Raw genomic sequence first — 72,089 nt, 5'->3', positions numbered from 1 at the left:
TAGCAAAAAAGAAAAAAAAATGTGAATGAGTAAGTGCATTGATTGGCGCGCAGAAAGTTCTAAGCACAAACACTTTAGGCTTAAAATTTGAACAGCACAAGATACAACAAACTAATTTTAGGCACGCAATAGTAGCATACAACTTAGTAAACTAATTTTCACGAGTACAAAATTAAGTTAGCTACTGTTATATAGAGTTTTCTTAGCAAATTAATATCACTGTAAATTACTCATAAATTAGACAATATGTAAATATATTAAATCTATATGAATTGAATTTCAAGTGGTTCACTCATGCCAATTTCCTTTCTAATTTTGCAAAAGGTTTCCTCATTGATTGGCTTTGTAAAAATATCTGCAAGTTGATTTCAGAAGTAACAGATTCAATTTTGACATCTCCATTTTGAACACGATCTCTAATAAAATGGTGTCTGATCTCAATATGTTTTGACATCTCCATTTTGAACACGATCTCTAATAAAATGGTGTCTGATCTCAATATGTTTTGTTCTTGAATGTTGGACTGGATTTTTGATCAAGTTTATGGCACTTGTGTCGTCACACCTAATTGGAACAAGATTATATTTTAAACCAAAATCTTCCAATTGTTGTTTCATCCATAAATTTTGAGCAACACAACTATCAGCAGCTATATATTCAGCCTCAGCTTTAGACAGAGCCACTGAAATTTATTTCTTACTGTGCCAAGAAACTAGTGCAAAACCAAGAAATTGACAAGTACCTGAAGTACTTTTTCTATCCAATCTACTTCCAGCAAAATCTGAATCACTATAACCAACAAGATCTAATGATTCACATTTTGGATACCATAAACCAATTGAGTGTGTACCAATTAGGTATTTGACAATTCTTTTAACTGCACTTAGATGGGATTCTTTTGGACATGTTTGAAATCTTGCACACAAGCAAACACTAAAATGTATGTCTGGTCTAGATGCAGTAAGATACAAGAGAGAGCTAATCATACCTCTATAAAGCTTTGTATCTACTTCTTTACCTTTTTCATCATTGTCCATTTTAATTATTGAACTCATAGGAGTGCCAATGCTCTTCAAATCTTCCATTTTAAATTTCTTTAACATATCCTTGATGTACTTTGATTGATTTATGAAGATGCCATCTTTCATTTGCTTAATTTGAAGTCCAAGGAAGAATGCGAGCTCCCTCATCATGCTCATCTCAAATTCATTCTGCATAATCTTAAAAAATTTCTTGCAAAGAGATTCTTTAGTAGCACCAAAAATTATATCATTAACATATATTTGCACAATGAGCATATCATTATGATGCTTTTTAACAAAAAGTGTTGTGTCCACTTTGCCATATTTGCACAATGAGCATATCATTATGATGTTTTTTAACAAAAAGTGTTGTGTCCACTTTGCCTCTTTGGAAATCATTTTGTAAAAGGAATTTATTAAGCCTTTCATACCATGCTCTAGGAGCTTGTTTTAAACCATATAAGGCTTTAATAAGTTTATAAACATAATTTGGATGCTCATGATTTTCAAAGCTTGGAGGTTGTGCAACATACACTTCCTCATCAATGTAACCATTTAAAAATGCACTCTTAACATCCATTTGATAAAGCATAAGATTCTTATAACATACAAAGGCACACAATATTGTAATAGCTTCAATTCTAGCAACCGGAGTAAAGGTTTCATCAAAATCAATACCTTTCTCTTGGTTGTAGCCTTGAGCCACCAGTCTAGCTTTATTTCTAAGAACATTGCTTTTTTCATCCATTTTGTTTCTAAAAACCCATTTTGTACCACTAATTGAATGATTTTTAGGTTTAGGAACCAAATTTCAAACCTTGTTTCTCTCAAATTGATTGAGTTCTTCTTGCATGGCAAAAATCCAACTTTCATCATTTTGAGCTTCTTCAAAACATTTAGGTTCAATTTGTGAAACAAAGGCAACATTACTAAAATATCTTCTCAATTGTGCTCTAGTCATCATCCTTTGAGATGGATCATCAATGATGTCTTCTTTGGGATGATTTCTATGGAATCTCCATTCTTATGTAAATCTTCATGTTGGGGTTTATACATTTGTAATTCTTCCAGATTTGGCATTTCTTCATTGATTTGATCATTGTTGGCATTATGGACGTCTGTTGTGGTATCTCCTTGAGTTTTTCAACTTTGTCATCATTTTGTTCCATTTCTTGACTTGATTTTACATTTTCTTTTCCAAACACCTACTCATTATTATCATCAAAAACATTTTTCCTTCTAATATAAGGGTTAGCCTGTAACATCCTCCCGGTAGCAATTCCGCACAGTCTACTGTTCCGGTGACTGGTGTCGGTCCGGACAGCTAGAACGTCCGGAAAAATATTCAAATCAAAGTGAGGGACCATAATTAACTCAAATATTAATGAGAAAAATTTAGTAAAAATTTTAGAAATAAAATACAACCAAGCAAAGCAATGGTGCCCAAGCGATGGGTAACCGGAGGGAAGTTGCGGTTCTCGCAACGAGGAGCCCTAGACCCGGGGGAAAAATTATAAAATAATTTTTGGGACTCCAGAGAAGGGTCATTGAGGTTCCTATGGCATTAGAATGCCAAGAAAATACCTAGAAAAATTTTTCAATCGGTACAGATAATTTTGACCCGTTAAGCCAAACGGAGGGCATTTTGGTCATTTCGCCTTCAGAGGTGATTTTTGGCCGACTTGTCCAGTTAAGTAAATAATTATTATGACTCAAAATATGAATAAACATTACTAGAAATTAAATTAAAAATGAGTAGTGGAGGAAAGAAAAGAAAATGAAGAAAAAGGCTTAATAATGACATAAGGTGATGTCATTAAAAAGCCACCACCAATCACCATTAAGCTACCATTTGACTAAACCATTAAAAGACATAAAATGAAGACCAAATGGACCAAAAACCAGCAGCCAAAAACGTAGAGAGAGGAAGGAGAGGGTTTCCACCATAGCCACCTCCATGAAAGCTCTTTCAAGCTTTAAATTCCATGCTTCCTCACCCTAAAACCCATAAGTCCCTTCATCAAAAATTAATCCCACACCTTAAACAAGCTCTTGGCAGCCAAGAAGAAGAAGGAAAGTGAAGTTCTCTCAAGCTTGGATTGGCATACAACAAGGTTAGTGCACTATATATCAAAAACTCTTTCACTTCATGCATAGGAACTTGAATTTAGCAAGAATTTGTAAATTAAGTGGATGAAATTTATGTATATGTACTCCATAAATTTCAGCTGCCCTAGGGAGAAATAGGATTGAGTGTTTTTGAATGGACTTGGAATGAATTAGAAATCATGAATAAAGTATATAAACATAAGGAAATAAGTTAGTTAGTCAACTAGGGTAACTTGTACAAAATCTTGAATTTGAGCTAGGGTTTTGGGAGTAAAGTGTGGACTTGGATTATGAATTGATTAGAGAACATTTTAATGGTCAATTAGTGACCATTTTAGGTAGATTGACCAACAAATGGACTGAAAAATGAGATTGCAAAGTGAGGTTGCAAATCGCCTAGGACAAGAAAGATAGGGACTGAAAATTCAGTCCCTTTGCACTGCCATAACTTGGGCTGTGTTAGTCCAATTGATGTTTGGCCAATTGGACATGAAACTAGGCTTATAATGGCACATTTTTGCTGAAGAAACCATGCCCAAAAGACCAAAGCAAGAGGACCAAAACTTGGCCCCAATCCGGATACCCTGCAAACAGCCCCTGCAGAAATGACCAAATGAACAGTAACTGTTCATTTGGCCATAACTCACTGTAGAGTGGTCAAATTGACCTGAAATTTTTACAGCAACAAGATAGAATATAGACAAACAACTTTCATGAAGAAACCTACCCCAAATTATGCCATTAACCCATTCAAATTATTGAACAAAGTTGAGTTATCAAACCTGCAACTCTGCAGATTTACATTTGAACAGTAATGTTTGGATGGCTATAACTCTCTCTAAAAAACTCGGATTTAGGCGATTCTTGAACCGATGGAAACCTAAGGCATGGTAGAACATTTCATATGGAGAAAGTTAGACCAAATTATGAACTTAACTTGGTCAAATTACTGACCAAAGTTGGACCAAAATCTGCCAAAATCCAAAATTTCAGCAGAACGAGCAGTGAGCAATGAAACTTATTTTGGCAATAACTTGAGCTACAAAACTCCAAATGGAGTGATTCAAAAAAAGAAATTCAACTAGACAAAATAAGGAACAACTTTCATGTTTACTATTTCCTCAAATTCCCACTGTAACAGTACTTAATGGAATAGTAAAGTTAAGCTTCAAAAACTGAAAATTTTGTTTCCCTTGGTTTAAGCCTAGAAATGGTAATGGTGATCACTTCCAACAAGTTTTAAATGAAAAATGTGGTATGTTTGAAGTGCCAAAGCCAATGTACCTACTTTCTATGCAAAAGTCAACTTTTTGTTTGACTAATGAAGTGAATAGTGATACTAAAACTTGAAATTCAAAAATGTGAAACTTAAAAATGCAAAATGCCCTAGTAGGCCTAATGTGATTGGTTTGGATAGTTTGGCATGCCAATAGGGTATTGTTTTAGCAGTACTGCGAAAGGCTTTATGCCGTATTCATGGCTTTATGCCCGTATTCATGGCTTTTATGCCAGTATTCATGGCTTTTATGCCAATTATGTGATATCATGGCTTTTAGCCATACTGACTGCATACGTGTTTGACGTTCTGCGTCCCATGGTATGACGGCCCGAGGCACCGCGGTGTCCAGTGCCAATGACCCGTTATCCAGTCCAGTCGTTCAGTATAGGTTACTTGGGCATGGAAAAGTATAACTGTGATTGAACTGATTATTAAAGAAAACACGAAAATTAAGTATCAGGAATGATTACAAAAATACAAAGAAGCTCAATATCATGAAGATAATAATTAACGAAATGCATGAAGAAGTTAATATCATGAAACATGATTAGCCCTCGACTAAACAATAAGTTAGTAATTATTCATTTCTTATGAACACAATAGCAAGGAAATTATTATTTTTATTTGCATATTGTATTTTCTTGTATTATTGGCACCACTAAGCTTTATGCTTAGCGCGTCGCTTTTGCAACGCGTAGGTACTGAAGATTTGGACAGAGGGCCCAGTAGACCACAGATTCGGTAAGGTAGTTCACAGTTCTGTATAGTGTCCGTGTCACCTCACAGGCTACAGTGCATTGGTAGGACACTAGGTCCCATTTTGTATTTTGAGGTTTTTGTAAATTTTGTAATTAAACTCTTATTTTATCATGTGTATTTGAAACAAATGTAATATAATTTTGTATTAATATAAGTACTTATAAATTGTGATTATAAATCACATGTGAGAATTTATTTATGATTTGAGTCTAATGATGATGTGAAATGAATGAATGACAAATAGAGGAATTGTTAAGAAAATTGTGTTTGTGAAAGGAAAAGTGAATACATAACTGTGACTTGTACATGATTATCACATGAGATGAATGATTGAGAAATGAATGGTGAAAAATGTTGAGATTTTGATAAATGGAGTTGAGATGATGGAATATGATTATTAGAAGTGTTTTTCACAGGTTCCGAAGAACTGTTTTCTCCATTTTTAGCCGGTACTCTGCCGGATTTTCTTTAAAATTTTCGGAACCTCAAATAAATTACAATTTTAATAAATGAATTATATTTCGCAAGTTATTTTCAAAACTATGATAAAAATGAATTAAGATAAAATAGAGTGCTCCGGCACACCGAGTGGCATTGCTTGCTCGGCTACACTGTAGTCGGGTAAGGGGTGTCACATAGCCTTATCAAACAAAACATGAATAGATTCCTCAATAACTAGTATTCTTCTATTAAACACCCTATATGCTTTACTCTTTGTTGAGTACCCAAGAAAGATTCCTTCATCGGATTTAGCATCAAATTTCTTCAAGTTATCCTTCCTGTTATTTAAGATATAGCACTTACATCCATTTGCTCTAAAATATGAAATATTTGGTTTTCTTCATTTCCAAAGCTCATAGCGGGTCTTTTTCAAAATTGGTCTGATTAAAATTCTATTCAAAACATAACAAGAAGTGTTAATAGCTTCAGCCCAAAAATACTTCAGCAAATTATTTTCAGTCAACATGGTTCTAGTCATTTCTTGCAAAGTCCTATTTTTCCTTTCTACAACCCGATTTTGTTGTGGAGTTCTAGGAGCTGAAAAATTATGGTTGATTCCATGTTTATCACAATATTCTTTAAATAAATGATTTTCAAATTCAGTTCCATGATCACTCCTTATAGATGTGATGCAAAAACCTTTTTCATTTTGAACCATTTTACTAAAAGAGGTGAATTTCTCAAAAGTTTCATCTTTATGAGCAAGGAAGAATGTCCATGTATATCTTAAATAGTCATCAACAATAACTAAAGCATATATCTTCCACCAAGAATAGCAGGAGACACGGGACCAAACAAATCAAGATGATGCAATTCTAATGGCCTAGTAGTAGCAACAATATTTTTAGATTTAAAAGATGCTCTAGTATGCTTTCTTAGTGCACATGCCCTACATTGAAATTCATTTTCATAGTTAACCTTAGGAAGACCTTTAACAAGTTCTTTCTTAAACAATTTTGAGAGTGTATGCATGCTCGCATGTCCTAATTTTCTATGCCATAAATAACTAAAATTATCAAAAGTTATTAGACATGTACCATGATTAGTTTCAAAGTTATTCCTGTCAAGCAAGTAAACATTATTACATCTATTGGCAATGAACAATGTGTCATTATCTAAGTTATTAATTGTACAATGAGAAGAAGTGAACTTTACCTCAAAACCTTTATCACAAAGTTGGCTTACCCTTAGCAAGTTGTATTTCAAACCTTCAACAAGTGACACATCTTCAATACAAGGTTTGGTTCCAACTGTGCCATTTCCAATTATTTTTCCTTTTCCTTTATCTCTAAATTTTACATGTCCTCCATCTACCATTGTGATTTTTGAAAACTTGTCCTTTTCACTGGTCATGTGTTTTGAACAATCACTATCTATATACAATTTTTCACTTTCCTTCATCCCTTTGAAGCAAACCTGAAATTTAATCATTTAGCTTTAGGTATCCAAGCAACTTTGAGTCCTTGGGGGTTAGTGACTTTAAGTAAGGTTCCCTTTGGCACCCATACCTTCTTTACCTTAAGGAAACCCTTCCTAAGTGCACAAGAACTAATCATATGACCTCTTTGATTGCAATAATAACATGTGACATTAGGCAAGGAGGATGTAGATGCTTTAATGAAATGATTCTTGTATTTACCATAGTTCATGAAATCGTCAAAACCAATTCCATATTTTTCATTTGAAATTCTTTGGTTTCCAAGAAGTACATCTAGAGTTTATTTTGCTTTCATAAATTTTGCCAAATCATTTGTCAAAGATTTTATTTTAGCTTCAAGAACCTTATTTTTCTCAATGAGCTTGTCACAAGTTTCTTTTGAGTTTTTCAACTCCAAATCTAGCTCTTTAAACAAAGCAATTTGTCTTTTGTAAAATTCATTTTCTTTATACACATTGGACATAGCAATATTTTGTGATCTCAATGATTCAATTTCTAAATTCATTTTAGTGCATTTTCTCTTATAATTTCTATACTCATTATGCACTTTAGCAAATGCAAGTTCAAGTTCCTCTACATTAGAGGGTTCAAGAGAATTTACCTCATTATCACTTTCTTCTTCCTTTTGTGAAATTTTGACTTTCTCTTCAAATGCCATCATACAAAGATGAGTAGTCTCTTTGTCACTTGATTCATCATTTGAAGATTCTTCACTATTGCTCCATACAACTTTCATAACTTTCTTGCTCTTGTCTTCTTTCCTTTCTTCTTTTTGAGCAATGGACATTTGGGCTTGATATGTCCTGGTTTGTGACATTCATAACATACTGTTAATAGTATGCCCTAGAGCATATCATTTAGTATGTATCTTGTATATATTTTTATTAATAAAAGGCATTTCCACTTTTCCGTTTACGTAAGATATTTATGTGTAATAGAAAAGGTCCATTGATATTTTATTAGAAATTCTATTCTTAAGTTGTTAAGAATATGAGTGACAGTATTTCTAGTACAAAGTATCATAAATAGGTTCACAATCGAGGATACTTCATAATAAGGACATGACTTATCCAGAAAGATTGTATTCATGTTTGTTCCTAAGTTATTTATATGAGATATAAATAAGATGGAATAGTGAGTCTCATGCCATATAATAAACATGATAGGCACTTATAAATGATAAGTAGGCCAAACCAGTGACACTTATGACAAGCACATAGAGTTTAACTCTTGTAAATGTTTTGTCATAAATCATATCAGTGCATATAATCTTTAGACCTGAGATAGCACAGTTATCTTGTATATAGGTAGTTTGAGTTTGATACTGCTTTCATACTTGTACTGTGTATGGGTATATGGGCATGTGTTGGCCCCTACTAGTTATATATGGAGCTAGGTGTTGATCAAGATGGAATCTGTTCCTCTAAGTAAATAGAGATAAAATCCTATGTTCATTTAATTGTTCTTGATCTTTCAAGTTCCTGGCCAGGATAGATAGATTTAATCAGAAAAGAATTTCTGATGAGAAAATCTTTTTAATCAAGAACTAGAATTAAAAGAGAACATAATATTCATAGCAAATGGAGTTTGACATAAATCATAACTCCAGCTTGAGTTGGGATTTTATAACAGAGAGATTTCAGTGCATGGTAACATATGATTATAGGTTCATTTAAGGTAAACCTTATTACTAATTGGGTGGCCATGGAATGCTATGCTAGGTGTTAACCATGGTCTATGAGGTGCATAAAATGATTTAGAGAAATCATTTATGGTAAGAAAGAGTTCTGATGATATTAAGAGTTGATATCATATCTCATTGCCAATTAGTGATGAGCATAGTAAGTCACACACATACACAAGTTATCACCTAATTAAATATGATTTAATTAATTAATTAAAGAGTTTAATTGATTAATTAAATAGGTTTGGCTTGCAATTAGATTGCAAAGTCTCTAGCATGACTTGAAACCAAATCTAGATTATTGGATGTATAGTATAAGTTAAATTTATATTTAAAGTGTTTAAATATGAATTTAATTAATGAGAAATTAATTAATAGAGATTAATTAATTAATTTATATTTGATATAAATTGATTAGAAGAAGAGAAATAATTATTTTGGGTTGAGAACTCAAAATCAAGACACATGGGCATTTTGATCATTTCATAGGGTGACATGTGGCACCATGAGATAGTGACACATGGCATTACACATAAGCTTGCCAAATGTCTTTTAATCATGTAAGATGATTAAAATTAAGATTAAATATAGGTTTGACCATTGGCACAATGTGATTGGGTCAATTAAACCTAGAACCAATCAGAGGGTGACATGTGGCAAGGGTTTAATGTGTTAACCTAGCTATATAAGTGTTGTTATGAAGAAGAAAAAAAACAACCAGCAGCTTCTCCTCCTTTGTCACGCCATTTTGAAGTTCTCCATCTCTTCTTCTTCATCTCTCATCAATTCAAAGAGATTAGCCATCAATCTCTTGAATTAAAAATACTAGAAATTGTTTCTAATGTTCTGTTTACATCTTTAATCTCTTAAAAGGAAAAACTTGATTTTCTAATTAATAGAAAAAGCTTTAGAAGCTATTCAAGGGCTGCCATAGGTGTTCTTAGTGTGGACAAGCTAGAGGGACAACATCTGGTGTCCTGAAGACATATCTCAAAGGCACAAATACACTGCAGTGCATCAAGAGGTTAGTGTGTTTGTTCTTGATTTAATCTAGGGTTTTAAAATTAATCTGATTAATTTAAAAATCTTAAATAGCAAATACAGATCCAAAAACATATTAAAAGAGTTTTAATATGTTGTTTATCATTGAAATCAAATAGATAAAAATAAATTTTGCATGATGCATGTGACCCTAGGTGAAAATTTTTGAATTCAATGGTATAAATTTCTGTTTTTCATGCTTCCGTGCCTTCAATTGGTATCAGAGCCACTATATTTGCCATTTAGATTGTTGATTATATGATTTAATTGTGTGTTTTGATCATGAGATGATTTATCCATTGCTGGTTGCAATGGATGTGTGGCGGTATGCTTGAAGAACACCATCAATGGTGCGCATGGTTTGGCTTCATGGGTGGTGCAAAGGTTTGGCTTTTTAATTTGCAATTGTTATATGATCTAAAAGCTCATCCTATGTCTAATTAAATTGTTTAATTAGAATTTTAATCACATAATTAAATTTTGATTGAAATCAGAATTTTAAAAGTTGTTTGAATGTGATTCAAATCTGAATTTTTAAAGTTGTTTGAATCATTTTTAAATCTAATTTTTTAAAGTTGTTTGAATAATATTCAGATCTGAATTTTAAAAATTGTTTGAATATGATTCAAATCTGATTTTTTAAAAATTGTTTTAATGTGATTCAAATCTGAATTTTTAAGGTTGTTTGAATGTGATTCAAATCTTAATTTTTAAATTTGTTTGAATGAGATTCAAATCTGAATTTTTAAATTTATTTGAATCATATTCAAATCTGGATTTTTAAGTTGAATATGAGATATTCAATTTAATTTAAGAATGTATGTTTTATTTAATTGTTAAATGGTGATATGCATAATGGATGATCATGGACTATAAAAGACCAATGTGATTGGATTTATTTCTTTTATGTTTCTTTGGGATTGTAAATTAATTAATTTATTTTAATTTATTTTGGGCATGTATTATTAAGTTTGTAATAATTTTTGGGTTTTAATTTAATTTATTTAAGTTATTGTAAATTCGCCTTGATATGCCAAGGATTACTATGTAATATTGGATTGCAAGAAGTTCAAGGAGGTCAAGAGCATTGGTGGGACCAGTGAGAGGAATTCAAGTTCAAGTGTTGATTATGTACTCCTTCAGCAACTCTTATAAAATGAATGAATGAAATGCACCTAGAAATACCCTGATTCAATTCTTGGTGGCTCAGAATTGAATCCCTTAGAAAGTCTATGATCATACCATATTTACTGCTTATCCATGAATGCATGAGATGTATGGGAATGTATGCAATTATATGATATATGCATGCTAAATCGATAATGTGCAAAGTGAGACCTTAATAGTAATTAGGATGACCACAAAATCTTCCAAACAAATGATTAAGTTGGAAATGCTATAATTAAAGTAATTATAACATGGGCCCTCCATTGGGGCAATTATTTTAAGAAATTTTAAATAATTGCATAAGATGCAATTAATTTAAGAGATTTTTTTAAGAATAATTACTAAGCATGAGATGTTGTAAATATGTAAATGGTTTGGTGGCCAATATTGGATGTACCTGAGGACATTAAAATTATTTGCATAATTACTGGCTCAATGGGATCAACTTAACTAATGTAAGATAAGTCAATAATGGATGTACCTGAGATTTTGAGCATTAGGGGCTAGGTAAAGGATTGAACCTCACATGAGATGTGATGGGCAAAGAGTTGCTCACTTATAGTTTATTGTAATTCCAATAACGGATGTACTTGAGGATGATCAATAGAATTATAAGAATTCAATCACCCACTAAAAATCCATCCAACTAGGATTTCCGTTTTCTACTTTGGAAGTATAGGATTCGCTAAGTTAGTGGGAGGACTAATTTGATTAAAAGACCATAATCATTTTGGTTAATTACTTGATACATTTACTAATTAATCTGGTTATTTTCTGTAGTTAATTTTCTGATAATAATGAGCACAGAACAACCACCACCATCCAATATCCTTGCAAGCATACTTGATTGTAATAGGTTGACAGGACCTAATCTTTCTGATTGGCTAAGAAATTTGAAACTTGTCCTGAACCTTGAAAATATAGGATATATTTTAGACTCAAATGTTCCTGGTCCCTTACCTCCAGAGGCCACTCAAGAGGAACATGAAACTTTGGATAAGTGGAAGGAACATGATATGAGAGCTAAGTGTTACATGCTTGCTTCCATGAGTAATAAGTTACAGAAGCAGTATGAGAACATGCAGAGTGCGAGTGAGATCCTCCTTCACCTACAAGAGTTGTATGGTGAGCACAGTAGGAATGCTAGGTATGAGATATCTAGGCAGCTGTTCCGCATGAGGATGTCTGAGGGACAGAATGTTGGGGATCATGTCCACAAGATGATTCGGCTGATTGAGCAGTTGGAACATCTTGACTTCAACATGGATTTCCAACTACAGACGGATTTGATCCTTCAGTCCCTTCCTGAGTCTTTTGGGAATTTTGTGACAAATTTCCATATGACTAAACAGGAATGCACCTTAACTAGTTTACTCAATATGCTGGTTCTTGCCTAAAAGAATATGTCGGGCAATAAACAAAAAGAGGTAGCTTTGATTGCATCTTCTTCAACTGGAAAGTCCAATAAGAAGAAAGGCAATAAGAAAAACAAACCTCAGATTCCTGGTCCTTCCAAGAAAATAGCTAAATAGAAAGGGAAGACTAAAGCTGATGGAGGCAAAGGAAAGTGTTTCCACTGCCAGAAGGATGGGCACAGGAAAAGGAACTACCCAGAGTATCTTACTTCTCTGAAGGACAAGAAGGATAAACCTTCGGAAGGTATGTCCATATCTTGTTATTTAGATTCTGATGATACTCATAGTTCATCTACAGCTTGGATTTTAGATACTGGTGCCAGTTCTCACATTTCTAATGATATGTAGGAACTAGCAAATAGTAGTAGCTTGCATTCTCAAGATGTTAGAGTCCGGATTGGCAATGGTTCCACTGTTGAAGCTTTAGCCATAGGATCTAAATCTTTTTACATGTTTGGATATGTTTTGTGTTTGGATAATATTTTATATGTACCTGATGCTTTTAAGAACATCATTTCTATATCTAGTTTGACTAGAAATGGCTACGAATTTCAATTCACAAATGATGTTTGCAATATTTATTTTGGAAATAAATATGTTAGTTCGGGTTATATGAATGAAGGTCTTTATTATTTAGATAATAATGACAAACACAAAATGAATGCAAGTGATCTAAATCAATGCAATGCCATGGTGAAAACCAACTTAAGTTCAAAACATATTTGGCACTTAAGGTTATGTCATGCTGCAGAAGATAGGATTGCAAAACTGGAGAAAATGGGGATTCTATCCTCATTGGGCTCTGAGCCTACTCCAACTTGTGAATCTTGCCTTCAGGGCAAAATGACTAGGTCACCCTTTGTTGGACAAGGGCTAAGAGTTGAAAATATTTTGGAGCTAATACACAGTGATGTATGTGGTCCATTTAAGGAAATGGCTAGAGGTGGTTTTCATTACTTTATTACCTTTACTAATGATAAATCAAGGTTTGAGTATTTGTATTTGATGAAATACAAACATGAATCTTTTGAAAAGTTCAAAGAATTTAAATCTGAAGTAGAAAATCAAACAGGAAAGAGTATTAAAGCTCTTCGATTAGATCGTGGAGGTGAATATTTGAGTATTGAATTTGATGAATACTTGAGAGAGCATGGCATTGTTTCCCAGCTAACTCCTCCAGGAACGCCACAGCTGAATGGTGTATCTGAAAGGAGAAATCGTACCCTATTGGATATGGTACGTAGTATGATGAGCTATACAGATATGCCAATATCTTTTTTGGGAATTTGCATTAAAATCAGCTTTGTATGTTCTGAAGAGGATTCCATCAAAATCAGCTTCTTCCACACCTTATGAGATATGGCATGGAAGAAAACCAAGTCTTAAGCATGTTAAGATTTGGGGTTATCCAGCTTATATAAAAAAGCTGAACACTGATAAATTGGAAATCAGGTCAGAAAAGGGTCGATTTATTGGATATCTAAAAGATAGTTTTGGATATTATTTTATTTGCCTACTTCATAAAAGGTTGTGATAAGTAGAGATGCCACATTTCTTGAACAACAGTTTGTTCAAGAATGAGGCAAAGGAAGGCAAATAGAGTTAGAATTGGAGAATTCTGACCAACCAACAGATCAGATGGATATAGATCCATCTAGTCAACCTATACCCTTTGATGAAATATCTACAACTGTTCCTCGTAGAACAACCAGGGTATCTCACTCACCAGTGAAATATGGTTTCCATCATGAAGAAGAACAAGAGTTGTCTACTCATGAAGAAGTAGATCATGGAGATGATCCACTTACCTATGAAGAAGCTATATCAGATATAGACTCTTCAAAATGGATTGATGCTATGAAATCCAAAATTGAGTCCATGTATAAGAATCAAGTTTGGGATCTTGTTGACCCACCTGAAGGTATTATACCTGTAGGGAACAAATAGGTTTTCAAGAAGAAAATTGGTTCTGATGGAAAGGTAGAGACCTATAAGGCAAGGCTAGTAGCGAAAGAGTTTCGCCAAAGGCAAGGAATCGACTATGAGGAGACTTTCTCGCCTGTTACCATGCTTAAATCAATTAGGATTCCATTAGCAATAGCTGCATACTATGATTATGAGATTTGGCTGATGGATGTCAAAATAGCTTTTCTCAATGGATACATTGAAGAAAACATTTTTATGGAACAACCTAGGGGTTTTGAATCCGAAGATGGTTCCAAGGTATGCAAGCTAAAGCGATCCATTTAAGGGTTGAAGCAAGCTTCGAGGAGTTGAAACATCCATTTTGATGAAGCCATTAAATCATTTGGTTTTATGAAAAATGAGGATGAGCCATGCGTATATAAGAAAGTTAGTGACAGTGCTATCACTTTCCTTGTCTTATATGTGGATGACATACTGTTGATGGATAATGACACAGGTATGTTGACAACTGTAAAGGTATGGTTGTCAAATACATTCTCCATGAAAGACTTAGGGGAGGCAACCTATATTCTTGGGATTTGCATCTATAGAGATAGAGCGAAAAGAATAATTGGTTTATCCCAAAGTCTATACTTGGAAAAGGTGTTAAAGAGGTTTAACATACTTGATTCCAAGAGAGGATTGTTACTAGTGAGATATAGTATCCATCTTTCTAAAGAGATGTCTCCAATGACACCTGAAGAAAGAGATAAAATGGCCAGGATTCCATATGCTTCGGCTATTGGAAGTTTGATGTATGCAATGTTGTATACTAGGTCGGATATCGCATATGCTGTTAGTTTGACTAGCAGGTATCAATCCAATCCAGGTTTGGAACACTGGATAGCTATCAAGAATATCCTTAAGTACTTGAGAAGAACAAAGGATTTATTCTTGATCTAATAGAGGTGGAGACTTGCAAATTGGATGGTTATACTGATTCTGATTTCTAATCAGATATCAATGATAGAAAGTCTACCTCTGGATATGTGTTCATTTGTAATGGAGGTGCAGTCAGTTGGAAGAGTTCCAAACAAAGCACGACTGCAGATTCCACTACCGAGGCTGAGTATATTGCTGCATCAGATGCTGCAAAGGAAGCTGTTTGGATATAAGAAATCCCGGTCTCACTAGAAATCCAAACACATAGAAAGGCACTATCACATTATTAGAAAAATAGTTGGGCAAGGCGATACAGCCATGCAGAAAATAGCATCAGCTGAAAATCTAGCTGAACCATTCACTAAGCCTATGTCACATACTCAGCTAGACCGACATCTTGAGAAGATGGGTCTAAGATATTGTAATGAATGGCTCTAGTGCTAGTGGGAGATTGTTAGTAGTATACCCTAGAGCATATCAATTAGTATGTATCTTGTACATGTTTTTATTAATAAAAGGCATTTCCACTTTTTCTTTTACATAAGATATTTATGTGTAATATAAAAGGTCCATTGATATTTTGTTAGAAATTCTATTCTTAAGTTGTTAAGAATATGAGTGACAGTATTTCTAGTACAAAGTATCATAAATAGGTTCACAATCGAGGATACTTCATAATAAGGACATGACTTATCCAGAAAGATTGTATTTATGTTTGTTCCCAAGTTATTTATATGAGATATAAATAAGATGGAATGGTGAGTCTCATGCCATATAACAAACATGATAGGCACTTATAAATGATAAGTAGGCCGAACCAGTGACACTTATGACAAGCATATGGAGTTTACTCTTATCAATGTTTTGTCATAAATTATATCAGTGCATATAATCTTTAGACCTGAGATAGCACAGTTATCTTGTATATAGGTAGTTTGAGTTTGATACTGCTTTCATACTTGTACTGTGTATGGGTATATGGGCATGTGTTGGCCCCTACTAGTTATATATGGAAGTAGATATTGATCAAGATGGAATCTGTTCCTTTAAGTAAATAGAGATAAAATCCTATGTTCATTTAATTGTTCTTGATGTTTCAAGTTCCTAGCTAGGACAGATAGATTTAATCAGAAAAGAGTTTCTGATGAGAAAATCTTTTTAATCAAGAACTGGAATTAAAAGAGAACATAATATTCATAGCAAATGGAGTTTGACATAAACCATGACTCCAGCTTGAGTTGGGATTTTGTAACAAAGAGATTCCAGTGCATGGTAACATATAATTATAGGTTCATTTAAGGTAAACCTTATTACTAATTGGGTGGCCATGGAATGCTATGCTAGGTGTTAACCATGGTCTATGAGGTGCATAAAATGATTTAGAGAAATCATTTATGGTAAGAAAGAGTTCTGATAATATTAAGAGTTGATATCATATCTCATTACCAATTAGTGATAAGCCTAGTAAGTCACACACATACACAAGTTATCATCTAATTAAATATGATTTAATTAATTAATTAATTAAAGAGTTTAATTGATTAATTAAATAGGTTTAGCTTGCAATTAGATTGCAAAGTCCCTAGCATAACTTGAAACCAAATCTAGATTATTGGATGTATAGTATAAGTTAAATTTATATTTAAAGTGTTTAAATATGAATTTAATTAATGAGAAATTAATTAATAGAGATTAATTAATTAATTTATATTTGATATAAATTGATTAGAAGAAGAGAAATAATTATTTTGGGTTGAGAACTCAAAATCAAGACACAGGGGCATTTTGGTCATTTCACAGGGTGACATGTGGCACCATGAGATGGTGACACATGGCATTACACATAAGCTTGCCAAATGTCTTTTAATCATGTAAGATGATTAAAATTAAGATTAAATATAGGTTTGACACTTGGCATAATGTGATTGGGTCAATTAAACCTAGAACCAATCAGAGGGTGACATGTGGCAAGGGTGACATGTGTTAACCTAGCTATATAAGTGTTGTTATGAAGAAAAAAAAAAACAACCAGCAGCTACTCCTCCTTTCTCATGCCATTTTGAAGCTCTCCATCTCTTCTTCTTCATCTCTCATTAATTCAAAGAGATTAGCCATCAATCTCTTGAATTAAAAATACTAGAAATTGTTTCTAATGTTCTGTTTACATCTTTAATATCTTAAAAGGAAAAACTTGATTTTCTAATTAATAGAAAAAGCTTTAGAAGCTGTTCAAGGGCTGCCATAGGTGTTCTTGGTGTGGACAAGCTAGAGGGACAACATCTGGTGTCCTGAAGACATATCTCAAAGGCGCAAATACACTACAGTGCATCAAGAGGTTAGTGTGTTTGTTCTTGATTTAATCTAGGATTTTAAAATTAATCTGATTAATTTAAAAATCTTAAATGGCAAATACAGATCCAAAAACATATTAAAAGAGTTTTAATATGTTGTTTATCATTGAAATCAAATAGATAAAATAAATCTTGTATGATGCATGTGACCCTACGTGAAATTTTTTGAATTCAATGGTATAAACTTCTGTTTTTCACGCTTCCGTTCCTTCACATGCATCCTCTTTTTTTGATTCCTTGAAACATTTATCCTTGGGAGTATACTTTTTCAAGAATTTCTTATATTTACTTCCTCCTTTCTTGAAAGCTCTTTTGAATTTTCTTGCAAGCATAGCCATTTCATCATCATCATCACTTGAAGCACTTGAGTTGTCACTTGAGTCAACTTTGAGTACAACCCCTTTCTTCTTCTCTTCATCCTTATTGGACTTGAGAGCAATGTTTTTCTTTTTTTTTGCTCATTTTCAACTTCATCTTTCTTATATACCATCTCATGTGCAATAAGAGATCCAATAAGCTCATCATAGGTGAATATTCTAAAATCCTTGGTATCTTGGATAACTATAGTCTTTGCTTCCCAAGACTTTGGAAGTGATCTAAGGATTTTCTTCACAAGTTCGGCTTCCTCAAATCTTTTACCAAGTGCTTTGAGGAGATTGACAAGATCCGTAAACCTTTTACTCGTATCTGCAATTGATTCACCTAGTTTTATCTCAAATAGCTCATAATCTCGGATAAGGAGGTTTGCTTTAGATTCCTTAACAATATCCGTTCCTTCATAAGTGACCTCAAGCTTATCCCAAATTTTCTTAGCAGTTTGACATCCTGAAACACGATAGTATTCATTAAGGTTAAGTGAACAATGCAAAATATTAATAGCTTTAGCATTTACAGAAATTTTCTTCCAATCATTGTCATCATATTGATCTTCAATTTTAGGAACTTTGGTGTTTCCTGCACTATCTTTTTGTGGAACATATGGACCATTTTTAATAATTCTCCATGCATCAATATCCATGGATTGTATGAAATTTCTCATTCTAACTTTCCAAAATGAATAATTTGTGCCATTAAAAAGTGGTGGTCTAGTAATTGAGTAGCCTTCAGCTAGTGGTGCAAGTATACCAGTAGTGTTGCTAGATGAACCAGCCATTAGGGATCACTCCAAGGTTGTGACACCTTAGGCAAGAGAGACAAGCTCTGATACCAATTTGTTGTCCCAAAATAGTCCAAGAGGGGAGTGAAGTGGAATTAAACAATTTTTCGGCCCTTGCTTGTAGCCTAATGAAAAATTGTGGCTTTGTTTAACTAGGTGCTCCTATATATAGTGAAAGTGATATGTGTTTCAAGAATGGGTCCCTAATTTGCAATTCAAGCCTCAATCAATATTTATAGCAATTTTTTACATAATATGCATCACAAAATATTCAACTAATTTCTCAACCTACTTAATATATCTTCAAGTATATCAACTTAATCTATTCAATCAACATTCAATATCATGCATAGATATTAAATTATAAAAAAGTAAAGAGATTAAGGTTAGAGAAATCAAACACAATGATTTTTATAGTGGTTCAGCTTAACTAGCCTACATCCACTCTCAAAGAACTCCCTTTGAGTCTTCTCTCAACTATTTGCTCTTTTAAAGGTAAGAGACCAAAAGCCCTTTACAAATTCTTCAACAACAAGCTTTTATCAAGGTAGCTTGAACCCTTAACAAGTGCTATCTCAAGCACTCATACTCACAAGCTTCAATAGGTGCTTGTACAACCTCTCTTAAATGCAATTTAATGTTTTAACACTCACTCTCACACAATACAAATCAAACTATAAAGAAGAGATGAGTTGATTTGCTAATGGTAGCTCAAACACTTTAAAGCTCCTGAATGAAGGCAATAAATGAAAAATCAAGATTGGAGTGCAATTGTAGGCTGTCATTAAGTGTAAAATGAAGTAAAGAAAGTGTATTTATAGTCTCAAATCATTTTAGACTGTTTAAAACCTTTTTGGAATGTTACACACTCTGTTCTAGGCAAAATAGCTGTTATTTAATCTTTTTGCACGAAGTAGAGTAACTCTGATCATTTAGCAAACTAATGAAATTTTTGGCAACAGTAGCAAACTAGTTAGCAAACTATAATTTCAGCAAAAAACATTAGCAAACTAATATTTTAGCAAACAAGTTAGCAAACTAATTTACCAGATGTCTGTTTCAAATTGTAATCTTTAAAAATCTAATTTAGACCTTAAGAGAAATATATATATATATATATATATATATATATATATATATATATATATATATATATTCCAGTATAAATATTCAAGGTTATGATGAAAGGAACTTTTATAAAGTAATTAAAAGAAAGATTTTTGAGCTCCAATTGACTAAAACTTTTATCTATTCTTTTTACACAAGTCCTAAAACTCAATTCCTTACTCTATGACTTTCATACCTTCACTTCGAGTCTTAGCTTTCATAATCTTGTTCTTTCTCAACTTGGACTTATCTTTAGAATGCATTTGAGTGCCCTTCCTCCTTAGATGCAACTTCAAGGTTTCTTCATGAATAGGAGAAGGAATCTACACATCACTTAAAATTGAGTTAGATAGATTCTAGTTGAATTTTGTTATCATCAAAATTAATGCTCATTTTGAGCTACACGGGGTCAACACTATGTAGGCAACTACTGCTGCTATTGCTACTGCTGGTCTCCAGTATCTACGCATGGTAAAACCAACGCGCTAAGTGAATTGCTTAGTCATGCATAAATAGGAGTAAAAAAAAAAAAAGCTAAATAATTGAAGATAAATATTCCATGTAAAATTTCATAAATTTTGAGCCAATTACATGTTTGTTGAACTTTGGGAGCAAATAAATTTATCAAGATTTTTTCTATTCATTTATCTCATATTCAGGCTTATTAAATTCATATCAGTGCCCAAGTAACCTATAACAGACTATAAAGACTGGATACATGAGAGTAAACTAGTTAGACATTCGTATATCTATTATGTATACATCTGTCATGTCAGGCACAAGGCCAGCGGGCAGGCATAAAGCCAGAAATCATATCAGGCATAATGACCAATGGGCAGGTATAAAGCCAAAGAATAATCATATCAGACAGATATTGTCTATCAATGATCATTCATATGGGTAGTACTGTAATTTGTAGTCTCTAATTGGTATACCAATCGATGCAAGCTATATAAATAAGTCTAGGTATACATTGGGCAATTTAGTATCATTATATTATTTTGTGCACTATTTAGGGTTACTATTCATTAATACTATTCATTAGTACCATTCATTTCATTTGTAATGGAAATATAGGTCCCACATACATATTCATGTCACTTTTATGTGTAGAAAATCATTTTAGTTAATTCCATATCATATGATGAACCTTTCTCAATGTCCAGATTTAGTGTCTTAATTTTACTTAGCAAATTGGTCAAGATGTGGCCACTGTTTGGTCACACTTCCTTCATGAAAGTTGTTCCTCTATATCTTATCTTTGTTCTTCTTTTTGAATCATGTCATTTAGAGTTTTAGAACTCAAGTTATGATCAAATTACCAAAATTGGTTCATTGACCCTTTATGGTTCAAGAACCAGGCAGACTCTAGAATCCTAACTTTGTCTAACCATTTGGACATGTTACAGTCATATTTATGCCTAATGACCTTCATATGAGTTGTTCTTCTATGTCTTAAGGTCACTCAAGTTTAAGAATCATAATTTTTCAGGTTATATAGGGTGAATTATGGCTAGTTAACTTAACTGGACTCATAACCATATACTTTCAGGATTTCAAGTTTAGGTCAGTGTCTTTGATTTTCATTTTAGGGTTCTTACACTCAAAATTTGAGAAAAGTTCCTAAATTAAAGTTGAAGTCCTATTTCTTAGGTTTTCAGAACAATTTAGCTCATCCCAATTGGAGTTTCCTAGTGGGAGATATCATCTAAATACTATTCTGGGGTCAAGTGGCTATGTAGTTCAATTTTAGAATTTGGGTGGCTAACTTCTTCTAACAATTTGGCCAAGTTCCATTAGGTTTTGGGTTTTGGTCAAAACATCAAAGTCTTGTAGAGATTTTGGCTTTGGTTTCACTATATTTATAGTTTTGTGAACTAAGTTATGGCATTTTTGCCAAAACTGGTCAGGTAGGTACAAGTCCAGAATTTCAGGTCAGTTTGATTTTGGTAAAAATTGTTAACCAAAATTGGTCTAGCAAATTGGTTGGGTTAAAGTTAAAACTAGACTCTATGTTCTTCAAGAAAAATGTGCTCCTATGTCTAACCTTTCCATTAGTTTAAGAATCAAGTCATTCTGACTTTCCTAGAATAAGTTATGGCCATTTGAACATTTATTGTTTATATAGTCATTTTTCCAGGTCTAGCATATAGTTACTCAGATTCAAGCCAATTTTAGGTCATATTAGGTTCAGTTTTTGGGCATGGTCTCTCCATGAAAAATGTGGCTTTATGTCCCTAGTTTCATCTCCAATTGGCCTCATACCAATTGGAGCAATGTGGCTCTACTTATGGCTACGTAACTCTGCTAGACTCATTGGTCCAGAATTTCTGCACAGAAATTTAACACTTCCAATCTTAATTCCACCCAACTACTAAACTTCAATCACATTCATTGCACTTCAGATAGTCAATAAATGGTCTCAACAATGTCAATTTGGCATCAATTCATAAAACCCCCAAACTTTAGGTCCAAACCCTAACTTCAATTTCTCAACTCATGCATAACACATGTAAATAAACATGCTACTCATATCTACTTGTTAATCAACACTAGTAAACACAATTATGTTCATTAATTAATCAAACTCCTATCACTCCTATGGCTATCAAAATTTAGGGTTCCATTTACTCATGGTATTCTTTTTAATTTCATGAAATTTCAACTTAGTTTAACATGCTTACAATGCTTAAAGAAGAAGGGAGCTTATATAGCGCACTAACCTCACTTGTGATCAACTTGAACTTGCTAGAACTTCAATTTTTATTCAATTTTTGGTTGCTTAAGGCTTTCTCAAGGTGTAGGAGTAAGTTTTTGTGAAGACAAATATAGGTTTTGGTGTGATAATGGGGAGAAATTCAAGCTTGAAAGCTTGAAAAATGGTGGAGCACTCTAAGGGAAGGGTTCGGCCAACAAGGAAAAATGAAGAAGATGATGAGCTTTTTGGCTAATTAAATTAATTTATCTCTATTTATATGTGGTTGTCTAATTTCTATTAGATATAAATTTTAATGATGTCATTATGACATCATGCTTAGGTCATAAATACTTTTAAATTTTCTTTTGTTTATTTTCTCTTTTCCATAATGCAATTCATGATTTTAATTTATTTTTAATATTTTATTCTCTCTCATTTTGATTGACATTTAGGTCAAGATTCAACACTGAGGGTAAAATGACCAAAATGCCCTTCATTATGTTCATCGAGTTCTAATTGTCTGTACTGATTAACTAAATTTTTTTGTATTTTCTTGGTATTTTTTTGACATTTTTATTGTCATTTAAACCTCATAAATCTTTCAATTAAGTCCCAAATATTGATCTCACAGGGTTTTCCCATGATTCTGGGGTTGGCAACTGTCTTCACAGTCATTTCCTATTAGGGTTACCCATCGCCGGGACCTCAGCTCCTTTAACCTATTGGCATTTTATTTCTTTTATTTTTCCTTAGTTTTACTTGGTCTTTATTTAATCAATTTATGTCTCCCCACTTTAGTTTAAGTGTAGTTCCAGACATTCTGATTATCTGAATAGACGTTAGTCATTGGAACAGTAGAATGTACAAACTACTTAAAGTGAGGGCGTTACACTCGAACTTTTAAAATTTGGGCTGAGAGTACTTCTTCTGGAGCTTTGATGCAGATTATCTCCAAATTGCTTAAGGTGAACTCTTCGTGCCCTTATGCGTGTTTCAGTATTTTAGTATTTATATCAGGTGCCTAAAAGTCTTATTTTAAAGTCCCAAAAGCCTTGGAAGTTTGTTCAAAATAAGTGCAGGAGAATTCAAGTCGAAATAGAAGTTTGTCTGGTGCAAGGTACATGCCCCGTGTGGCACTACACGGCCCTGACTCGTGTAATCCTCTGAACTACTTTATACTTTGTATTTGATGGAGGACAATAAGTTACACGAAGGCGAACAAGTTGCATGGGGCAATTCACATGGCCCATGTACTGAGGTCCTTCCTTGGTTCTTCAGGTTTTGATGGCCAGAAGGTTACACGGGTCCTATTCCATGATTACACGACCCGTGTAATATTGTGCAGCAGACTCCCTTTCTTTTCCTAACTTCTAGACCTGCTCAATAGACTTCTATGCCTTTGTTCTTTATTAAAATACCTGAAAAGATATAGTAAATACGAAATGAAGCAGATATTAATAAAACTAACAAAAACTAATGAATCTCAGTAAAATGTATATAATTAACTACCTAAATGCTAATAAATGCAATGCAATACAAAAATACCTTAAAATATCTATATGATACAAATGTATCATTACCCAATTTAAGAGCCTTAAATTGCAAACAAGTTGCATCTATATCACTGCTATAAAGAGGCTAATCAAGTTGCAGACAAGTTGACTAACATAGCAGTGGATTCTTCTATGGGTATTCATGTGCATCACTTTCCCCCAAAGGAGATTATGGATTTGCCCTATTGGGACCTATAGTGCATTTCTTGACTTAGATTGTGCTTTTAGTCTAATGATTTTTCTTCTCGGGTTGGAGAGTCTAAGTGTATCCATTCTCACATTGAAATTCTATGAAATAAGTTATCTTGTAATGAGATCATAACATTTCACCGTGCTTCATAGTCCTATGTCCATGCAAGTTGCTTTGCACTAATTTAATTTAGCATTGGGAAAACATTACTATTCCAAGGTCACCACCTACGTTGCATGATTGTAATTGCAAGGCACAATAGATGACTTTGATATTAATTGATACAAACTGAAAGAAATATTGAACTAGAAAAGGAAGAAACATAAAAGAAAAATTACAAAGAAGAAAGAACATAACTTGAATCTAGAGAGAGAATTTCATTCATTAACCAATTCCACAACTTCTTGTTATAGAAGCAAGATTATTTATACAATGATGAATCCACATGTACACGTAATCCTAACAACTCAATAACTAAACAGCTGCTCAACTGTTCTTCCACTTGTTGCTCCTCGATCTAGAGCTCCAACATTCTTCGTGACACTTAATTGGCTAAACTAAAGTTGTACAAAGAAACCACTAAACTTAAAAATCTGATCAATCCGAATGAATTAAAATCAAAATTAATGATTTTATATATTTAAATGTTGGTTATAATTTAAAAATAATTATAAACTGAATTTTTGATTTAAATTTTAGATAAACATAATAAAAGTTTAACCCAAACCAAACCCAAGCTAAATGTGTGTGTGTATTAAAGACACGCTTGAATAACTTAATTTATTTTTAATTCTTATTTATATATTTTTACTAAATAAAAAATTTTGAATTAATATTTATTTTTTTAATTAGTTTATAATAATATTTATATGCTAAAGGTTTAATAAGAATTAAATTATAAAAACCTAAAAAGTATTAAAGAAGTAAAATCTTAAAAATCGAACTCAACCCACTTAATTTAAAAACTGAAGATATTTAATTTTATAATTTAATTTATTAATTTTAATTTAAATACTGTTAAATTTGACTTTATCAATTTAGTTTAGCAAATCGAGCAGTGCAAAGCCTAAGCAGTGCACAGCCTAAGCGAAACAAAGATAAAGACGAGCAATACGCACCGTATTACTTAATTAAATTCTTGCTCCCATGAAACGCATAGTATCACCAAATCGCCAAGCGACGTCGTTCCTTTTTGACCAGTTTTAAAAAGAAGAAAAACGGTGCGTTTCAACGTGCTTCTCGATCCAGAGCTCCAACATTCTTCATAACAGCCAATTGGCTAAACAGAGATCAAGACAAGCAATACGCACCGTATTACTGAACTAAATTCTTGCTACAGTGAGACACATAGTTTCACCAAACCGCCAAGCGACGTCGTTCCTTTTTGACCAGTTTTAACACGGGAAAAACGGTGCGTTTCAACAGCTTTCGAAGTTTTTGCAGTGATCAGAGAATAGATTCATTCCTCTTTGCAGTGAAGCAGGAAACTGCAAGAACTTTACGAGACAAGAAAACGATGTCGTCGAAGCGGAGTCATACGACGGAGCTAGGCTGCGTAGCTTGCCCGGAGCTGGGCGACCTTGGTGCAGGAAAAGAAAGGTGGTTGGTCGAAAACCCTAACCTTCTCTGCGCTCTTGACACCCATTCCCTTGCCCTCGCAAATCGATCTCTCATCTTAATTACGGGTTGGGGCGATGGGCCCCGCCTCAAGATCCGACCCGAGTTATCTCCCATAGAGTCCGAGTCCATCACGGCTCTGGAGTGGTTGGTCTTTGACGAGATTCGCGTGATTGCGGTGGGCACCTCTTGTGGGTATTTCTTGGTTTATTCTTTGGAAGGCCAGTTGGTTCATAGACAGGTTAGTAAGTTGTTTGGTTAGCTTTTCACGATTTTAAGTTAAATTTGAATAGCTTTTTCAGAAGAATCGTTATTTTATTTCTTCTGCAGATGGTGTATCCTGGGCGCATTCTGAAAATAAGACTCCGTGGAACTAAGAAAGATTTGACCCATCAAACATCATCCTCAGAGGAGATTTCTATTGTTAGTCGTGGTGTAATTGCTCGTTTCGATGGCTCTGATATTCAGGTATTGAGAATTGTCATTAGAGAGGATGAGATAATATTCATATCTGATAGTTAGATACCTAAGCCTATGATAATCAATTACGCTTCACAATTAGAATGCTGAACTGGCTTTCTAAACGGGACATATATTGTAAGATAGTAAAAAAGTATTTTTGACATTTCTTTTCTTGCTGGACGTAGAATATGCTGCAAGAATGGTTTCAAGAAACTCATTCTCAGTTTTGGGATGAAAAGCCCAAGAAGAGAGATTCAGATGCTTTAGAAAATACACACAAGAGATTGCCTTACCAGTTGTGGAATGTTAACAAATATGGGTCGTGTGCTGATGCAGCTATCACCGGCATAATGCCCCCTCCACTTATGGAGATCCAGGTGAGAACTTATGTTCTTACAATGTGTCCATGTGTAATAATTAACAGTAATGTTCTCTCTAAAAGTTTTCCCCTTTGAGACAATACTTGGATTTGAATTAGCAAAAGTGCTCCCTTTCTCTATTGGTGCCATTATTTTTAGTGTTATGAAAACTTTTTTTTTTATTTTTTTAATTTTGTCCATTTTGTGGTTCTATGTCCTCTATTCTTCCCTTTTCTTCCTAAATAGTAATGCCGCTGGTGATTTATCCATCATTTCTGGTATTTGAATTCAGCTGCTTTTATTGTTGGACAGTCAAGTCAACAATACTATTGTGGAATCACTATTGGAGAAGACGCTGTAATTTCAGCTTACAGGTCTGTAGTTCATTGCTGATTTAGCACTATTACTGCTCTTTGCTCATAACTTCTTTGTAATTGTATCATGTTGACCAAATTTAATTTCAATCTTTTGAAAGACTTTCAGAAAACAGAAGCAAGTCTCTTGTGGGAGCTATTCTTTCAAAAGTTGTGCCTGCTACATTCTCAACAATAGCTTCTTTCTCCAAAATGATATGGCGAAGTGAGCAAACATCAACCAAAAAGTCAGAAGCAAAGCCTCAGTCATTTGCGAAAGGTGAATTTAGTTTGTTTCTATTTTATTCATTGCAATTGTTTTTCTGGATGTATTATGATATTCATGCCAGTGTTATCAAGGCGAAAGGCGACACTAAGGCGATAGAGCATTCTATTGCCTTAGGCGAGAGGCGAGAGGCGAGGCGAGGGCCTTTTTGAAGCGAGGCGCCATAACCTTAATTGTTTAAATTATATATATATATATATTTAAATTAAACAATTAATTAATAAGAACAAAAAGTAAAATCATCAAATTAATAATAAATTAATAATACCATATAAAATAAACAACTAATGTCTAATTAACAAGACAAAAGTAAAACTAATTAATCTAACAACTAATTAACAATAATAAGAAGTAAAAAGTAAACTAATTAACAACAAAGTAATAATGTCCATATAAATTACACAATTACTTACTAAGAACAAAAAGAAAAATAATCAAATTAACAATAAATTAATAATATCCATATAAAATAAACATCTAATATCTAATTAAAAAGAAAAAAGTAAAATTAATCAAATTAAAACTAATTAATAATAATAACAAGTAAAAGGTAAACTAATTAATAATAAATTAACAATACCCATATAAATTAAATAATTAATTAACAATAATAAGAAGATAAAAAATTAAATTAACAATAAATTAATAATACCTATATAAAATAATTAATTAATTAATAAATAATGTCTAATTAAAAAGTAAAATTAATCAAATTAACAAGAATAATAAATAAAAATTAAACTAAATACCAACAAATCAACAATACCCATATTAATTAATCAACTAATTAAATAAGAATACAAATTAAAATAATAAATTCACCAATACTCATAAAATTTAAATAATTAATTAATAAAAATAAAATAATTAAATTAATAAATAAATAAATAATTAATAATAACTAATTAATTAAAAGGAGGAGAAGGAAAAAAAAATAAAAAGGGACGTGAGATCAGAAGGAGCAGAGCAGGAAAGAAATAAGGAGAGGAGAAAAAAAAAAGAAAAAATAAAAAATAAAAAGCAGAGCGAGAAGGGACGTGAGATCAACAGAGGGCGTGAGATCGGAAGGAGCAGAGTAGGAAAGAAATAAGGAGAGGACGAGAAAAAAAAGAAAAAAAAAAGAAAAATAAAAAGCAGGCGAGAAGGGCGTGAGATCAACGAGAGAGGAGTGCGGCGTGAGATCAACAGTAGAGCGAGGAGAGCGTGAGATCGGCAGTGGAGAGGAGAGAAAAAAAAAAAAAAAAGGGCGTGAGAGAGATCAAGCGGCGGGAAAGAAAAAAAAAAGGATCCGAGAGAGAGATCGAGCAGAGGTGGAGACCGGAGAGGAGAAAAAAAAAAAGAAAGGGACGTAACATAGTGAGAGATTGAAGCGGAAGAAGAAGAACAAGAATAAGAAGAAGAAGAAGAACAAGAAGAAGAAGAACAGAGAGAGAGAGCGTACATGTCGCGTCGTCTTCGTGAGGTTGAGAAGAAAAGGGTCTCTTTGGTGGTGGAATGGCCGACGGTGCAGATAAATTTATCGATTTTTAATTTAAAAAAAAACACTTTACCGTTCTTTGTGAAGAGGCGTCGCCTCGCCGCGTCGCCTCTCGCCTCTCGGCGGGCGTCGCCTCCTCAAGCCGAGCCAGCGTTCGAGGCGACAGAGGGACGCCTCGCCTCGCCTGGCGCCTCGCCTGGGCGCCTCGCTCGCCTTTGATAACACTGATTCATGCTACATGTTTTGAATATAAAATTGAAAACATTTGCGAATGATATGCTCATTTAATGACACATTTCTTTACCACAGTTTTACTTGTCAATAGTTCTTGCAATATTCAAGCATTAAAGAATTACTATTTTTGGTTATTGAAAACATAGTTTTAAATAACACGTAACAGCCGTTATTTAAAGGTTTTTTGGCTTACCGTTACCATCGTTATTTTATGGATTTTTAAATTTGTAGCTATAAAGGCCATTACGGCCGTTATTTAAAGGTGACGGCTGTTATTGACCGTTATGCAATGGCCATTATTTTTCCAGCTAATAATTCTTGGCTTTTTTTTTTTTTTACCTCTTTCATTTCATGTGAAATACAGTAAGGGAGCCTTTTTTTTTTGGGGCAAAAAACTATGTTGGCTCATTCATTTTAACACCTTTTCATTCTCTCTAGGTAACTAAGCCATTTTTTCTCAATTTTCTCCACAACCAACTCAATTGAAATCGTTCATTTCTCTACAAATTTTTTAGCTCAAGAGCATGGATCATCAAATAATTAAGGTAGTTTTGAAGTAAAGGAGATTGAAGGGTGTGTTATTGTTTTTTTTTTTTTTTTTTTTTTTTTTTTTAATTTTTAGCTATTTTTGAATCATTTTTAGGTAAATACATAAATAATTAGAAAATAATATCAAAAAAAGTTTTAAACTTAAATAATATTTATTAAGTATAAATTTGGACTTTGGCAAGATGATATTTAAGAAAAATAAATAATTATTAAACTAACTCTTGAAATTGATTTTCTAAATTAAATAGTAAGTAAGTTTACAACCTAATTACATAGTCAGTTAAATAACCTAATTACATTGTAAGTAAGATTACAACCTAAGCTAATGATCAAAGCTCCTAGTCTTAGGATCAAAGTCAAGATAATTAAGAATATCCTAGACACTCATTTTGGTAGTAATAAGGTTAGTTATTTACTATTTTCTTAGTTATTTTGGTTGAAAATTGATTAATACTAATGATGTATAAGAATGGTGGATCTAATGTCTTTATTTGATATATTTATGCTTATTATTTAGTTATATATCTGAATTTTAATTATATTTTTGAATATTTATTCATTTCATAAACTTTGCAAAATTTTCAAAAAAATTTGCATAGCAACAAGCCGTTACTGTTATGTTATGGCTGTACAGGCCCGTTTCTATTACTCACGACTGTGACTACGAACATGGCCACGATTGCGATTTAAAACCATGATTGGAAGCTCATTTTTTTCTTAATCAAGAATGTTATGCTAAGTTTGGTTGACTAATTTTTGTAATTACTAGGGAAAAACATCTTCAAATGCTATTAGTTATACTTGTATTCTCCTTCCTTCTATATATATATGCAATGTAAGCAGTGTTATCAAGGTGAAAGGCATCAAGATACCTTATGGCCTTAGGTGAGAGGCAACGCGAGAGCCTTTTTGAAACAAGGCGTCATAGCCTAAATTACCTAGATTTTATATATATATACTTTTAACTGATTTCATAAGTAAAAGGCAAATTAAAAAGAATAAAAAAAACATATTATTTGCACCATGAACTAGGCTGACCATATTAACCCAAAATTGTTCCCATACATCAAGATATATATTGAGGAACTAGGACACTAATAAGAAATGTATAAAGTAATTGCAAGGAAGACCACATCAAGTCATCAACTCAATTATCTTCATAAATCAAACAAAATGCATATCACAAAACTGAAGAAAGTGGCCTATACACCTTTAGCTGATCTGTATTTCTGTACAAATAATGATATTTATGGTTACATGATGATATAAACACACAGAAACTATACTTAGCTATTTGTTACAGTAAGTTTGTTGCAACAGATTACTCTTATAAAAAACAAGTTATCTTTAGCAAGTAGCCTAAACGGTTAGGCAGGAATTAAAATAAAATTGTTATTATATTAGCCTAAAAAAAATCATATCATGGATTCACATTCCTAATCTAACAAATTGCATATCACAAATATCCATATAAATTAAACAATAAATTAACAAGAAACAAATCTGACAAAACAATTAAAATAAAAAAAAAAAACTGAACAGAATAGAAGAGTACCCAAATAGCATAATAGAAGAATACCCAAATAGTAGAATAGAAGAATTGAAGAAGAGAGAGGAAGGAGGAGAGAAAAAGAAAAAAAAAAAATGAAGAAGGGCAAAAGGATGATACTGCTGTATGAGGGAAGAGCGGAATAGAACAAGAGGAGAAGAGAGAAAGGAAAGAAGAAGAAGAAGAAGAAGAGAGAGAGAGAGAGAGAGAGAGAGAGAGAGAGAGAGAGGAAGACATACCTGATTGAGAGAGCTACTGTAAGAGAGAGGAGCTGCTGTGGGAGAAAGGAGAGCTACAGCTGCTGCATTCTCGCCTGCGTGACAGAGAATGAGGTAGGGTAACTAGGGTTTTAATTTTAGTTGGGTTAAAAAAATTAAAAAAATGAAAAAAAAAAAACCTTACCGTTCCTTTCAAAAGTCATCGCCTCAACGCCCTTTGCCTTTGTCGTTGGGTGGCCACCTCTCGGACGCCAAGCGAGGCGGTGCCAAGCAAGGCGCTAGAGGGTCCCCTAGCCTCGCCCAGCACCTTTAACAACACTGAATGTAAGAATGTTCCTAGATCGGACATTGTATCCGTGATTGCTTTTTCAAATGATGTAATTTTTCATTCAAGCTTTCTTGATTGTTTTCTACCCAATTTTGTCTGATGCCTTTTTGTTTTCTTAAATTTCTTGTGTTTCATTTATGCTCAGATACCTATGTCTTGTATAATTAATTAATGTAAAGCTCATCTTTAGTATTCGCATGGAGTAGAGAATAGAGAAAAAAAGAGGAAGAGGAGGAGGAGGAGGAGGGGCACGTGCACATTAACTGAAATAGCATTTAGCTGGTTTTGTTTTCATCATGGCTCCATTTGTTTGATGGAAAATAAATGACTTCCTTGTTTGGAAAAAAGAAAACATTTTCTAAACTTGCACAAACTTATTAAAAGGGACAGCACGTATAAGTAAACCAAATAAACACAGTCTACCAAATATCTCTGGTCTAGTGGCTGCAATAAACAATTTATTCCAATTGAATTTCCGTGTTGTGATCAAATAATAGAAAATAAATTATTTCTCAGAAAATGTTTTCCTCAAAAATATTTTCCACAAACAAGTTCTCTTCCACAAAACAAATGGAGCCTTAGTTAATTTGCAAGTGAGATTATGTCATTTATCCTGAGCTCTTTGCTATGGCCTGTGTGTACTTATGTTGTAAAATTACATATGCTTAAAAAGCAGTCTCTAAAATCATCTGTGTATCATCTGTCCAAAAATCATACTGAACGATTTGTTGTCACAATAATATGTGGCAGCTTCTCCCTTGACATGTTTAAAGGATCACCCAAGGAAAGGTGAAAAGCTTACGCTATCACCAAGTGGAACATTGGCTGCGATAACAGATTCACTTGGTCGTATATTGCTCTTAGATACTCAAGCACTTGTGGTTGTGCGACTATGGAAGGTTTCCTCTTGTTACTTATAACATTTCAATATCTTTCTAGTTTGGTTAATCTCCTCTAAGGCTCTAACACTAGACTACACTTCCTTCTCAGGGATATCGTGATGCTTGCTGTTTCTTTATGGAGATGCTTGTGAAAAGGGACAATGTAGAGGCTAGCACCTCTTATTATGAACCATCAAAGAGTGATTATTGCCTCTGTCTAGCAATTCATGCGCCTAGGAAAGGAATCGTTGAGGTATATTCCTCCTTTTTTTTTAATGTTATTTCCACTCTCTTAGTGGATGAGGTGTTCTTTTCTTATATTTTAACAATTTAAAGATTTCACTTGGTGAGGAATGCTGTTTGAGAAATTACCTTTGAAATGGTTTTTGTATTAAAAACAATAACCTTTATTTATGCATAAATGAAAGCCCTCTATCAAAGCTGCACTCTCTTGCCTTCTTAGATACACAAATATACACACAGCCACACAGCCAATGTGGATGCACGTCACATCCTTGGGCATCATGATGACCTTATGGAAGAAACATGGTGCGCAGAGCACTAATGACGATCCTTCCCCATGAGATCATTTTAGAGTTTGTGTTTTTGTCCTTGGATTTGATGCTTCAAACAATGATACAAGTCCCATGTGCCTTGTCATTCATTTTCTATGAGTTGCTTTATAACGTTGGCTCCTAAACCAGTCTTTGTGATGCCTAGAAGGGATCCATCCACTGGCCAGTGCTGCATATGATACGTTTCTGGAACAGGGATTTAGTTATTTATTCTTATGGTATTTTCACTGCAAGGTCTGATTTTGCCTCAACTGATCATCTTATTTTTCAGCACCATGTTGTCACATGATCAATGGAGCCATGATTATCTATTTGTTGCTGCTGTTGTTGTTGTTTTTTTTTATCTTTTTGATAAATGCTCACGCTAGCTTGAACCAGACTGAATCGGCAGATCAAATCAGATCCTAGTCAAGGTTACAGGAAACCTCAAATCAGGTCCAGTCCTAGTACCCATCGGTTTTGATCCGGTTAAGTCCTAGGAGGTGTTGACCGGTTTTGATTCTGGTTTTGACCAGGCTGTTTACGGTTCGTTCTTGATTCCAAACAAGACTGAGCCCACGTCTACTTACCCGTGACGGGTTTGGATTTTATACATTGGGTACTCGTTACTTGAACTCCGTTTATATAAATAATTAATTAAATGTAAAATATATATGTATGTGTATTTTTATAATAACATTTATAAATTTTGAGGTATTATATTTTAAATAAAATAGAATTTAAATAATTTTTATAGGATTATTAAAAGTTTAAAATATAAGTTATTAATAAAAATATATTTTTATATAAATTAATAAACGGGTGTGGGTAGTATTTGAATAATAATATTTAGGTTTGAGACTGGTACAAATAGTTTTTGGTGAATTTAATTAGGTTCGATGATTTTGTGGGTATCTTATTTGTTGGTATGCTTACTTATAAGCTTGTGAGTCGACTCGTTTATAGGTTCATGAGCCAACTCATTTAAATATTAATATATTAAATTTTGTTTTGTTATATGTGTATATATATTGATTTTGGTAATTAAGCTTGATGAATCGAGTTTGAGCTTTCAAACTTGACAAATGAGCTAAATATAAGTTGAGTTTCCAAGTTTGATAAATGAGCAAAATGCGAGCAGAGTTTTTAAGCTTGATAAACAAGTTAAATGTAAGCCAAGTTTAAGCTAATCTCGAGCTTAGTAAAATCTAAATGAGTCAAGCTCAAGTCTTAAATTTGAGTTTGAGTCGAGCTCAAAGTTGGTGAAAAATCTGACGAGTCAAACTTGAGTTATTCAATATTCAACTTGTCTTGGTTCATTTACAACCCTAATGTTGCTGAAACATATTCTACGCATCTAAGAGTCGGGTTTGCTTGATTGTCAATACCCTTCAAGCTGGAGATTGGCCTTTTATTTCTATAAAATATACGCAAACTAAACTCAGAACTATACCATGTGACATTACATTGCACTTTGGAACTTTTTGAGTGTGATTGATGTAGGAACCTGCATATGTTTGTACTTATCGATCAATACGTGCAGGTCTGGCAGATGAGAACGGGACCACGTCTTTTAACAATTCAGTGTGCCAGGGGTAGTAAGTTGCTTCAACCAACATACAGGTTTGGATCATCATTTGATTCTCCATATGTTCCTCTAGAAGTGTTCTTGTTGAACGGAGACTCTGGTCAATTGTCAGTTCTAAACAGGTCTCTTAATTGAATCTCTAGAAGAGCGTCCTTTAATCTTAATGTCCATTCTTTCATTTCTTAAGCAATATGTTTGTTATTTTGGTGTATTATATCATAGAACGGTGTATAAATGGATTGTGGATTTAGATTGTATGCCGCATTTAGTAATCAGAGCTTTCTCTGTTTCTCCATATTCAAGTTGTGAGAAAAGGAATTTGCCTTGCCTTTTCTGACATATAAGATCAAATCAAAAGGCAACTTCAATAATGAGATTTGAAAATGTGAAGTAATGTGGACAATTACTGAATCCATTTATATTGTTTGCCTAAAGCCTCAATGTCCTTTTACTTCATCACTTGCTGCAACATATCACAAATTTGGTAAATTTTTTAGGCACAAAATTTACTTGCAAGAAAAGAAAATGAAATTGGGAAATTTCTGCTTTCCAACTAGAGTAACAGACTTTTCTGCCACCGTAATCCCCTCACCCTCCTGTTGGAGCAGACTTTTCCACCACCGGAACACCAGAACACCCCCTACCTCCTCCTCCTACTCCTCCTCCTAGCCAGAATAGTCTTCGACTTATCTGCCACCGGCACGAGCGAATAAGAGAAGTGAATGTTTCTTTCAATTATTCAATGCATTTAGAGACGGTATTTCATCCTCTCAAATAATAAGGAATCCACGCTCTACTCCAGTCTCCAGACACGACTGAAAATCCCCCATTTTCTAGGGGTAGCAAAGCGGAGTAGGCTTAAGGCATCCTACCATATTTTTTCCTAATTTAATAATTCTGATTTTAGAAAAAAAATTATATATATATATATATATATTATAATCTTAAATTATAAATATACAACAACTTGTTTATTTCTAAAAACTTATAAGGTATTTATTGCTTATTATTATTATTATTATTATTATTATTATTATTTTGAAATGTATTATAAGAATAATCGTCTAACCTGAGATGGTTCCAATAAACACCCTTCCACAAGAAATTATTATCTAGCAATTATCATTGTCAAAAGTACTTAACAAACAAAAAAATTTATATAAGAAAAATATTTTATTATTTAATTATAATATTAAATTAATTATTTATATAAATATTTTTAGATTTTAATAAAAATGTTAAAATTTAAAAAATAATTTAATTTTTTAGTTAACAAGAAAATGCCATTTATCTGCAGGTACAAGTGTTCCCTTTTTCTGCTTCTCACTTCCTTGCCCATGAATGATTAAAAAAAAAATGACAGCCATCATAATTTTCACCAACAGCTAGCAAATTTTGCATTGTCTTTCACTCCAACTTTAGGGTCTCCTCTCAAACAAAAGACAACCAACAAAAAGCAACTGCACAGCAACCATTCATGGCTACCTCTCTCTTCTCTCTCCTCCTCCTCTCTTTCCTCTTCTTCCTCCTCCTCCACCCTGTCCCCTCCACAGCTAACATTCACAAGGCCAACAACCTCCTCAAATCAAATCTCCTTGCTGAACCCTCCTCCACTCTTGCTCCCAAACCCCTCAATGACACACCACTAACTGTTTACTTTGAAGTAACTAAACCCATCAATGTCCCCAAGGTTAAACCTTGTGCATACACCGTTCTCCAACATGATTTTGGCTATACCTATGGCAAACCTCCCGTTCTTGCAAACTATACCCGTCCCTCGCATTGCCCATCTGATCACTTCTCCAAGATTGTCCTTGAATGGAATGCAACTTGTAAGGGAAGGCAATTTGATCGCATTTTTGGGGTTTGGTTAGGTGGTGTAGAACTTCTCAGAAGCTGCACAGCGGAGCCAAGAGCAACCGGAATTTTTTGGTCCGTGCAGAAGGACATAACAAGGTACCATTCGTTGCTTGTTAAGAGTGAGACCCAAGAACTCGCTGTTTATCTTGGTAATCTTGTTGATTCTACATATACTGGGGTTTACCATGTGAATTTAACTTTTTATTTTTATCCTGCTGAAGAGAAATTGACCAATAATGAGGATGGGTTAAATAATATGAAAGCTGCGCACAGTTCTAACGCTGATTTGATCTTACCCATTTCTAGAAATCTGCCACTGAATGATGGGTTGTGGTTTGAAATTGAGAATTCAACTGATACCGAGTTGAAGGAATTTGAGATTCCTCAAAATGTGTACAGGGCTTTATTGGAGGTTTATGTTTCTTTTCATGGGAATGATGAATTCTGGTATTCAAATTATCCTAATGAGTATATTATTGCGAATAATATTACTGGTAGCCCTGGAAATGGTCCTTTTAGGGAGGTTGTGGTTAGTCTTGATGCAGCGGTTGTTGGTGCAGTTTGGCCTTTTACTGTTATTTATACAGGTGGGATCAATCCTCTCCTGTGGAGACCCATTACTGGCATTGGTTCATTCAATCTCCCGTCTTATGATATTGAAATTACTCCATTCTTAGGGACTATATTGGATGGAAAGACCCATGAGTTTGGTTTCAGTGTCACCAATGCTTTGAATGTTTGGTACATTGATGCAAATTTGCATCTTTGGTTGGACCATAAGAGCACAAAAACTGAAGGGAAGGTCTTGACACATGAGAGTAAGCCTCTTGTTTTTTCTTTGGTGTCCAATTTCAAGGATTTGAATGGAACATTCTTGTCAACAGCACGGAGGTCTATATCCTCAAATGGATGGGTAAAGTCCTCCTTTGGGAAGATAACTACTGGTTTTAATCAACACTTCAGTTACAGCAACTCAATGGAGATGGGTGAGGATGGGAATTTGCAGATTGTGAATCAGACAATTAGTTTTAATGACAGTGTTTCTATCAGAAAACTTACCTCTTCTGTTCATTCATTTAGGTCAGTAAAAGACTTCAGTTTGGACATGTACTCTAACTTTTTTGATCAAGGAAATGGCACTTCCTTTTATGTAACAAACCTCACACTGGGATTCAATGAGAAGAAATCAAAAGATGCTGATTTTGGATTTGGGACCAGCTCTCTTAAAAATCTACAGAGTGCGCAAGGTGTGATGGTTGTAAAGAACAACTTGGTGGTCAGTGGAGTGGGAAGTACACAGCAGGCCTACAAATATGATGCTAGTGGTGATAATTTTTGCTTCTTCAGGGATATAAGCAGCTCAAACTACACCATTATTGCTGACAAAGTGATAAACAAATGTAATAAAAAGAAACAGTCTCACATCGGTTTTGGGTTTAGTAGTTGGTGGCCATTTCCCACTCGAAGGGCTTCTCTAGCATCTGAGTTTGTGGATAACAATGGAGTTTAACGATTTGGCTCCATTCTTTCTTAATTACTTCATGCAGGAATTCGTCTCTTTAGATGCTTCGGAGGTTTCTGATTGATGGGTAATCTGCAAACCAAATAAAATTGCAAGTATGTAGTAGTCTTTGTAGGCAACTTTGTGTATATACTTGTATCTTTTCTCTCAATAATCTGCTTCTAAATGGACGGGATTTATATTTAATGTGGATGGGGCAGAAAGTTCATTGTTTTAGCATACATTTTCCCCAAACATAAGGAGTTTATAATAGGTTTTGGCCTAAAGCTGAACTTTACAAATAATTTTACTCACTAATTAGTATTTCACTTTTATGAGAATTTAATTTGATCAAGTTACAAGGGCAATGCTATAGCTGACTAGCTTTCTTTGTCATGTTCAAAGATGAATGGAAGTAGGAGATGCTTTTGTTGTAATCCTTGTTTTTTTGGTATTATTCAAAAGCAATAGTTGTCCAAGTTGAAGCTTTTGGGCCTCTTGGATCAGGTTATGACAATGGAATTTGGATAGTTCTTCAAGTGACCTTCAGAGCATGAACTTTATAACTGCAACTTACATTAGTCAGTAGATGTCACTGACTTTAATATGCAGGAAAACTGACTGCCTGATCAATAGTTCTGGCAATGTATCTTGATCAGATGATTTGTTGATCACACCCATGATCCTAATTTGGAATGTAATGACTTCCTGTTTTCTTCTTGTACTCTTTTTCCTACCCATTTGGTTTTTGAATGGTAGGTGAGTCTCTTGCTTCATCATTTATAATAGAAGACTGATATAAGATGGTATTTGATCTGGATAGGTTTTGACATAAATTTATGAACCTTATCAAATTCCACATACATGTTATGTCTCAAATCCAAAATAAACTAGGTTTTGCTTCTCTTAGTAATGTCTCGTGTGCTACACAAAGTAATTTGTCAAATCAATTACTTCTAGCATTACTAATTTAAAGATTATTTGAAAATTCTACTAAAGCCTTTCGATAACATTTTTTAAAGTAGTGTCATCAACTAGGGTCACTAGTAAAAAAATTGACGGCTATTAAAATAATCAATTACTATTAAAATAATTAGTATTGTCGAGCAGACTTTAAATTTGATATTACGTAGTTTAAATATAATTAAATTACATAGAATGATTTTTTTTTTATAAACCAAACATGTTAATTTATAAATTTTATGAAATTTATTTATATTGAATATAGTAATAATTAGGGGCGGAACTAGAAGCTTATCTTTGAAGGCCAAAAATAAATATTGAGAGGACATATAAAAATATAGATATTAATATAAAATATAAAATATTAAGAGATTAAAATTGAATAATATAAAAAAAATATGAATGAATTTTATATAAAATTGTAGGGGTTGAAATAGAAATAAAAATATTAAAGGACCATACAATAGTTTTCTTCAAAAAAAAAAAAAGGCTAAATATTGTAGGTAAATTTTTAATTTCAAAAATTTTTGGGAGGAGGAAACAATAATTTTTCAAAAAAAATATATTAAAAATATATGTATAAATTTTTAATTTTAAAATCCTTTGTAGCGGGTAAGGCCCCCAAGCTAACACCTAATTCTACCCCTGATTATAATTAATGTTAAAAATGATAATATTTGCAAAAGAATAAAAATTGAAAGGCTGAATCAACACAAGAAGATGATAGGAATTTCATATATAAAATTATAAAATTTGAGAGCCTAAAACTATATATTCCTTTTCTTATTATTTTAAGCCGAATTAAATCCTTGAGCGAAAACATATGAATAGAAAAAATATTTAGCGACATCTAGGTGAAGGGTTCAATTCCATGTAGTCATCGACAGGAATTGGGTTAGAATTAAAATAAGATTGAAATCGATTAAAATCGTAAATTTTATAATTGAATTGGATCCAGCTTGGTCGATTTAATTTTGGGCCAAATTCAGATTTCTACTGATTTTTTTTTTTTAAATTAAATCATTAAATTTAACTAAAATCGGATCAAATTGACCAGAAACATAATCTAAACCAAAATTAAAAATGCGAAAAAATTTAAAGGCGGATTTAGGTTCCTTCCCTAATAAACAGAAATCAGTGATTCCAAATAAAAACTGGCCGGTGAATAACTAGATTTTAATAGTAAATAAAAAAAAGTACATTTTTAAAGTAAGATACAAGAGGCATTAGGAATGGCAACAGTAGAATGTTCATCAAAATTATATTACTTGAATTTGAATTTAATTAATATTTTTAAAATTTAAATATGTTTTAAATTTATTAAAATTTATTTTTAATTATTTAAATTTATTTTAAATTTAATTATTATATTAGAAAAATACTTAAATTTATTTAATTATATATATATTAATTAAAAATTATTTTTATTAATAATTTATATTTTAAAAATTTAATAATTTTATAAAATATTTCAAATTTATTTTATAGATAATAAAATATATAAAAATTTATAAATATTATTATAAAAATATATATTTTATATTTAATTAAATATTTATATAAATAAATTTAAATAATATATATAAAAAATATAAAATATGAATTTGATTTTAAATCAAAACTTATTTAAAATTTGATTATATACTAATTTAACTTATTTTATTAAGATTTGATAAGATTAAATACTCATAAAGACAGGTATACATAGGAGTCTTCATTTTTGTTTATTTATAGAAGAAAAAAAAATCATTGTATTTGTTATTAATAATACAAAATTTCATTAAATTTTATTTGATTTGGTAAAAAGAAAAATAATTGTTTTTTCTCAAGTTAAAAAATCCAAACAAACACAAGCTAAGGATTAGAGCTGCCAAAGGAAAGCAAGGTAACCAAAATAACCAGTTTTGCTTTAACAATATTCAAAAGAACACAGAGATAGCGATAAGAAACAAACACACTGCCTAACCCACATCTTTCTCTCTCATAATTTTCTTCTATAAAAATGAATTTCTCTTCTCCTCCCACTAGGTAATTTCTCATTCTTCAATTCGATTTTTCTATGTCTGAAGATTTTGATTCTTGTTTAATCGGTTGACATGTTGCAGTGCGTGCAGTTGTTTATCATGGAGGGCCTCTTCCATCTCTTCTCTACACCTAGGTTTTCAGTTTAATAATTCTGTCGGATTTTCCATTTCTTCTCCTACCAGAAAATTCTCTAGAACACCAAGATTCAAAGTCTCTTGTTCTTCTTCTGGTATCTTTTCTTTTCCTCTTTGTTCTTGTTTACTGCTGTGTTTTTTTTTTTTAATTTTTTTTAATTTTTTTTATTGACATTAGCTCATTTGTTTTCAAATTTGATTGTGAAATATGTTTTTAAGCTCCTTTTGTACTGAGAGGGATTGGACTGTCATGAAGGAGTAGTGGTAATGGAGGCAAAATTTTGAATTAGAAATGACTGCTTTATGTGAATTTGAGTGAAACAGTGCATGTTGAAGCTGAATGTTGATTAAAATAAATAGTAATTTAGCAAATGTTTGGATCAATTGTGGGCAATACTGCTATAGCGATATCTATAACTGTGCCTTTCGCTGTGCTTACTGCCCAATTTACTGCAAGTGGTAGTTACTTGATCTAACTTTTTTTGGTTCTTGGTAAAGTTACATATTATACTTCTTTCTAAATGTGCATGTCAGTATGTTGTGCTTTTTCTGATCACTCTCAACCAACATTGTCTAATTTTCCATCAAGGGGCTACTTTGGGATGTCACTTCTAGAAATGATGTAATTGGAGTTGATTTTTGTAAGTAATTCTGTATTATTAGGTTTGATTGGAGATTAGATTGTGGACGACTACCTAATCTTTTTCTGCTGAAACTAAGATAAATTTTCTTAAAGATTAGTACTATGGAAGAGTTAAAACTTTCTGAACCCAATTTCCTACTGTTATTTTCTTAATTTGTTTAGCTTTGTGATGGACTAGTTGAAACAATGATGTCTTGCATGGACTGTTGTTGTTCCTCACCAGTTGGCTCTAAGCAGCTGCTTTTGGTCTTTATATATTGGTTTAATAATATATTGCATTAGAATCACTGAACTAAGATGATATTAATTTAGGTTATGTTTGATACGAGGTAATGGAATGGAATGTAGTCAAGAATGTAATGGAATGAGAAACGTAATTTAATCCCCAATCTAGTCCTGTCTTTGGTAGCAAAAGTAAAAGTTAATAGTAAAAGTTAATCTGATGAAATGGAAGATTTTATTCCAATATTTAGTTTATTAGGTCATAAGGATCTATATCATGAGAGATGATTGAATTTTACGCTGTCCAGTAGGTCCTTTATCCAGGCTTGGGACTGGTTATGTTTGTGAACATAGGTGGAGTTTATTAGGTCTTGTTGGTTGTGGCGGTGACAGTGGCGGTAGTGGTGACAACATAAATGATGGTGGTAAGGGGTTGTGGTGGTGATGGAAAATAAATAATGAAGAAAATAAAACAATGATTATTACATAAATTTTTATATGTAATGGGTATTACACTAAATAAAGCAATTATTATTATATAGTGTAATTGACACTACATTACAATACATTTCTTTCTGCAACCAAAGGAAGTAATGACTCATGTAATGTTTTGTAGCTACATTACAACTTTGATTACAATATAGTATTCTACCAAATATAACCATGGTTTCACATAACGTAATGACCGTTATTTATAGGTTTTTAAAAGTTTAATACTCGTTATTCTGTTATTTATAGGCGAATCCTGAGTTGCATGTGTAATGGCCGTGACAACTATTATGTAACGGTGACAACCATTACTACAATTATGCATCTACTACAAATCACATGGAAATAATTTTTTTTTTCTGCTCGTTGCATTATCTGTGTGCTTTTCTCTTCCATAATTGTGATTTCTTTTCTATTCTCTCAAATTTTCACCCAAATTTCTCCTTTCTTCTACAAATATCTCTCTTATTGTTTTCTAAGCTAAGATCATCCTGAAATATCTCTTTTCTCCAAAGCTACTTCTTATAAAAAGATGAGTTATTTGTTGTTTTTTGCTTTTTCTTTTCATTATGTGCTATTTTGGTGGTAGTAATATTAATTTTTTTTACTCAACTCAATTCAATTCAACTAAACCTTTATCCCAAGAGTTTGTGGTCGGCTATATGGATTCTCTTTCTCCATTCTAAACGATTTTGGGTTAAATCCTCGAAAATGTGTAATGCTTATAGGTCATATTTTACTACTCTCCTCCAAGTTAGTTTAGGTCTACCCTTTCTTTTCTTTCTATCCTCTAACCTAATGTGCTCTACTTGTCTAACTGGAGCCTCCGTATGTCTACGCTTCACTTGACTAAACCACCTCAATCTCCCATCTTTCAACTTATTCTCAATTGGCACCACTCCTACCTTTTCTCTAATACTCTTATTACAGACTTTATCTAGTCTAGTATGACCACTCATCCACCTTAACACTTTCATCTCCGCAACTCTTATCTTAGACACATACGACTACTTCAGTGTCCAACACTCACTACCATATAACATGGCCGATCGTATGTCTGTATGGTAAAATTTGCCTTTCAATTTATCGAGAATTTTGCGACCACATAAAACTCCCGTGGCACTTCTCCACTTCAACCATCCGGCTTTAATCTTATGACTAACATCCTCCTCACATCCCCCATCTACTTGAAGGATTGAGCCAAGATATTTAAAGTGATTACTTTGGGGCAGTACCACTCCATCCAAACTAATTCCTTCCCTCTCATCAGTTCGGCTTTCACTGAACTTGCAATACATGTATTCTTTCTTCGTTCTACTTAACTTAAAACCCTTTGACTCTAAAGTACTTCTTCAAAGTTCTAGCTTTTTATTGACTGCTTCTCGCGTCTCATCTATCAGAATTATATCATCTGCAAACATCATGCACCAAGAGATACTTTCTTGTATATGTTTCGTTAATTCATCTAAAACTAATGTAAAAAGGAAAGGGCTTACAGCTGAACCTTGGTGTAATCCAATTGAGATAGGAAAATCTCTTGTGTTCCCTCCCACTGTGTGCACAATAGTAGTTGCTCCTTCATACATATCTTTCAACACTTATATGTACCTAATAGATACCCTCTTTTGTTCTAACATTCTCTATAAGACATCTCTTAGAACACTATCATAAGCCTTCTCCAAATCGATAAAAACCATGTGTAGATCTTTATTCACATCTCTATATTTCTCTATCAAGCTTCTAATGAGAAAGATCGCTTCCATAGTTAAACGATTGGGCATGAAGCCAAATTGATTGGGAGAGATAGAAGTGTCATGACGTAGTCGATGTTCCACAACTATCTCCCACAATTTCATAGTATGGCTCATGAGTTTAATTCTCCTATAGTTTGAGCAACTCTGTATGTCTCTCTTATTTTTAAAAATAGGTACTAAAATACTCTTCCTTCATTCCTCAGGCATTTTCTTTGAGTTTAGAATGTTATTAAACAATTTAGTTAATCATGCCACTCTCATATCTCCCAAACACTTCCACACTTCAATTGGTATTTCATCAGATCCACAAGCTTTACCCACTTTTATTCTCTCAAGTGCCTCCTTTACTTCTAAAGATCTAATCTTTCTAGTATAATTCACATTCTTTTCTATTGCTCTGTAGTCTATATTCACGCTATTACCACTTTAACTATTGTTAAAGAGATCATCAAAATAATTTCTCCATCTTTCTTTAATGTCCTCATCTTTCACTAACATTTTTCCTTCTTTATCCTTAATGCACCTAACTTGATTGAGATCTTGACATTTCTTTTCTCTCCTTCTTGCTAATCTATAAATATCTTTCTCCCATTCTTTAGTCATAAGTTTCTCATATAACTTTTCAAAGGCTTGCGCTCTTGTCTGACTAACTGTCTTTTTTGCCTTTTTCTTTGCTATCTTGTACTGTTTATATGCCTCATCATTATCACACGTAGGTAATTTCTTATACATTCCCTCTTTCTCTTCACTGCCTTTTGTTCTTCCTCATTCCACAACCATCTCTCTTTTGAGGGTGGTCTATGTCCTCTAGACTCTCCAAGTACTTTTCTAGTTACTTCTCTAATCTTTGATGCCATCTGTATCCACATATTATTGGCCTCCACATCCAGCTTCCATGCTTCGGACTCGAGAAGCTCATTTTTGAACTTCACTTGCTTTACTCCTTTCAATTCCTACCACTTTGTTCGAGCTATACTATTTCTTCTAACCTTACTTGAATTGTTTCTAAACTTGACATCCAAAACCACTTACCGATGTTGACTTGTTAAAGCCTCTCCTGGAATGACCTTGCAATCCTTGCATAGAGCTCTATTTATCTTCCTCGTTAAGAGGAAGTCAATTTGGCTTCTATGTTGCCCACTTTTAAAAGTCAATAAATGTGACTCTCTTTTTATAAAGTAGGTATTTGCTAGTATTAGGTCGTATATCATAGCAAAATCCATGATGCTTTTTCCCTCCTCATTTCGGCTGCCAAAACCAAAACCTCCATGAACATTCTTATAACCTTGCCTATCACTTCCTAAATGTCCATTCAAATGTCCACCGATGAAAATATTCTCTTCATTCGGTATGCTTTGCATTAGTTCATTCATATCTTCCCAAAACCTTTGTTTACTCTCACTATCTAGTCCTATTTATGGGGCATAAGCACTAACTACATTTATTGTTTCTCCTTCTAGTTGTGCAACTTGGTTTTACTTGTATCTACCTCTATCTAGTTATTTTATGAACTTTGTAAATTTTTCAAAAAAATTTGTATAGCGCTAGGTTATTACCGTTACATTACGGCCATTACAGGCAGGGATGTGGGGTTTTGGTTCCGGTTCGATTCTTTGTAGGAATCGGAATCGGAACTAGAACCAAACTTTGGTTCTTTTATTTTTTGGAATCAAAAGAGGAACCAAATTTCGGTTCTGGTTTGGTTGTAAGTGCTTTGGGTTTTAGTTTCGATTCCGATTAGGTTGGATTCTTAGTTCCTAACCTCAAAATTGCAACATTATTGCATTTTAAAAGAATAAAAATAATTATATATTTCTAATATCAAAATATCAATAAAAATAATAGTACTAATATTAAAATAACAATACTAATATCGAAATAAAATATCAATAAAGTAATATAAACGTGATGAGTTACTCGAGAAAGATTAAAATCAAATTAACAATTTCTACATAAAAATATAAGATAACACCAAATATTTTTAATAAATCATATAATATTTCCATCCAAATTATAAAAAAATAGCAAATCAACGAGTATAATATGAGATAGGATTAATGTAACTTAAGCCAAAAGCACAAAACTATATAGTTTTGAGCTTTAGAGAAATTTTTTATTATATTTTCATTTAACTCTTTAAAGTTAAAATTTTGTTAGATAATATACTATTTTTACTGGTTTAAATTTTGATTCACAATAAAAAGTATTAAAAATAAATTTAATTTTAATATAGTATATGCTTATAAAAATTTTGTAGATTATAATTAAAACGTTTGCCAAATAAAAAATGAGATAGCTAATAAAATTTGAAACTTAGTGAATTCGATTATTAAGATTCACTCCTAAATATTATTTCGGTCTATGCTCTCTACTATCACCACAGACCTTACAAAATATATATATATTTTTCAAATTGCATTGCTGGCATTTTGATTGGGTCATAATTTAATCACATGGAACAACATATCCACAAATTAAGTCATTTTATAACATATATCTTAATAAATGTGTTCTACTATTTTATACATATTTTTCAATTATATAATTTTTAATTAGAAAGTATACTAAATGATCAAAAGGTTATTTAATTATGTAATTACCGACCACAAAGTGATTTAATGTACTTGTTATTAAAAATAATAAAAGTTAATATTAGATTACATATATACACTTATAATTAACGACAAATTAAGTTTATAATTAACGACAAATTAAGTTTATAATTAACGACAAATTAAGTTTATATATATAATAATCTTAAATGCATAATATATATAATTTTATTGAAGCTATATAATATATCTACAAAATATAAAAAAACATATATGTATAAAGTCGATTTTTCGGTTCGGTTCTAGTTCAGTTTTTGATTAAGAGCTAGAACTGAACCAAAATAGTAAAATAAGTTCGGTTTGGTTCGGTTCAATTCCTAAGGTAAAGGTTTTTTTTTAGTCCTGGTTCTATTCGGTTCGGTTTAGAACCCCCAGTAATAGTGCACAGCCCTATTTATAGGCCTGTTTTCGTTACTCGTGACCGCGACCGCGATTTGAAACCATGAATATAACCTTAACCTACTTCTCCTATAATTATGCTGAAATCCCTACTAAATAGAATTACAATCCAAATAGGAATAGGAATACTGCATGGGTGTTGACTTCCTATAACACTTGGCATGAGTTGTATGCATTTTTTGTATGGCTGCTGTCTTAAGCCACTGGTCTAAGATTACCTTCATTACTCTTTGGTAGTTGGATTTGAGACTACTTTTTAGATGTTGTCAGCCCTGGCCCTGTTGTCCAACAGCAGTGTTAGGATTTAAGAGCTTTTCTGCAATGGATAGCATATCTAAATTTTTGTTATTGGAACTTAATTTACAAACATATAATATGTTATCGGTATGTGTTTCTTACAAGATTCCAAGTATTTTACCATTGTTTTACTTCTCCATGATTAGGTTCTTTCTTTGGGTATATCTGGCTCTTCCTTTACTTTTTCCTTTGCCTTATTTTATTCAGATCCACTTTTGGTTAAGGCTGCAAGAGGGGAACCTGTAAATAGGCCTCCAGCATGGATGATGCGTCAGGCAGGAAGGTATATGGCTGTTTACAGAAAGCTTGCAGAGAAATATCCATCCTTCAGAGAGAGGTCAGAGACAACTGATCTCATTGTGGAAATTTCTTTGCAGCCCTGGGAAGCTTTTCATCCAGATGGTGTTATTATTTTCTCTGACATACTTACACCTTTACCAGCTTTTGGTGTTCCATTTGACATAGAAGAAGTAAGGGGGCCTGTTATTCAGACTCCAATTCGTTCTGAAGAAGGATTAAAGGCTCTACATTCCATTGAATTAGAGAAACTCCATTTTGTGGGGGAATCACTTAGAATATTGCGACATGAGGTTATTCTTACCTTTCAAATAGGCAGTAGGCTAAGTATAATTGCTCTGTGTTATTTTTTGTTATGTGAAATGTACACCATGCCTCTACATTACTCTTTTTATGTTTTATGTAGGTTAATGGACATGCTGCAGTTTTGGGTTTTGTTGGAGCTCCTTGGACAATTGCTACATATATAGTGGAAGGGGGTACAACTCGCACATACACTAACATAAAGAGTATGTGCCATACAGCACCACATGTACTGAGGGCTCTTCTCTCTCATTTGACACAGACAATAGCTGACTACATTGTTTTTCAAGTGGAGTCTGGGGCTCATTGCGTACAAATATTTGATTCCTGGGGTGGACAGCTACCACCTAGCATGTGGGACTGTTGGTCAAAGCCTTATATTGAAGAAGTGAGTTGGACCTGATTATTTTAATTTGTATAAAACTTTCTTTTAAATTCTAGGTATCATGACTTATGGATCAGGGAGCTGTTTCCATTTAATAGTTTAACAATTTATTTCATCTAAAATTAACTTCCACAGGCATCATACTTGACGTTCCATAGGCATCACACCTAGGATAGAATTGCATCACACAACTCGAGGCACAATTTCAGGATTTTCTATTGGCTGAAAGAATAAGAAGTAAACATTACAAACATGGGTATATAGACTCAAAATTAATCCTAAACCTTCAAGACATCGGACTCCAGAACCGGTCCTAAATCTTTAAGGATCTCGATCCTTAAGGAAAACTAAAAGGAATAATATTATACTAAACCAACAAGGACTCTATATAATATTTAAAAATAAAAAAAGGACTCTTGAAGACATCTAGACAGATTTTCCAGCAAATCTAATCACAAAATTACCCGTGAGACTTAGAAGTTGTAACTTATTTGAAGGACTAAGAGGTACAGTATAGTAACCTTGTATGAAATCTGGATCATAATTCTAAGCTTCTTGAGTCTTTGAATTTTCTTTAGTTCCTTATTTGTGTCAGAAAAAATTTGCCCCAAAAAAAGGAATATCAATGATTTGTTTGGTTATCATGGTATCTTTTCTTGGGTTTGCAATAGTTGTGAATATGATAAGATCATTTTGTCTGGATGAACAAAATGTTATGCACGAATGTCATAATTACCTTCTAAGGATTGCCTTATCTTTTGGTTTTGATAGAAATATCATATGCTTTGATTTCGTTATAAGTGGACAAAAACACTGGATATGCAATTGCATTTTCTGCTGTATTAGTTTAATCATATATGGGTATTTCTGATATTGCAGATAGTCTGCATGGTAAGGAATAAGTGCCCTGAAACGCCACTTGTTCTCTACATTAATGGAAATGGTGGACTTCTTGAGCGTATGAAAGGAACTGGAGTTGATGTGATTGGGCTAGACTGGACAGTGGATATGGCAGACGGAAGGAATCGTTTGGGTAGTGGGATTAGTGTGCAAGGAAATGTGGACCCTGCTTACTTATTTTCTCCTCTTCCTGCATTGACAGATGAAATTCAACGGTTTGTGAAATAACTTAAAATTTTCTGATCTAACTAATTTTCCCCACCACATTCATACTGTTGCTTACTTAAGAGTATTTGAATTTCAGTATGTGTGAGGCAATGTTAACTTGTTTATTGGAATGAAGTCCTTAAGTTATTCTGAATTGGAAATCCTTTGTTACATTTTCTTTTCTTTGTAAATGGCAATTACTTGAATTAGTTTTTGTGTTGGTGGCTTTATGCCTGGCATAACCGGGTCAAAGTAATTGGTAATCTCTAGCACAAGTACAATGTGTTTGTATGAGCTACTTCCAAACTATATTGGGTATATTTATTTGTGCATCATGTTCATTTTCTCAGGTTGGTATATGTCTATATGATGTGAGTGAAAAGCATGCTAAAATAGGAGTACTATTTATGTTGATTAATCTCTATGGTTCATGGATCTTGCAGTTTTAGTTGTGATTAAAATAAGAAGTAAAGTTGAATTTCCAAAATTCTAAGTCTGATGGATTTTTTTATGTTGTTTTTCTTTTTCAGAGTTGTGAGATGTGCTGGGCCAAGGGGACATATTCTTAATCTTGGACATGGTGTTCTTGTTGGGACTCCTGAAGAAGCTGTTGCCCATTTCTTTGATGTTGCAAGAAGCTTGAAGTTTAATACACCTCTTCAAGATCATGCATCAGAAGAACAAGAATTGGTAGTTTGAGGAGTCATGTCAGCAATTGTTTCTTAGAAATGGGTGTTGGTTGTGAGTTGTTGCCTTATTGGTTGTTGTCACTGATTTAGATTCACTTGAAGCTGTACAATTTTTGAGGCACTGACCAGAGCTTTGAGGTTCTGTGCATGCATCTGCTTGGCTAATTAGTGATCTTCTATTGTATTTGTAATTAAAGATTCAATATGAGCCAATAATTTTATATTTATTTTGGTAGGTACCTGAGATGAATGAGAATGAATTTATTTTTACCATTATATTGAAATATTCTGAAAGATGTTGTAGATAACTAAATTTCTAAAAATTGATGATTTCAGCCGGGAAATAGCTTTTTGGTTTATGTTTTATCTGAAATTTAATTTTCTAGGGTTTTTAAATTTTTTTTTAAAAAAAATCCCCATGTGAGATGTCACCTACCACCTATTTAATGGCTGTTGAACAGATGAGATCCACCATTTCTGCTGTCAAATTATCTGTCTACTTAATAGTGCTACCGTTATGATTGTTTTTAGTAGTTTATTAATTTGTTGGAGGTATGGAGACATTCCTAGGTCTGCTTTCCTGAGACATTCTTTCTCTAGGTGCAGATCTCTTTTATTTATTTATTTTTTCTAAATTGTTTTTGTAATGAGTGTCAGGGCTCTTGTCAGTTAACTTATACTGAGAACATCTTTATTATTGTTCTGATTGTTTTTCTTTTGTGAATGTGAACTATATTCTCAGAGGGCCTTTTTTGGCAAGTTGAGGTGCTTCAATTTCTGTACAAATGGATCATAGGAAAGTCCAGGTACTAGTTTTTCAAGACTGAGTCCTATTTCAAACCACAAGAATTTTGAACTTCATCATTTCTTTTCACCCTATCTCCTGTTTTATGTTTATTCCATTGTTACTTTTATTTTTATTTCACTGGTAATTTTGTTATGTCATTTTCCAGGTATTTGTATAAATATAGTTTCTGGGCTGCTATTGATATAGATCTTGAACTCATCATGGGGCAGAAGGAATTCTGAAAATAGTTTTTAGTGATGCAGATGAAGACTCATCCTAATAGGAAGTGGAGCAGGTATAAATTTTTGAGTTATACTAATACATATTTATTTTTAAAATAATTTCAAGTACTAACTATGCATGCAAGTTAGATCAGTCAGTACGGTTTATATATGCTACTTTTGTTTCTAAGGATATTCATGTATTATTGTATTCGTTTTTAAGTCTGTGAATGCAAAAGGACCACTGAAAGGCAAAAAATCAAAATATCTCAGTAATTGTAATAGAGAGAATGCCACAAATAACATCAATTATTTCTTCCTCCTGCTCTCCCTCCGCGCGCGCGCGCGCGCGCGCGTGTGTGGTACCATTAGACAGAAAGTGGCTGATGGAAAAACTGTTAAGAGCTTGCAGGGGGTTAGGGACTTCACTAATGCAATTAAATCTAGCTTATTTGGTCAATTTATTTCAATATATTTTCTTATTATTTGCAGTACAATTCAACAAAATATTTTCTAAAAAGAAAAAGCTCTGACCTAGGGTAAAGTTCAAAATATGAACAGAAAAGAGTATGCTTTCACTTTTCCAGAATGGGAAAACATTGTCTGGAAGATAAATAGGAAGTGTAGACTTGAGAGATGGTGTAAGTTTTCTTGTTTATATATATATATATATATGCAGATTTGATGGTACTAAACAATATGAGCAGAATTAATCATATAAATAAAAATGCCAATAATGCTGTTAATACCTTCTTTGTTGAGATTAGAGAGAATCGAAGAATTTCTTAATATATTTCACAGTGTTGCAATGATTCAAATTTATATACAAATGCTATAGCCTTAATAGGAAAGAAAATAAAAGCTAACAAATACAAATATCCCTAATATTACTAATTTACATTTTAATTTACAACTAATGTACTAATTAAGGGATTTTAACACATTCTAATTTACAGCTAATGCACTAATTAAGGGATTCCAACACTCCCCCCTCTATTTGGTTCATGTATGTTGCACATGCCCAACTTGCAAACTAGGGTATGAAACACCTTACAATTTAATCCTTTAGTTAACACATCAGCTAATTGATGTTTCGAACCTATGTAAGAGACACTTAAGAAACCATTCACAATTTTTTCTTTTATGAAGTGTCTATCAATCTCAATATGCTTGGTCCGATCATGTTGAACTGGATTATGAACTATACTGATTGCAGCTTTGTTATCACAAAACAAAAATAAACCATTAGCTTCAAACAATTTTAATTCTTCCATCAACTTCCGTAACCATAATAACTCACAGATACCTTGAGTCATTGCCCTGAATTCGGCTTTTGCACTGGATCTAGCTGACACATTTTGCTTCTTACTTCTCCAGGTGACTGGATTACCACCAACAAAGGTACAGTATCCTGATTTTGATCTCTTTTCATCAAGAGACCTAGCCCAATCTGCATCTGTAAAGGCTTTAATATGAAGGTGACCATGCTTTGAGAAAAGAAGTCCTTTCCCAGATGTAGATTTTATATATCGCAAGATGCGGAAAACAACCTCCAAGTGAGATTCACGAGGATCATGCATATACTAGCTCACTAGACCAACTGCATATGCTATGTCCGGTCTAGTGTGCGAAAGATAAATTAATTTGCCAACCAACCTTTGATATCTCCCTAAATCCACTAATTTTCCAACTCCAGCTTGCAATTTATGATTGGCCTCAATAGGAGACTCTGCCGGTTTACAGCCCAGCATTCCTTTCTTCCAACAGATCCAAGATATACTTTTTTTGAGAAATAAAGATCCCCTTATCTGATCTGGCAACCTCTATTCCAAGAAAGTACTTGAGCCTTTCTAAATCTTTGATTTCAAACTCCTGTGTTAGGCGCTCCTTTAAAAGAGCCATTTCTTCCTTATCGTCACCAGTTATCACAATATCATCCACATAGACAATAAGTAGTGTGATTTTGCCTCTATGATGCCTCATAAACAAGGTATGATCAATATTGCTTTGGCTGTATCCAAAGGAGATCATTGCTTTACTGAACCTATCAAACCATGCTCTAGGTGACTGTTTTAGACCATGTAAAGCCTTTTTCAATCTGCAAACTTTCCCTCTGGTCTTCTCATCCTCAAACCCTGGAGGAATTTCCATATACACTTTTTCTTCCATGTCACCATGTAAAAAGGCATTTTTAACATCAAACTGCTACAAGTCCCACTCAAGATTCGCTGTACATGACAACAAAATTCTGACAGTATTCATTTTAGCAACAGGTGCAAAGGTCTCTTGGTAATCTACTCCTTATGTCTGTGTGAAGCCTTTTGCTACCAGTCTGGCCTTATACCTCTAAATTGAACCATCTGCTCTATGTTTCACAGTGAACACCCACTTGCATCCAACTGGCTTCTTTTCCAGTGAGAGAGTAACCAGTTACCATGTCTCATTCTTTGCCAAAGCTTTCATCTCCTCCACCATAGCTGCCCTCCATTTTGGATCGAGGCAAGCTTTCTTCCAATCCTGTGGGATAAAGACAAAGGAAACAGACAATAGAAAGGCTCTGTAGGATGGAGACAGAGAATTATAGGAGATGAAATTAGAAATGGGATGTTTAGTACAGGTCCTAACACCTTTTAGGAGAGCAATAGGAATATCAAGATCATTATCAGAAGAAAGAAGAACAGACTAATGTCGCAATGTATTTTGCGGTCGCCTGGACGAACACTCACCGAAGTGGGAAAGAGTGAGGAGTCACCACTTTAATTTTGAGGGAAATTAAAGAAAACCATTCGCAAAAATATATTAAAAGAAACCACTTCAAAAATAGAGATTCTAGGTTCAGGGTTCATATACGGGTGGGGAAAGTGTTAGGCACCCCGCCTTGTCCCTTCATGAGGGTAAACAGATTTAACATTATGCTCTTTACAAATTAAAATCGATAGTTAGGGGGGGGGGGGGTAGAATGATGATGTTAGTCCCTTAGACAAAAGGGAATATTTGATTTTTCACTAGTTCGGGTTACCCAGATACATAAGTACATGAGACGACCCTTAGTGAGTTTGGTGTTGCGTAGCGATTTTTGTTTAGAGGGTAACTTTGTGTATTGTGCTATTTTAGTTAGGATTTGGGAGAATCAGGATAAAAACCTCTCCCGATCTCTAGGGGTAATCTGTTTAAAGTTTGAGTGAGGAATCTCGGATAAGAACTCTCCTCCGATCTCCCCATATTTATTAAAATTTGACTGAGAATCGGATAAGAACTCTCATCCGATCTCTTTAAATATTTATTAAAATTTTTATTGAGAACCGGATAAGAACTCTCCTCCGATCTCTTTAAATATTTGTTAAAAATTTTGATTGAGAATCGGATAAGAACTCTCCTCCGATCTCTTTAAATATTTGTTAAAAATTTTGATTGAGAATCAAATAAGAACTCTCCTCCGATCTCTTTAAATATTAATCACGATCGTATATCGTAAGAACCGTAGACTAAGGGTTCTGGCATCCGAAGACGCTGAAAACCTGAACGAGGCTTCTCTTAACCCATTGATACCTTATAACTAGGGAGGGGATACCAGACTGAATTTTACCAATCTCCTATGTGATCGCCTTACCGGTACCTTTTGACAGGCAATATTCGATCTCTTTCATTTACTAGTATGGGATCCGATCTTACCTCGATCCCCCACTATACCAAGTTATCTTCTGAGCTAGTCTAGTGGTTCGACTTCATAATTTTCCTCCGATTTATTACCCAAACTTTGTTATTTTAAAGGAACTCTCATGTTAGGATACAGCTATTAACATTTTATCAAACTACCTATACGTTACCCGTGACCAGAATACCTACATTTGAAGTTAATGAAGGCTAAAAATAAATAACACGAACTAATGAACAAAAAGGTAAACTCAAGAGAATAACCACCTTCGTGGGGCTCTTTAACATAACATAAACTTAACGAAAATTATGAGCATGAAAACAAAGAAAATAATAAAAAAATGAGCACTTGATAAAGCAACGGTCTAGACGCTCACCTGTGGGGAGTTGAATCTATTGAGCTAACTATGGAGTCACAAATATCGTAGAGCTGCGCGCTAATAGTCTGTTGACTAAAGCTTGCCTTGAAATAAAGAATACCAATTTAAAATACAGTCGAGTCGAAATGACAGTAACCGGGTTTGAATGAGATTGAGCTTGGAAAATATAAGTGGATATAAAGATGGTGAAGACAAAACTGAAACTGAGAGATGGGATCGCAGAGTAATGAACAAACTGAAAATAAAGAGTTTCAGTGTTCAACACTCCTTCAATGGGAATACTTTAGAAAATTGGTTTTTGAAGTTTCCCTATTTTGAAAGCTTAAAAATAGCAGAGTAGCAAGACTGAATCAAGTTTCAGAGCCTTTCCACTATAATCACCACCCTTTTTCGTCCTTCCCCTCCCTTTAACAGTTTTCATGCAGGTATTTATAGGGACCGGGGGCTCCTGATGAAGGGTCAGGATTTCCTTTGAGGGAGATGGAAGGTTTGGATTTTAAAGGACACGATCTGATGCCTGAAAATTGAAGAGAATCAAAATGGACGGTTGAGATCTTATTCATAATATTTGTCCTTTGTCTTTTCTAATCCAACGGCTCAAAATCTTCTTGTCAAGGGAGATCCGAGGGCTGAGAAAAAAAAACGCCGGTCTTGTTGTCTTCTCTTTGATCCAATGGCTCTGGACTTGTCCTTGCAAGTAAGATCAACGATGGAGATCGAGATGTACAGGACTGTCATGATACATTCTGGCAACCTGTCAGTAATGTGGGCCATTCTGCAAATGAGGAGTGCAGTGGAGATTTGATCTCGTCTGCAACGCTTTAACTACCTCGGCTCTGATTATGACGACAGTTATTGGAAGTTGTCTTATTCTCTCTTTGCTTTCCGATCTCCCATCCCTTCCGATCTTTCTAATACGATCCTTTTCCGATCTCTCATGCCAGGCCCCTCTCCTGATCTCTCCCATTCTAGAATCTTTTCTTCTATCCGGACTGGTTTAGTCAAAGCATTTATTCTTTTAGTTACCGAGGCATCCGCTTCGTTTTCCGCTAGCAATAAATGCTCAGGCCTTCTCTATATATATATACCTTCAACGGGACATCCTTTTCGCATTTCATTTTCTTCTCTTTCCGCTTCTCACTTTTCCTGTTCTAGTCGCTCCGGCAACAATCCCGGCCATGGCAGTTGCTTTTGATCTTTTTTCGACTGTTCACTTTGTTTATCGACTGAAAATTTACGACCCTGGTGATCAGAAAATCACGATGGCTACCTCTGATGACTGTGAGAGAACCGGACTAATTTACCGATCCAGACCGAGAACATCGATCGTGTCCATCTCAAGTCGATCGACCGATATAATCGGCGTACCGATTTTGGGCAAGAAGACTGCTAATTTCCCTCTTATCGTTGGTGACTGCCCTTCGAAGTTCACTTGGCTCCTCACTACATCGGGTGTCCTGACAGCGGCTCAGTTTCGAGCGATAACATTGACGATAACCTCTCCTATCCTCATGAGAGTCATAGTCACCCCATCTGAGCTGTACATCTATCCGATGTCGATGGCTGGTTTCCTGATCAAACATATCTTTTGATTCAGCCACGAGACTAGGCTTTGACATAGGTCTTTACTAGGTAGGATGTATCGCCGATCTCTAGAGATTGCCCAAATGATGTAATCTGACCTTTAATGTAATCTGATCTCTAGAGATCGCCCAAATGATGTAATCTGACCTTTAATGTAATCCGATCTCTTGAGATGTCCCAAATAATGTAATTTGACCTTTTGAAAATGAAATTTTATTTTGACAATTATCATTTTACTATTATTGCATTGGTTATTTTACGATATCTAATGTGTTTATCCGATCCGATTCCTAACTGAATAACCCTTAGCCGATCTGTAATTCTGAACATCTACCTTAATTCACTGATCTTTAACTAGCCGATCTTCCCTTATTTATTTATGGAGTTTCTGGAATGTTCTTGCGACGTGTCAGAAAAGTTGGCGAATTCCGCTAACCGATGCGTCGCTTGGGACACTGTGAGCATTGAATGCTCAGACGGGTATAAATAGGGGATGGGTCAGCTAGTTGCTCCCTTATGTCATTTTCAGCATCTCGCGAGCGATTCCATTATTCTCTCGTTTTTCAAGTTCTTCCGACACCGATCACACTTCGGTAAGGGTTTTGATCTTTCTTTTAGTTAAATTTTCTCTTTTCTTTGAAAATGAGCGGTGCCGAGGGTCAGAGAGTGGTGAGCCCCCCTTTCGTCCACGTCTCGTGGTCGTCAGATGAAGTTGAAGTGGTCGGACCAAGCGAGCGATCTGAACCTCCTACGACCTCCGTTTCAGCTCATGGTCAAGCGGCACCCTCAATGCGAACGCATTCCTCAGGGAGAGAAAACCTTCCTGTGGATGAGTTGCCTCAATCCTTTAAGAAACCGATCTGCAGTCGATTAGCCAAGAATACAACCTTCGGACCGACTCATACGAGCTTATCAGATGTCATGGCGATCTCCGAGCCGATCATTTCTTTGAAGAAAATGACGTGCTTGTGGTGTACGAAGAACAATTAGAAGCCGGGCTTCGGTTTCCTCTTGATGACTTCTTCAGAGACGTCTTAAAATTTCACCATGTCTCGGTGGCCCAAGTACATCCGAACTCATGGCGAATCCTGGTAGCCTTCAGAGGCCTCTGCCGAGCTAAGGGACTCATCCTTATAGCGAAGGTGTTCGCTGAGCTACATAGGCTCACTCGTCGAAAGGACGATGAGTACTGGTTCTTTCAGGCGAAACCGCACTGTGGGCTCTTTATCGATCTGCCCTCCTCACTGAAAAACTGGAAAAATCGCTTCTTTATGTTGAGGAGCAAGATTCCGAACGGTTTCGAAAGTTTCCCCTGAAGTTGGCAATATCTGGTCTCGCCACTTCCGAAGCACATCGCTTTGAGTCGGGATGAGGGCGCCATGGTAATGGAGTTAAAGGATCAGGCGGCCACTCAGAAGTTCTCCTGCTTAGATGCGGTGATGGCCAAACTGCATTATTGGATGATGCAGCTGGTTACCAGCGAAGAGCGCGGGCTTTAGCTCTCTGACCTCGGTCCCGGTATTTTCTAGATCTCTGATCTCTAGGCCTTAGCGAAGTCACTGACTTTTTCTTTGTGCAGGTATGGCGAGCGGCGAGGCTTCCAAAGAGAGCCGAAAGCGAAAGAGAGAGGTCTCTAAGAAAGTGCGAGAAATGAAGCGTGCCGAGGCCTCACAGACGCCAAGGCACGATCTAGGAGAGATGCAGAGAGGCTCGTCTCGACCCTCGGGATCGCCGATCCCTGAAATAGAAGTGGTTCGGTCTCCGCCTCGACAAGAAGAACCGCCACCACCTCCACCAGTTGCTTCGAGTGCCGAAGGGGGGTCCTTCCCAACCTACTCCGAGGATCCTTTCCCACGGAGCTCAGGTCCTGGTTCACTCCTTGGATAAGAACCGGACTGTACGGGAGAATCCGGGATTAGCAAAGGTTCTGGGAGCTTCCATCTGCCTCCAAGAGGATCGAAACAGGCTGACCCAAGGCAACATTGACGATCTCTTGACCCAGACGATGAGCTTGAGTGTGGAGAGCTTAGTGAACCAGCATATCATCAGGGAAAAGGCTCATCATTTGAGGCAGGAGATCCAGAAGGTGGGTCAGGAAGCAGCTTCCGCTGGAGCTCAGCTTTCATCCGCTCGGGAATATATAGCTGAAATTGAGGAGCGGATGAAATTCTGTGAGGATAAATTGGCCGAGTAGGATCATGCTCTTGAAGAAGCTCGGGCTCTCCGAGCTGCTGATGTCGTTCGCCTCACTGAAGAACTTAGAGCGAAAGAAGAAGAGGCAGTGACGAGGGAGGCCGGTGCTTATGTGAACGCCCACGGGGACCTTTTGGCCGAGCTCAAGAAGCGTTATCCCGATGAGGACTTTTCCTGGATGGTGGACCTGGCTCCCCAAGATGAAGAGGAGAGCAAGGAAGAAGCTGAGGGAGATAAAGAGGGTGAGCGAAATGTAGAACAGGCTGGTGGTGATCCTCCAGCTGAATGACTTGTATTTTATTTTGAAATAAAATGAAATTCTCTCTTTTGTTCAATGACTGGATGTGATCGGAAAGTATTTAAATTGTACAAGCGCCTGACTGTCTGAACCAATTAGAACATCAAACTTAAAAGTGATTATTAATCTAAGTATAAGAGGTCAGAAAAACATTATAAGCTTGAGATCAGCTGAGAACAAACACTGAACGAGACTCAAGATTATTAAAATTGGAAACCTAATTTGAACACTTAAGATCGGAAGCAACATTAAGTTGGATTAAAACCTTAATTTCATTAAACAATTATCTGCAATATTTATAAAAGGGAGATAGGAAATAAGACTGGCCAGAAGACTTGATAATTGGTTTGAGAGATCGGTAAGGATTTGAACGATATGGAGACTTGGTTGGTTCAATTTCTTTGAAGAGAGATCGGAAATGTGATTGACTGACAAGGAGACTTGGTGTCGGTTTGATCCCTATGAATTGAATGACATGGAGACTTGGTGCTGGTTTGATCCTTATGAAGAGAGATCATAAATGAATTGAACGACATGGAGACTTGGTGCTGGTTTGATTTCAAAGTCTATTGATTTCGGGGTTCGGCCAAAATATGGTGTCGACAACTGAAAATCAAAATTAGATTCATCAGGAGCCAAAGGAGACTCATCACATACCTCAAGATGTCCAGGAATTGAATCTAGGGATTCCGGTTGATCAGCAGTCTCTTGCTCGATGGCTATATCTGTCTTGTTTCGTCGAGCATATGTTCTCAAATCTGGCCTTTTCAGTTTTTCTCGAGATTTAGGTAACTCTCCCTGAGTTTCATTATTAGGTATAGGCTCTAAACCCATATTCTCCCCTGAAATTGAAGGTTGGGAGAGGATGAGGATGAAGGAAAATACACCTCTTCCTTCCTATGCTCCCCCTGAAGAGGTGGATGGAAATAAAATTCAGATTCCCTAAAGGTAACGTCCATACTCACAAAATATTTTCGTGGAGGATGATAACACCTATATCCCTTCTAAGTGCTAGAATAACCAACAAAAACACATTTTAGGGCTCGGGGTTCTAATTTCCCACTATTAAACTTATGAACAAAGCAAACACTACCAAATACCTTTGGAAGAATGGTATATGAATTTTTACCCTGCAAAACCTTTAAAGTACTCTTAAACTCCAATGTTAGAAGAGGCATCCTGTTAATAAGATATGCAGCAAAAAGAATAGCATCTCCTCAGTAAGGTTTAGGAACATTCATGGTAAATATAAGAGACCTAGCAACCTTAAGTAAGTGTTTATTTTTTCTCTCAGATGCCCCATTTTGTGAACTAGTGTTAACACAACAAGTCTGATGTAAAATCCTATGTGCCTTTAAATACTCAACCTGTTTCTTACCATGAACCTTGTTTCAAAGCTCATACACTTGTGCATTGTTTCCAACTTGAGAATAGGTATGAGAAACTGCACTCCAAATGGCAGCTGCACTATTCAACAGTAAATACCCATGAGCTATATGTGGTTGCGTAGAATTGATAAGCCATGACACGATAAGAGAATTTTCTGACTCTCATTGACTATAGGTAGAAGCAGACTTTTTTAGTTTTTGCTTATCTCCAGTAAGATAACCTTGCAACCCTCTAGCTTGAATAAAAAGGAGACACGATCTAGACCATGTAAGGTAATTTGTCCCATCAAGCTTTACGAGGCTGATAATTAATGAGGGATTTTCAATTATAGTAGTCATTTTCCCTTCAACTACTGAATTTTTTGCATCAGACATGATTCAGAGAACTGATTAAAAGAAACAATAGTCAAAAGACAAACACCCAAAAACAAAATTACAAGCCAAGAGATAGAAATGGGCTGGGCAGAGGCACGGTACACTAGGGATGTCATTGAAAAAAAAAAGTGCGGTCGGAAAAACTGATCAGGAACAGGCTCACTCCCTGGCGCGTGTACACAAGGTGGAAACTTTTTGTCGGCGTGTGGGATCATGCACCTCACCGGATGGAGGCGAGAATCCAGGCGAGGACCAGTGACGAGGTTCTCTTCCTTCCTAAAGGGGCGGTAAGAACTACCTCCTTCAAAAGACTCGCTTTAAAGGCTTACCCACACAAACTCTAACTATTTCGCACTGTTTTCTCTCTGTAAAAAAAAATTACCAGATAAAATAGCTAAGGCTCTGATACTTTGTTGAGATTAAAGAGAATTGAAGAATTTCTTGATGTACTTCATAGTGTTACAATGATTTAAATTTATACACAAAGGCTATAGCCTTAATAGGAAAAAAAATAAAAGCTAATAAATACAAATATCCTTAATATCACTAATTTACATTCTAATTTACAGCTAATGCACTAATTAAGGGATTTTAATACATTCTAATTTACAGTTAATGCACTAATTAAGGGATTCCAACATTCTTTAAAGTTTAAACCCTAAAGCCTATATTTTTACCAAATTTGGCATTACAAAATGATGTAGCATGGAGTTTGGGAAGTCTTCCTGCTTGGTGTTTATTATATAGCCTAGGCTTGAGAAGTGTTAGAATTGATGGGATTCCATACTCCATTTTAATGGGGAGTATTATGGAAAGTCAATAAGAATTTATATTCCGAACTAAGTAGAGTAATTATAGGAGATTTACTGCAAGATTTATATTCATAAATAGCTAGGATTTATATTCCTAATCAAGTAGAGTAACTATAGGAGATTTGTATATAAATATGTAATCTTTTATTTTGTAGAAGTAATGAGAAAAAAGATGAAAGATGTAGCCCTTTGATTTCTCCTCTTCCCTTCTTTTTTTTTTTCTTCTTCTTTTTCTAATCCTTAAATCCTAACATGGTATCAGAGCTATAATTCTGCATTAGGGTTTCTTACTCTTTTTTTTTCTATACTCTATTTTTTGGTTGACTGTAGCGTTGACTCTGGGTCACTTACCTAGGGTAACAATTTTCTCTCAACTTCCTCTTAGGAGCTTGCCTTGGCTGCTAATTGGCCTTCAGCGGATAAGGTAACCTCCCAAGTTGGTGTTGAGAGAAAATTGTTACCTAGGTAGGTGACCTTGAGTCAAAGTTGCAGGCAACCAAACAATAGAGTGTAGAAAAAGAAATAGAGTAAGAAACCCTAATGCAGAATTATTGTTCTAATACCATGGCAAGATTTAAGAATTAGAAGAAGAAACAAAAAAGAAAGGAAGGGAAGGGGAGAAATCAAAGGGCTACATTTTTATTCTTATTACTTCTATAAAATAGAAGATTACATTATTAAATGTGCGCCTTAGACACACCTCAGGCTCAAGTCTCACTACACTCCAACCCAGGTGCCTTTACAGGAGAAAGACAGGCGACATTCACCAGGCACATACCTTATGCATCTGGGCGTGCGCTTTGTTCCAGGCGCAAGGCTCTAGAAAGACGCGCCTTCTTTATTTTCACATTTAGCGAGCACTTCCATTGGCAAAAAGCACTACAACTGAATTTGAAATATGCCAATCTACTAGAATCCTATATTGACACACCAGGAAGTTATTGGAATTAGTATCGTTGGTAATAACTAGTCAACAAAATCTCATTAAACCACGACACCCAGGATTGTAAACTTCTCATATTTTCATTTTCAACAATACCATTCTCTTATTACCTTTATTTATTTATTTTTAAATATTGCATCTACACCTATTAAAGCATCATTGACTAACTTTATAAATGATACTCCGTCAGTTCTTATTTCTTAAAGATGAGGAAGATGATGAAGATACTAATTTTGAAAATGAGTATCAAGAGGATGAATGTATAGAAAAAGATCAAGAAGATTATGAAGCTACTCTTGATGAAAAATTGAAGAGTAGTTATTTTATGATTACTTGACTTTAGTTTTGAGACATTAAAAGACTATTCAAGTTCTAATGTATTAGTGTTTTAAACTCTTAATAGTTTATTTTTATTTTATTTGGATTGCAAAATTATTATTACTTGAATGCTTATTAGTTATTATTATTATTATTGTTAGTTTTATGTTATTTAAAGTTTGATAGAGCATTCACATATTCGACTTTTATGGAATTTTTTTTATTAATTTTTGTGCCTCATCTCATGGCTCACACTTGCACCTTGTACATTGCGCCTAGGCTCCTTTGCACTTTAGTGCATTTTGAGCATTTAATAGCTATGTTTATATATAAATCTCCTATAATAGTATAATTACTCTATTTAATTAGGAATATAAATCCTAGCTTTTTAGGAATGCAAAATTATTATTACTTGAATGCTTATTAGTTATTATTATTATTGTTAGTTTTATGTTATTTAAAGTTTGATGGACCATTCACATATTCGACTTTTATAGAATTTTTCTTTTTTTAATTTTTGCACCTCATCTTGCGGCTCGCACTTGCGCTTTGTGCCTGGACTCTAGTATGTTACATACTATAGGAGAAGGAAGAAGAATGGGTAGAGAGTCGGGTAAAATGTTTTTTGGAGGGAAATATGGTTGTGAGGAAGTTAGGATGACCGAAGGATGTCAAGTGTAACAGAATTTGTTCAATTGCAGTTATTATACTCTGTATAAGTAGAGATCCTTATCTGTAACAGATTCATTGATTCTGAGAATTAACAACAGAATACTTTCTAGTCTCTTTAGTTTCTATTTCTCTTCTCATCAATTCTATTCTCATCTCATCTCAATATATTCTTCCTAAAATCATTTTTGATCCAAAGATTGTCTCTAGACTGATACTTAACAATTTGATATCAGAGCAAGGTTGCTTGAGGGATTGACCTGATTCTGGATGTGGAACTGCCAATTGTAGATATTTAACTTCCAATTGTAGATCTAGAAACTGCTGAGATGACCAGATTTGGAGTAGTGGCAAGAAGTTGCGTAAAAGGATAATGATAATGTGATGGAGAAAATTAGGCAAAGTGTAGAGGAAACTAGAAATGTGATACTGGAGCCAATGCGATCTTTATTTAGTATAAATGTGGTGGATAAGGGTAAAGAAATCAGTTCTGGAGAAGTGTGGGGGCAGCTTCTTCTGCTAGATCTTTGGGAGGCAAGGGTATTTTACCTATACCTAAGGAGAGTGGAAATCAGCCTCAAAAGGAGTCCCGTAATACTGGATCTATGATTGCAAATGAAGGTATGCCTAAAAATTTCCCTAAAGTCAAACTTGTTACTTTTGATGGTAAAGAACCAAGGGCTTGGATTAAGAATTTTATGGAGTATTTTGAGGTCTATGGAATACCCAAGGACCAAATGGTGGGAATTGCTAGTTTGTTTTTAATGGATAGGGCTAATACTTGGTATCATAGTTGGGTTAGGGGAGTTGGATCTCATAATTGGGAGGATTTTGAGAGGGAATTACGTGCAAGATTTGGGGAAGATGGATTGGAGGATGTAATTGCGGAAGTTATGAGGATAGGGTAGGAAGGAACAATTTGAAGAATACCAAGATAGGTTTGAGGATGTAAGCATTAGACTTGAGAGGGTTATGCCTAACTTGGGTGAAGCCTATTTTCTTTCTGTATTTTAGGGGGGTGGGTGTTAAAGGATGATATCAGTTCTGTGATTAGAATGATGAAACCTTCTACACTTTCCAATGCTTGAGATTGCTAAGTTCCAAGAACAATTCTTGAATAGTGGCAAGAAAACTTCTTCTTACACCAAACCCTACCAAAATAATTTTCCAAGAACAATTCTTGAATAGTGGCAAGAAAACTTCTTCTTACACCAAACCCTACCAAAATAATTTTAGATATGCTTCTTATACTTCTTCAACACCTTTTTATAGATCTGCACAGTCCCATTTCACCAATTCCTATACACCCAAACCAACCAACTCAGATAAGAATTCTATCACTAAACAACTTATGACTGTCCAGAAATCTTTACCCATAACCAGCCAAGCATCTGTTGCTCAACTTGTATTAAAACCCAACCCTGTTGCTAGCACCAATATCAATACTATCAGGCAACCTAGGCCATGTTTTAAATGTGGAGAGAAGTATTTCCTTGGACGCTAATGCAAGCAGCAGAAATGCTTCTTGGCTGTGCAAGGGTGTGACAATGATGGAGCTACATTTTAGCTAGAAAGGCAGGAAGTGGATGACGGAGGTGAAGTATGGCATGATGTGTTGGAGGGAGATACCTCTAATGGTTCTATGAATGAGATAATCCTTTCTGTTCATGCCATAAAAAGTAGGCAAGGGGCTAAAACAATCAGAATGTTGGGGAAATATAAAAATAGAGAGTTATTAATATCGGTAGATAGTGGAGGTAACCACAGCTTTTTAGATGCTAAAATAGCCAAAGAATTAAGGATAAATTTTAATAACTATCCCTGAACTTATATAGTTGTAACACTACAATCCTTCAACTTTAAAATGTAATATAAAACCCCATAAACTCTTAAATTTTGTACATTAAAATCTCTATGACTTTTAATTACTGATTTTTCAATTAGAAATTAACGTGAACAGCTCTCGCATGGTGCTTAGTCAATATTTTTCTCTCATCTCTTATGCAAAGTGTAAAATTATTCTCTCTACACGTAAAAAATTATTTTGTTTATAGAGAGAAAAATGATTCTTGAGAGAGAAAAGAGAAATACTGATTAAGCTCCATGCTGGAACTATCCAGGTCAGCGTCTAACTGAAAAATCGGTAATTGGAGGTTAGAGGGATACTATACAAAATTTGAAAGTTGATGGGGTTTTATGTTACATTTTTAAGTTATGGGGCTGTAATGTTACAACTAGATAAGTTTAGGGACAGTTGTCAAAATTTATCCAAGAATTAAAGATTCCTTTAGTAAATGTATCTCCATTTGTTGTTACTATTGTTGATGGATGGAAGATTTCCAGCACTAATATGTCCCTTATTTCTAGTTGGGAAATCCATCATTATTCATTCAGTTTCAATTTCAAACTTTTGGAGATGGGAAGTTTTAATATGATCTTGGGGGTGGACTGGATGAGAATTTTCAATCCAATTTGTTTGACTTCGAAAATTCTACAATAAGCTTCAAGAAGGAAGGGGAAATGGTGGTGTTGCAGTGCATCACTGAGGGAAAATCTCAATCTAAACTCTTGAATTGTGTAAGTGGTGATCAGTTTGGTCATAAGCATGGGGGGGATTTCCAAACTCTAGTGTTTTGCATTTAGGGAACTCGATTACTGAAATGCCAAGTATTATTTTTTCTATGAATTATGATACTGATTTGAAAGTGTTGTTGGAAAATTATCATTGTATTTTTGAAGATTCAAAGTTACTGCCCCCTTTTAGGAGTCATAATCATTCTATTCCATTGATACCTTCTGCTCAGCCCGTAAATATTAGGCCCTATAGGTATTCTCATTTCCAGAAAGATGAGATAGAAAAATTAGTGCAAGAGATGTTACAAAGTGGAGTTATATAGCCAAGTACTAGTCCCTATGCTTCACCAGTTTTACTTGTCAAGAAAAAAGATGAGACATGGAGGTTTTGTATTGATTATAGAAGGTTAAATGACCTCACTGTTAAAAATAAATTTCCAATTCCCATAATGGATGACTTTTTGGATGAATTGCATGGTGCTTCTATCTTTTCTAAGATATATTTGAAAGCTGGTTATCACTAAATAAGGATGGATCCTTTGGATGTTAATAAGATAGCTTTTAGACTCATCATGAGCATTATGAGTTTACTATCATGTCTTTTGGGCTGACCAATGCCTCTGCCACTTTTCAAGCACTTATGAATCACATATTCCAGCCCTTTTTGATGAAGTTTGTTTTAGTTTTCTTTGATGATATTCTGATCTATAATTCATCATGGTCAGATCATTTACAACATTTAGAGGATGTGTTAAAGGTGTTGAAGCAGTAAAAATTGTTTGCCAAATTGGGTAAATGTTCTTTTGGCAAGTCGGAAATTAAGTATTTGGGCCACATCATCTATGGGAAAGGGGTATCCACTGATCCTACTAACATTTAGGCCATGGTTTCTTGGCCAATTCCTTAATCAATTAAGGAGCTCAGAGTTTTTTGGGCCTCATTGGGTACTGTAGAAAATTTGTGCAACACCATGGCTGTAACACCCCTAATTTTTAAATTTATTATTTTTGGGTAAATATCGATATTTTATTTTATTTGAATTTTAGGAAATTATTTGAAATTTTTCGGATTTTAGAAATCGGGTTTGATTTTTCCGAAAATAAAAACTTTGATGATTTTTAAAAAAATTAATTTAAAGACCACGTGGCAAAACTAAAAATATAGTTGAAGTCTACGAATTTTTCTGAGTTTTATAGAATTTTTTTCGGAATTTTTGGGCATCGTTTTCAGTCCCAAAGCAGAGTAAAAAATTCAAAATTTTGTATCCTGAATCGAACCGGCCTAATCGAACCGGATTGAATCGGACCGGTCGAATCGGGCCGGCTCCTTTTCTTCTTCTTCTCCTCTTCCCGTGCGCGTTCTCCTCCCTGTCTCTCTCTCTCTCTCTCTCTCTCTCTCTCTCTCTCCTATTTTCTCTCTCCTCTCACCTCCTCTCGCAGGTCAGCCGCCTCTCCAGCTTCTCCACCTCGCCGGTGCGCTACCCCAGCCTCCTCCCACCACCGGCCGCTGCCTGGAACGCCGGGAAACGTCGCGCGAAGCGACGCGATGTGCAGCGCGCTGCTTCGTCTTCCCGGTCGAAATCCAGCCGATCCGGCTACCGATTGGTCCGGGTCTTGTGTCTAAACACATCTACACCTCGAGAGCTTTCTATAGACACCAAGAACACCAAAATCCATCTAACGGTTTGTCCAATTTTTGTTTGAAAAGTTTTAGCCTATTTTGACTTTTGGGCTTGATTTCTCGCAAACCGTGAACCTCACGAGAAAACCGAGAGTACCAGAGCGCTCCACTCATCGAGAGCTTCGCGGCAATGTAAATTTTGAAATTTTTCGACACCGTTTTTCGGTGGGTCCCACGGAACTTCATAGTGTTTTTCTGAGCATTAAATGAGCTTAGAAAATTTCGTAAAAATTTTATACTAACCCCCGTGTTGTGGGCTTCGTGTAAGTATTTTCAATTTGCAGAAATTTGACAGTTGTCCGGGTCTGTGAATTTCCAGCCAGACAGACCGGCTGCCAAAAAAGTCTCCAAATTATATCGAGATTTTAGCTATCCCACCATTGTCAGACGTCCCAAGCGTGTCCTTTGATTCGAAATCGGCATAGGTAAACCCGAACCTTGCTTTTTCGTAATTTTATAGTGCTTAAATGTGATTAAAAATCCATAAAATATTCATGGTAGCTCAGAAAATTATGATTCTTTTTGCATTAGCCTAGTAATATTGCTAAGGCCCGCGGGGCAAAGTTTTAGAATTTTTAGAGCTTATTTGGGTGGTTTTTGCAAAAAGGGTCAATTATAAGGACTAAACTGTAATTTTATATATTGTGATTGATGACTGTTTGGATGGGCCCAGGAGAGGCTGTGTGATATGGTTGAGTTGTGAGTGTATGATTTGTGAATATAGAAGTGCGTTTTGAGCCCTTTTGCAGGTTGGGTAGGTCTTAGGTATAGGGGAGACTCTGCCGGATTTTCGATACGACTTAGGACGTATTTGGTCTTTTTTTAGTTTGTATTGAGTCAAATTTATTAAATGATTTTAATAAAATTATCAGGTGAGCCGAGACAACCTTCTTCCTCTGCCCAGTCGCCACAGTGACTGCTATCAAGTTTGTGAGTAAAATATTAATTTTAATTATAATTTCGATATTATTATATGTTCAAGCATGCCCATGCATCACTTATATGTATATATATATGTAGTTAAACTCTAGACAGGTTTTTTGTTGCATTTTACTCTACAGGATGCATTAGCTTTAGATAGTTATAGAGATTATGGTTAAAATTGATATTTTACTCTCTGAGTCTAATGCTCACTCCTGTTCAATATTTTTTCAGGCCATAGGAGGATATTTTTGAGATTAACCTGCTTTTCTCCCTCACAGGTCGTTTATTAATGTTTGTATAAACCTGTTAACTCTTAGAATTTTCGCATGTGTTAGAAATATTTATTTGAATTGGGTCTGTAATATAAATTGTTATTTTGGACCTGTAAACTTATTATTTTATACATGTTGATGGACTGGATGAGGGAGCTGAGCTCCCATTTATTTTTATGTTGTATGAGTATGTGGAGGGTGAGTTGAGCTCCCCAATTGATTATATATTATGTTTACAGGTCGGGTGAGTAAAAAATTTCTCGTTGAAAGGTTCATTTTATAGCCGGATTCTGTTCGGTTGAATTCTTGAAATTGGGCCCAAATGGACCTTAGAGTTGGGTTAAGGAATAGTTATGCTTACTATGGGCCTCGGGGGCTTTAGGCTGGCCCAGGTCCTAGTGCCGGTCTGGCCCATAGATTGGATCGTGACAAATGTGGTATCAGAGCTTAGGCTCCAGATTCATAGGAAAAAATTATCTAAAGTATTGGAAAGAGTCTAATAAGAGTCATATGCGAAAAAAATAGGGTTCACATTCGTCTTGCATTGTCATCTTTGCTTTTAGTTTCTGCTTCATATATTGTGTGTAAATATGAGTCTATAGAGCTATGCAATATGCTGTTTTGAATTTTATGGGCTAATGCTGCTAAATTTCAGGAAAATGCGTAGAAGCAGAAGAGCTGCCACTGCACCAGAACTAGATGTGCCTGACGAGGTGTCGGCACAGGATGAGGCGCCTGCCCCGAGGAGGCGGGGTAGGAGGCCCAGAGCTGCTCAAGTAGAGGAGCAGCTGCCACCAGTTCAGGATCAGTCATTTATGGCACAGGGTCCCATGGACCCAATGGCAGCTACTCTAGCTGGGTTGCAGAGAACCGTCGATATGATGACACAGTATATGTTCCACCCTCCTCAGCAGTAGCAGTCCATCGCACCGAGAGAGGAACCTTATAAACAGATAATCAATTTTAAGAAGTTGGTGCCTGGTACTTATGATATGTCAGACAATGCATATCGATTTTTGGATTCCTGCAGACAGGCAGGAACAGAATTGCAGTTGACTGATAGAAGACTTATAGAGTGTATACAGCATGTTATGGGGCCTATGCCTAGACAATGGATGAATAACTACATATTACCTCGGATGGAGGGTTTGTCGTAGACTCAGTTTATGGAACTGTTCATCAACTGGTTTGTACCTGAAAGTTTCAGAGATAAAAAACAGTGGGCCTTCGAGGCCTTAAGACAGAATGGCAGGTTTGTAGAAGAATATGCTATAGAATTTCTTGAATTGAGCAGGTATGCTCCTACAGCAGTAGCTACAGAAACTATGAAGGTGAAGAGGTTCCTAAAAGGACTTGACAAGAGGTATGCAAAATTGGCCATGATGTCTTATCAGTCTTTTGATGTGGTGGTTGATCGAGCCAGACAGATTGAGATTAGCTATGCTGTGGATGACAGCGGAAGGGCAAAGAAAAATAGAGCAGAGGGTTCTTCAGGTGTTCCCCACATGGGTGCTCCGGATAGTAGTGACCAGAGTAATTACAGAGGAAGAAGTAGGAACAAGAAGAGTGGTTTTAGACACAAACTTTGTGGGTTTAGGCCAGGGTACGGATCCAGCAGTGGTCATAGTTCGGGGTACAGCAGTTCTGGGTCTGGTTCAGGATCCTCCTTTGCACCTTGTGCACAATGCGGAAGAGGACATTCAGGACCTTGTATGATGGGTTCAGGAGTATGCTTCAGGTGTGGCCAACTAGGTCACTTTGTTAGGGAATGCCCCGTGTTCAGCGAGCCACAGATGGGGTCACAGGGTTCTGTTGCAAATGTTCCTCGTCAGTTGTATCCGGGTGCTTCCAAAGATTGCAGTGATAGTTGGCCAATGTGGTGAAGACAAGGGGGACGTGGATTTGGAGGCAGATCAGGAGGTAGAAGTCGATGTCGTGGTTACGCCACCTGCAGTAGGGTCAAGCTCGGGTTTTCACCCTGACCCACCAGGATGCTCAGGCTTCCAATGCAGTTGTGGCAGGTATTCTTCTAGTCTATTCCTATGAGGCTCGTGTTTTGATAGATCCGGGTGCTACGCACTCATTTGTCTCCCCAGTGTTTGCCATAAGATTGGGTAGAAACCCTACAACTTTAGAATGCCCTTTGTCTGTAGCTAACCCACTTAGTAACAATATAGATGTAGATATGGTTTTTCCGGGAAGCCCAGTAGTAGTGGATGGAAAGATCCTCCTAGCAGACTTGATTCCTCTACCAGTAATGGATTTCGATGTAATCTTAGGAATGGATTGGTTGGCAACTCATTATGCCACTTTAGACTGCAGGAACAGAAAGGTGTATTTCCACATACCTGGTGTGGAAGAGTTTAGTTTTGATGGTGACAGGAGCATGGCTCCATATAATTTGGTGTCAGCAATTAGTGCTAGAAAAATGTTAAGGCGTGGATGTCAAGGGTATTTGGCATTTGTAAGAGATACATCTGTAGAAGGTATCAACATGGAAAATGTTCCTGTTGTCAGAGAATTCATGGATGTCTTCCCTGAGGAGCTTCCAGGGTTGCCACCAGG

The 72,089-nt window shown here is 34.8% G+C and overlaps 3 protein-coding genes across 4 annotated transcripts; all 3 read left to right on the top strand.

Moving 5' to 3' along the window:
• Nucleotides 1–25,741: 25,741 nt before the first annotated feature.
• On the top strand, nucleotides 25,742–35,067 carry LOC110659863 (uncharacterized). The gene is made up of 8 exons (XM_021817927.2): nucleotides 25,742–26,175; nucleotides 26,265–26,402; nucleotides 26,582–26,773; nucleotides 27,068–27,129; nucleotides 27,231–27,388; nucleotides 32,500–32,648; nucleotides 32,740–32,883; nucleotides 34,728–35,067. The coding sequence occupies exons 1-8, from the start codon at nucleotides 25,834–25,836 to the stop codon at nucleotides 34,905–34,907; spliced, it is 1,365 nt and encodes a 454-aa protein (XP_021673619.2). The 5' UTR covers nucleotides 25,742–25,833; the 3' UTR covers nucleotides 34,908–35,067.
• A 1,061-nt stretch (nucleotides 35,068–36,128) lies between these two features.
• On the top strand, nucleotides 36,129–38,373 carry LOC110659862 (peptide-N4-(N-acetyl-beta-glucosaminyl)asparagine amidase A). The gene has a single exon (XM_021817926.2). The coding sequence runs from the start codon at nucleotides 36,250–36,252 to the stop codon at nucleotides 38,140–38,142; it is 1,893 nt and encodes a 630-aa protein (XP_021673618.2). The 5' UTR covers nucleotides 36,129–36,249; the 3' UTR covers nucleotides 38,143–38,373.
• A 2,582-nt stretch (nucleotides 38,374–40,955) lies between these two features.
• Nucleotides 40,956–50,728, top strand: LOC110659861 (uroporphyrinogen decarboxylase 1, chloroplastic). Of its 2 annotated transcripts, none has more exons than XM_021817923.2 (6): nucleotides 40,956–41,124; nucleotides 41,202–41,350; nucleotides 47,879–48,261; nucleotides 48,375–48,659; nucleotides 49,536–49,771; nucleotides 50,294–50,728. In XM_021817923.2, the coding sequence occupies exons 1-6, from the start codon at nucleotides 41,099–41,101 to the stop codon at nucleotides 50,460–50,462; spliced, it is 1,248 nt and encodes a 415-aa protein (XP_021673615.2). In that variant the 5' UTR covers nucleotides 40,956–41,098; the 3' UTR covers nucleotides 50,463–50,728. The 2 variants fall into 2 exon arrangements, with proteins under 2 accessions (XP_021673615.2, XP_021673616.2); XM_021817924.2 differs by having other exon boundaries at nucleotides 40,969–41,124; nucleotides 41,211–41,350.
• Nucleotides 50,729–72,089: the final 21,361 nt, after the last annotated feature.

This window comes from Hevea brasiliensis, chromosome 4, assembly GCF_030052815.1.
Source record: "Hevea brasiliensis isolate MT/VB/25A 57/8 chromosome 4, ASM3005281v1, whole genome shotgun sequence".
Taxonomy (NCBI): Eukaryota; Viridiplantae; Streptophyta; class Magnoliopsida; order Malpighiales; family Euphorbiaceae; genus Hevea; species Hevea brasiliensis.
The sequence above is the reverse complement of the archived record's forward strand: the minus strand, read 5'-3'. Positions and strand labels throughout refer to the sequence as shown.

What these genes read in the sequence shown, in the direction of transcription:
- LOC110659863 (XM_021817927.2), top strand. Translation starts at nt 25,834, where the DNA reads ATGTCGTCGAAGCGGAGTCATACGACGGAGCTAGGCTGCGTAGCTTGC. An exon ending in TCGATGGCTCTGATATTCAG is followed by an intron (nt 26,403 to 26,581) that starts GTATTGAGAATT and finishes TGCTGGACGTAG; the next exon opens with AATATGCTGCAAGAATGGTT. An exon ending in GCCTCAGTCATTTGCGAAAG is followed by an intron (nt 27,389 to 32,499) that starts GTGAATTTAGTT and finishes AATATGTGGCAG; the next exon opens with CTTCTCCCTTGACATGTTTA.
- LOC110659862 (XM_021817926.2), top strand. Translation starts at nt 36,250, where the DNA reads ATGGCTACCTCTCTCTTCTCTCTCCTCCTCCTCTCTTTCCTCTTCTTC.
- LOC110659861 (XM_021817923.2), top strand. Translation starts at nt 41,099, where the DNA reads ATGAATTTCTCTTCTCCTCCCACTAG. An exon ending in TTCTCTTCTCCTCCCACTAG is followed by an intron (nt 41,125 to 41,201) that starts GTAATTTCTCAT and finishes GACATGTTGCAG; the next exon opens with TGCGTGCAGTTGTTTATCAT. An exon ending in CAAAGCCTTATATTGAAGAA is followed by an intron (nt 48,660 to 49,535) that starts GTGAGTTGGACC and finishes CTGATATTGCAG; the next exon opens with ATAGTCTGCATGGTAAGGAA.